Source organism: Wolffia australiana, chromosome 12, assembly GCF_029677425.1.
Source record: "Wolffia australiana isolate 7733 chromosome 12, ASM2967742v1".
NCBI lineage: Eukaryota > Viridiplantae > Streptophyta > Magnoliopsida > Alismatales > Araceae > Wolffia > Wolffia australiana.
The window spans coordinates 15,546,592-15,616,472 of record NC_135846.1 but is presented as its reverse complement, the minus strand read 5'-3'; the positions used below and the strand labels follow the sequence as shown (position 1 = coordinate 15,616,472).

The following is a 69,881-nucleotide window of genomic DNA, read 5'->3' as shown; positions in this document are numbered from 1 at the left end:
AGAGATGGAGAGTGACATCAGAGAGAGAGAGAGAGATGGAGAGTGACATGATAGAGAGAGAGGGATGGAGAGTGACATCAGAGAGAGAGAGAGAGAGGGAGAGAGACATCAGAGAGAGAGAGAGAGATGGAGAGTGACATGATAGAGAGAGAGGGATGTAGAGTGACATCAGAGAGAGAGAGAGAGATGGAGAGAGACATCAGAGAGGGAGAGAGAGAGAGATGGAGAGTGACATGATAGAGAGAGAGGGATGGAGAGTGACATCAAAGATAGAGAGAGAGAGAGATGGACAGTGACATCAGAGAGAGAGAGTGTGAGAGAGACATCAGAGAGGGAGAGAGAGAGATGGAGAGTGTGAGAGAGACATCAGAGAGGGAGAGAGAGAGATGGAGAGTGTGAGAGAGACATCAGAGAGGGGGAGAGAGAGAGATGGAGAGTGTGAGAGAGACATCAGAGAGGGAGAGAGAGAGATGGAGAGTGTGAGAGAGACATCAGAGAGGGAGAGAGAGAGATGGAGAGTGTGAGAGAGACATCAGAGAGGGAGAGAGAGAGAGGGAGAGTGTGAGAGAGACATCAGAGAGGGAGAGAGAGAGATGGAGAGTGTGAGAGAGACATCAGAGAGAGAGAGATGGAGAGTGCGAGAGAGACATCAGAGAAAGAGAGATGGAGAGAATGAGAGAGACATCAGAGAGAAAGACATTATCAGAGATACAGGAAGGAACACTCCAGAGAGTAGGAAAGTGTGTGACAGAGAGAGAGATCGGAAGGGAAGACACCAGAGTCATGGAGAGAGAGAGAGAGAAAAAGAGAAACACGGAGGGAGAAGTATTTTGTACACGAATTAAGATCAAAAGGGTCGATTGAATGGTGGGGAAAGAGGAAAAAATAGCAGAAGGGTCTCACCAAAAGTCCCCGCAGGAGCAGTGACCCCCAGAGAAGTGGTGGAATCGGTTAACGTCCCTGACGACTATCTCCCTCCCCACCATCTTGGCCAGCACCTTGCTCACCGCGTGGCAGTCCACGCACACCCTCAAATTCTTCGTCACTCTGATCACCGTCCCCGGCGCCGTGCTCATTATCGCGAACACGATCGCCAGCCTCTCGCTGTGCCCCTCCAGCATGTCCCTCTTCTGCTCCTCCTCCACATCATGCAACACCCCCTCCGTGTTCGCCACGTACCCCTCCTCCCTCTCCATCCTCTCCCTCAGCGCACCCCACGCCCTGCGTATCTCCTCGTACCTCGGATGGCTCCGGTCTTCGGCAGCGAAGACGTGGACTTTGTCTTTGACCGCCACCCAGCTGCAACCCGGCTCCTTCTTCACTCCAATTCTCTTCATCTCCACTCTCACCGCCGCCGCCTCCTTCCACCGCCCCGCCGCCGCGTAGATGTTGGCCATTAGAACCTTCGCCGCCGCCTCCGCCGGCTCGAGCTTGAAGATCTCCGCCGCCGCCGTCTCCGCCAGCCCCACGTCCTTGTGCACCCGGCACGCGCCCAGCAGCGCCGCCCACACGCTCGCCGTCGGCGCCACCGGCATCGCCGAGATGAACCGGTAGGCCTCCTCCAGCCTCCCCGACCGGCCCAGCAGGTCGGCCATGGCGGCGCAGTGCTCCAGCCCCGGCGATATCCCATGCTCCTCCGTCATCGCCCTGTAGAACCCCTTCGCCTGCTCCACCATCCCTGCATGGCTGCATGCGGTGAGCACCGCCACGAAGGCCACCGCGTTGGGCTCCGGCATCCGCCGGAACATCGCCACCGCCTCCCCGGCCGGCCCGTGGAGCGCGTACCCCATGATCATCGCCGTCCACGACACGCCGTCGGGCTCGATCATCATGTCAAAGACCCGGCGGGCGGCGGCGATGAGCCCGCTCTTGGCGTACATGTCCACCAGCGCTGAGGCCACGAAGGGGTTGTCCCCGGCGAGGGCCCGGACCGCGCCGCCGTGGAGCTCGCGCCCCAGCCGCAGTGTCGTGGCCCGCGCGCAGGCCGGGAGCAGGCTCGAGAACGTCACCGCCCCCGGCCGGCCCCCCTCCCGGAGCATGCCCCGGAAGATCCTGATCGCGTCATCGCATTGCCCGTTCTGCACGGACCCAGCGATGATCGCGTTCCAGGAGACTAAGTCCTTGGCCGAGGCAGTGGAAAAGACAAACCAGGAGAGGTCTGCCCGGGAGCTCTTGGCGTAGGCATCGATGAGCCCGCTGGAGACGAAGACGTCGTCGGTCAGCCCGCGCTTAAGAGCGTAGCCGTGGGTCTCAGCCGCAGCTGCCATGGCTGCGAGCTCGGCGAAGACGGGCAGGACCGTGGAGAGGGTGAAGCTGTCCGGGTCCAGCCCGGCGCGGACCATGGCACGGACCATGGCCATGGCCTCACCGTGGAGGCCTCTCGAGGCTGCGCCGGCGACGACCGTGTTCCAGGTGACCAGGTCCCGTTGCGGCATTTCGTCGAACAGTTTACGAGCGCTGGAAACATCGCCATTACCGCCGACGCTTCCATCGCCGTGAAGCTTGGCGTAGAGGTTGAGGAGCGCATTAGCGCTGCAGAGGTCGGAGAAGAGGCCGAGCTTAAGGGAAGAGCCATGGAGGGACTCGCCGAGCTTGAGGCGGCGGGTCACAGCGCAGGATTTGAGGAGGGAGGGGAGAAGATGGCGGTTGGGTTTGGCCGGGCGGGAGAGGAACAAGGCGAGGGCGTCGTTGAACTGGCCGCGGGAGGCGTGGCGGCGGATCGCCGCCGCCCAGGAGAGATCCGACGGCGGGGATGCGGCCGCGTTGCCAAAGTTCTTGGGCGATTCAAGCATCTGAAGGTGGAGATGGGAAGCTCGCAATCCGGAAACGAGCATGGAGACGATCTTGGATGATATCTATTTATTCCATCTTCAGTTTTCGAAAAAATACAGCGGGGTGTAAGAAAATTTCGAGCTTGGTGGATTGCTGGAAACGGGTCGCCGCTCCCACCGCAGTCAGTCTGGAGATTTATTCAAACAAGAGTGTAAATTTCATGGCGATAATGATGATGATGATGGTTATAATGATGATGATGATGATGATGATGATGATGATGATGATGATGAGAGAGAGATACCCGCGAGGCAGGAGAAGCACCAAAAGCGGCTCTTGGGTGATAACCTTGCGACGGTGCGGGGGGCGTCGTCGTTGTCGTGGGTTGCGGTCTGCTGCCACGGAATCTGCCGCGTGCACGGCGTTCTTGGAGAAGGCTCGCCTCCGGATAATCTGCTCGAGATCTTTAATATGATGGACTAGAGAGAGAGATAAGATGGATCGAGATCGGAAGAGAGAGAGATGCATATAGATAGTGTTTGAGATGGGTAGTTAGATAAATATATTGAGAAAGATACGTTTGCAGATGGATTGAGAGAGGCAGAAAGATAGAGGGAGATATGGATAGATTGAAATCTGTATCGATGGATAGATGGCAGATAGGTCGGTAATTATAGAGAGGGATATAAAGATAGATGGATGAATTGGAGATAGGCAGATAGATAGACATGAAGAGAGATAGATATACAGATGGATGGATAATTGATATGCAGATAGATAGAAATAAAGAGAGATAGATATGGAGATGGATTGATAGTTAATTGGTAGATCGAAATATAATGAGAGATAAAAATGAAGATTAATAGAAGTAGAGAGATATATATGAGAAGATAGATGGACAAATCGAGGGATATGGATATGAATATGAAATAGAGAAAGAAAGGAAGATAGATAGCGAGGGAGGGGATGGTAGAAAGATAGGTAGATCGATAGATAGAGAGGGTAGAAAGAGAAATATAAATGGATATATAGAGACACGCATAACAATAGAAAAAGTGATGGTTAGAAAGAAAGAGAGAGAGAGGTAGAAAGATAGATGAATAGAAACATAGGTAGAAAGATAGAGAGATGTAGATTGAAACATAGGTCGAAAGATAGAGAGAGAGATAGGTAGAAAGACAGAAAGGTATTGAAAGATTGATGAGAGATTAGTACAAAGATAGATGAATAGATATGTAGAGACAGGAACATAGATGAGAGATTAGTACAAAGATAGATGAATAGATATGTAGAGACAGGAACATAGATGAGAGATTAGTACAAAGATAGATGAATAGATATGTAGAGACAGGAAGATAGATGAGAGATTAGTACAAAGATAGATGAATAGATATGTAGAGACAGGAAGATAAATGAGAGATTAGTACAAAGATAGATGAATAGATATGTAGAGACAGGAAGATAGATGAGAGATTAGTACAAAGATAGATGAATAGATATGTAGAGACAGGAAGATAGATGAGAGATTAGTACAAAGATAGATGAATAGATATGTAGAGACAGGTAGATAGATGAGAGATACATAGAGAGAGATATAGAAAGATATATTGAGATACATATAAAGATTGATAAGAGATAAGAAGAAAGATGAATACATATGTAGAGATAGATAGATTGATAGATGAGAGATATATAAAGAGATATTTGGAAAGATATACAGAAATAGGTAGAAAGATTGATAAGAGATAAGAAGAAAGATGAATACATATGTAGAGATAGATTGATAGATGAGAGATACCTAAAGATTTATATACGGAAAGATATATAGAGATAATTAGAAAGATAGATAATACATAAGAAGAAAGATGAATACATATGTAGAGATAGATAGATTCATAGATTGATAGATGTGAGATACATAAAGATTTATATATGGAAGATATATAGAGATAGGTAGAAAGATTGATAATAGATAAGTAGAAAGATACATGGATATATATAGAAATAGATAGAGAGAGCCAAATCGAAACATACGTAGAATGATAGACCAAGAGACATAAACAGACATAAATATGAAGATGGATTGATAATAGATAGGTAGATCAACAGAAAGATAGGAGATAGAAATATAGATGGAGAGTGAAAGAAAGAAAGATAGAGATGGAGAGAGGAGTCTCACTAACATGGGAAAGGCGAAGGAACGGATGCTGCTGGCGTCAGAACGGCGAGGACCGGCGAAGGAGGAGAGCTCATCGTTATCCTCGAGAGCGTCGTTATCTTCGCCGGAGCCGGCCTCGGACGGAGGGCTAGACACTGTAACTCCGTCGGCCGCTCCTCCTTGGAGGTCGGGAAGGTCTTCAAAGACAGCGTCGATGACTGGCACTTGTTCGCCGGAGAAATTGGCGTTGGTGATGTGAATGCTGAACAGCGACTCGTTGGACGCGGCGCTCCACTCCGGCGGCGTCTCCGGCGCTGCCTTCTCGAACACCGACGCTGGAATCCTGCTCGGATCGTATCCCAGAATATCCTCCGTCTCCGTCCTCCCTATCTCTCTCATCCCTGTCCTGCGGTCGTCTGCGAAACCCAAGAGTTATCCTTAAGGTTCACGGCGGACGAGTGTATTGGGATGAACGGTATTGGCAGAAAGAGATGAAGAAAGACATGGCTAGAGAGAGAGATAGACTGTTTTGGGATGAACGGCATTGAAAGAGAGTTGAAGAAGGAAATGGCTAGAGAGAGAGAGGTAGACTGTATTGGGATGAACGGTATTGACTGAAAGAGATGAAGAAAGACATGGCTAGCGAGAGAGAGAGAGAGAGGTAGACTGTATAGGAATGGATGGCATTGAAAGAGAGATGAAGGAAGACATGGCTAGAGAGAGAGAGGTAGACTGTATTGGGGTGGACGGTATTGAAAGAGAGATGAAGAAAGAGATGGCTGGTGGGAGAGAGAGCGAGAGAGAGGCAGACTTACTAGGATGGACTGTGTTGATTGAAAGAGATGAAGGACATGGTTAGAGAGAAAGAGAGAGAAGGTATTGGGATGGACTGCATTGATAGAAGGAGATGAAGAAAGACATGTCTAGAGAGAGAGAGAGGTAGACTGTATAGGGATGGACGGCATTGAAAGAGAGATGAAGAAGGACATGGTTAGAGAGAGAGAGACTGTATTGGGATGGACGGCATTGAAAGAGAGGACATGGTTAGAAAGAGAGAGAGGGAGTCTGTATTGGGATGGACGGCATAGACAGAAAGAGATGAGGAAAGACATGTCTAGAGAGAGAGAGAGGTAAACTGTATAGGGGTAACGGCATTGACAGATGATGATGAAAGACATGGCTAGAGAGAGAGAGGAAGACTGTATTGGGGTGGACAGAGATGAATTAAGACATGGCTAGAGACTGTGTTGGGGTGGACGGCATTGAAAGAGAGATGAAGAAAGACAAGGCTAGAGAGAGAGAGGAGTAGACTGTATTGGGGTGGACGGCATTGACATGGCTAGAGAGAGAGATGAAGAAGGACATTTCTAGAGAGAGAGAGAGGTTGTCACCGGAGATTAGGGTTTCGTGGAAGGCATTGACATCGGAAGTGGCCTTGTAGATCTCCTCGAGCCTCGCGGAGAGAGTCGGAATCAAGCCTTTGAGAGACGCCGAATGTTGCAGAGTTTTCATCGAATCAACCTCAACATTGACGCTGTCCATGGCGTCCGGAGTCTCAAGTTCCCTTCTCTCTCTCTCTCTCTCTTCTCCTCTCTCTCTCTATTCCTCTCCCTAAAAACCATTAGAGTTTCTATTTCACGACGAGAAGAAGACGTCGGGAACGGTGACAGTTGTCTCTTCTCGGCTTCCCGCTGGCCGGAGCTTCACCGTTGCCGTCAACCGCCATGACCGCCCCCAGTCAAATCCTATGCACGCTTCTTGTTAAGGAAGACAGAGAGATGGTCATAGAGAGAGAGAATAATCCCATGCAAAAACTATAAATAGCTGAGAGGCAGCGAGTTAGGCAGCCAGCAAAGACGAACAAGGGAAAAGGCGGTTATGGTGAAGAGTTTTGACCACGAGGAGACTATTTTACTTGCCTCCTTGTTGATAAGATAGAACTTGACTCTGTCGCCATGGAGGCAACGTCTAGAGTGAAAAAAACAATCAGAGACATAGAAAGAGGGAGAGAGAAAAACTAGATGTTATTAATTGTAACCCCACAAATCTCTACAGGACATTTTGGTTTGTATTTATAGTACTGTTACAACGAATCCCATCCAGATAGAATCATGATGGTTAGATTCTATCTTATATATGTTTTATCTAACAAAATATAATCCTAGCCTCATAACGAGTGTTGGGCACATGTTCATTTCTTAATTGTATGTTATCTTACCATAGCCTCTAGCCTCCTAGTGAATATAACGGCTCATATTCTTTTTTTGGTAGTCTGTTATTTAGCTTAAGTCATATTGGTCTGTCGGTGATGCATGGCTTCTACAAAGATTCATTTCTTTAGAGCTATGTGGTTACCCAAGGTCAATAAAATGGTTATTTGATGGAGGATAAATACATTTCATATGGAATAATATGTGTAAAGATTGTTTTGGCATTTCTCATTCTTCAATGAGCAAGAACTTGACAAAGCTACGAGCTCTTAAAAATATGGGTCGTCTTCCTTAAGGGACTCACCTTTCATGACCTTAACAAAGAGGGTATTCTCCTATGTGAAGGTCTAAAGAGTTGGATATGTCACTCGCTCGCCTTTGTTGCCTAGGTTTATACAACCTTGAGTTGTATCATTCTTCTCCCTTACCTATCATGGCCTTGAATAGGGGACTCCTCTGTGAGCTCATATTGATGGTTATAATGTGGTCTTCAAGACAACCACACTTCCATGTCATATTTAATTTAATTGAAATATATGTTTGTTCGTTATTATTCCCTGTGATGTTTATAATGAAATCATTGAATGTAAGCAATGACAAAGTGGATTATGGTGAGATCACTAGTCTTTATATGTGTATTCTACATACCTAGATCCATAGGATACTCAAGACGGACACTAAAACATCTGGAAATAATATCACTGGTCATGTGGCCATTAGAGTAGAAGCACAAAGAATTGATGGTGGGTGATCTTTGGGGAAAGATTTCATTTGATTGATATGTATGAATCCCTTAATATTTGTATAGCTAATTGTGAATCGGGCCGATTCATGTTATGATTTTGTTAGTGGTCCTAAAACCTGAAATGCCAAAAGGATCTTATGGACAGATGACTTACAGATCCCTACTCATATGATTCAAATTAGTTTATCTTAGATATAGAGAGAAGTCCACAGAGGTGATTGGATGGTCAAGATGGGATCATTTCCCTTGCTATAAGAGGATATCAACTCCAGGAAGAAAATGCATTGGATTCTGATAAGATTAGTCGAGATGTTGGTGAAGGGGTTCTCCAATGGTTTTCATTGCACATCATTACTAAGTAGAATGACAGATTTTGATGACGATTAACTATACCTTCAATAGATTGGGATTCTCGTGTAGAAGAAGGATTATATGTACACAAGAAATTATCACGGTAAATGCTGCATGAAAGATTTTACATACTCCTACATATCATCTTGAGCACAAGGTATAGTTTGGCTTATCCTCACTTATTTCTTCTAGATGTGATCTTTATTGAAATGTTAGTAGATAAATGAGAATTATGTAATAGTTATGCAAATGAACAATTTTGCTCATCCAATATTTCGATCTCAATGTCTTCAATATTTAATATTTTAAAATTATAAGTTCTCAAATCTCATACACTCAATATGTATATCTCTATCAATCGATTTCCCCTTGAGCTCCCAAATTCTCTATTTACATTCTTTGTCATAAAAAATCCATAATTCTTACTAAATTTTACATCAACTACTCTCATCAATCCTATATAGTAACTCTCCAAATTTCCTATCTATCTCATTGTTATCTCAAAACTAGTATTAATATCATAACTTATCTTCAACCTCTATATTATCTCTCAAATGCCATTTGTGATGTTATTTTTCAGTTGAAACTGTCCTTTATTTTATTTTTTACTCAAAATACTCACTCTTGTTCAGATATCCCCTTTTATTCTTTTTATATATACTCAAATCACATGGGAAAGTAAATTACACTCTCTAATTGATAGTTACTTAAAATTTTAAACCTTATCTTTTTATCTTTGTTTATCAATTCAATCCAAATAATACTTTGCATATCCTCTATTACCATTCATGTAAAGTATCTTTCTTTTAAATAGTTTCAACTATGCTTAATATGAAATAGATAACAATAGATTTCGAAAATAATTATTCTACATCAAAGTTTTTGCTTCTTCTTTTCTGTATAAAATCATGAACTCCTCGAGCGTTCAAACATGCAACATGTCAGCCAGAGATAATTTCCAAATTACCTTAATGTATATCCAATATTACTCCCTAAACTTGGTTTTTCTCCATTTTTATCTTTCTCATAATTTTATTCACCTTCAAGTTATTTCAGAATATTATAAGTAAATTTTAATTATCAATAATTTCGAATGAGGATCAATACCGTGAAAATATTGACTATTGTTTAAGATCGAGAAGTACTTTCTGATTTGTCTACCCTTTTTGTCCCTAAACTAAATTTCCTCAAAATAATTTTACTAGTGAATTACATTTAGAAGCATAAGTTAAAATTTATGAATCTAATACGAGTTTGAGATCAAAACTAGTCATTTGACGGATAATCCCTTTAAATTATAGGTTAAAATGTATGAATTTTCCCTCTCAAAAAGAGACAGTTTTTTGCTGTGACAACCCACTACGGTCAGACAATCTGTGATAAAACAAGAAAGAGCTGATTGAATCATGTATATGTTATTATATTAAATCAAACTTTGTAAACATCGAATACATCCTAAAGTTTAGGTCATACAGGTATCACTACCTGAGACAGATAATAAACTTCATTTTCAAAAAACATCTATTTCACCAGTTTAATGTGCTATGAAAATCCAGTTAACTTGATCATCTTAAAGAGACTAATTAATAACATATTATATACACACTGATAATGGCATCTTACATTTGTACCCTTTTATTCATCTTTTGATAAGAAATCATGAGAATAATTCATGTTATCATTCAAGTTATTAATTTTCAAAAATCTTTAATAGTATGTATTAAAATTTTGATATTTTATTGCAAGATAATAATTGTATAAAACAATCTATACAATATATAACAGAATAGTTTGAGATTAAAGCATGATTTTATTATCTTTATGGTTAATTATATTTTAAAATTTTATGTTTTCATGAATTGGTTGTCAAAATAAATAGATTCATAAATAAATTATCATATTATGCAATTGGTACAAATGGACTTAACTTAGAATTTATTAAATGGATTTCAATAACGCAAAAGTTTATTAAAAACCAAGTAAGATAACATAAAATTAATCAATTTCTCCATTATATTCAAACATTGACATTAGGCTGTTGATGTGGCAATAATAAGATGATATTAAGCCGGCTTAGTTTAACTATGATCTTTCAATGACAACAAATTAACCCAGTTTTAACTTCAGTTTTAATTATTAGACCTCTCCATTTTTTACCTTTTTATTCTTATGATATTCTAATTATCGCAATAATTTTTAAAGTAAAATTCTTACTTTTCTGGATTTTCAGGTATTTTTATGGAACTTATTTATAATAATATTTTAAACTGCAGTATGCTCTTAGAGACTTATTGAGATGATTTTATGAATTTTAAATGTGATATATTTCGGCGCATTATGGAATAAGAATAACAACTCAATGAGGCATTAATAATAAAATTAATTTTTGTTTTTTAATGAGAAGATAAATGTGGCAACCTGAAAAATGATTCTGAGACATAGATCACAGTAATTGTGATTAATGTGTTGAAAATGTGTTAGCAGGAGAAAGAGCTGAGATTGAAATTATAATAAATGTTGTTTAAAAATCGGAATGAATGGACATAAAAGGTGAGGTGCCAATCTCTGAAAGGATGAAATGCATTTATCTGGTATTGCCACATAACACATTAATTTTTTTCATAATTTCTGAAAACCTAACTCCTTTTACAAGTCTGATTGAGATTTGTAAGATGTGTGAACTGAGGTCAAAGTTGACTTTTAGGTGCATATTTTTGCAAGTCGGAGGATAAGTATGAATGCAAATTAATATGTGGTCATTGTAACTCCGGAACATGGAAATTTGTTTCAGAACGTTAATGAAATATCTAGTGATCCCTATGTTTCAGGAAAAAAATTTAAAATAAATATTTATATGTTTCCTCTGCCATCCATACCCTTGGATCCATAAATAATCCCACATATCTAGTAAAAATCATTTATAATTTCTCCTACAATGGTAGACAAATTGAAAGAGAAATGAAACTTGTTACAGATCCCTATATTCCTTCTGCAACTATTTCGTCCATCCTTCCATGTTTTATACACAATCCTTAATTTCTATCTTCTGGATTCTCACCATCATATTTATTTTAACCTCTTGTGTTATAAGATTTTAATTCCCATGCATTTAATTATCAATGAGAATTCAGCACCCTAAAATTGAGTTCATCTCATTCTTGTTTTCCAACTTTAGAGGATCCATTTTTATTTCATTTCCCTCATTCTTCCATTATGGTTGATTTATATATTGTTTTAAATTCTTCCTTCCTAAGGAAGGCCCTTGACCTTGCCATTCTTATAAAACTAACTTTTCATAGCTTGATTTTAATATGAACTATAATAAAAATTCTGAAACTGAACTAAAACTTACCTAAACTATCAAATTTCTTCATTTGACTCGATTTAAAACTTTTGATATTTAATTCAAGGGAATTGGTTTGACAAATCATTCAAATGAAAGGAAAGACACTAAATTATTAAACGTTTAAAGTAAATATGCTTAGTTTTAAGAAAAATGATGAATCTTAGTTTTCCACATTTTTCGTTAATGTGTAGAACCTGAGATAAAGCATTTTTGGTTTAATTTCATGATTACTTTAGACGAAATTTGATAGTTTAGGTAAGTTTTAGTTCAGTTTCAGATTTTTTATTATAGTTCATATTTCCTTTCATCCCTAAATGTTGTTTAGTTAATTCATAAATATCCATCTGGTGCCAAAAAAATTTCCATCAGTTTTTGCAACCACTTCTACCCAATTGAGCTAATTTTTCATGCACTGCATTTATCCGATCAGTATCATTTAATGCTTTATGTATTCACTTGGGTTCTATTTGTGATGTGAAAGTGACATCTGCATTATCTCACAATGAGGATATAATCATTTTTTTCTTTTTTATCACTTTTAATGAATCATTAGGATGATTCCAGGAAAAATTATATGTATCTCAGTCGAATAATAATTTCCTTGTCCTATGATGATGATTCATTAAGATTATCCAATTCCGTACCCCACATTTATGACATCCTCTAATTTATTCATCAGTGTCCCTCTGTTCATTATTTTTTCCTCTACTGTTCCGATTCCTATGTCATCATTTTACTTCTTCCCCAGTTTCTAAAACTTACAATACTTAATTTTGGACGAAGATCAAGTGGAGTTTGTTCAGAATGGAGAAAACCAGAAAGAAATATGCATGCATAAAATTACTGAATGAGAATCAAAATACAAAGTCACTACCATGGAAAGACTTTTGAAGGTATTCCTTTCTTTGCAGGTATGATATCATGAAATCTGTACCAATTTGATAGCCGAAAACTATATTTTCTTATCGTTTTTCTTTAACAAACAATAGCCGACCTGTTTTCTACGTCTCTTGATCCATAAACCACTTTCAGGACGGCGACCAAGATATTTAGTTGGATTCATTATACAGAAAAAGAATTAAAAGAAAATCAAAGATTTGTACTCGGCTTTATTTATTTTTTGTACTCCATTCTATTTGCTCTTTAGCTTCTGCCCAATGTTATTTCGTTCCTCTTATTCACTTTATTCTATTTCTTCTGCTCCAAAATTTTGCCGAATTAAATAACAGAAGAAATCAAATCAAAAGATTAAGGGAATTCTAGCGATAAGGGTATATCAAGAAAGCGGATAGGTCGAGTACTTAGAGGTGATTATTTCGATGAGGTCAAAAAATTAACTCACATAGTTGGATGCTTCATAACACGCAATATACTCTCTGCTGCTGTTGTAAAACATACTGTAGTCTAATAATCTGTCAAATTTAGATACCAGGAAATAATAAAATACTACAAAGTTAGTGGAATATGGAAATTTGAGACGAAAGAGATATATCAGGGTCAGGTGAAAAGGGTGTCAGAACAAAGGTTGACTAAAAAATAAAGAGGATGCTAACTTAGTAGAGAAAGAGCCAAAGTCTGATGTTTTCATCAAAGAAAATAAGAGAATCAAGGTGGACAACAGTGGACATAAGTGCATTCTAAAAAACTCAACGACAAAAATGACAGTTATCTTCTTCAACTGTGGATTAGGCGGCAGCCTTCTTCAGTTTAGCAAGTTCCTGCCTCACAACAGCAGCCCTCTGCAAGAAATGCCCAAACATATATGATTTAAGCCTGGATCAATGATATAGAAGACTCTAACACGAAAGATTATGTTAAAAAAACTAAAGATCACGCGCATAACATACCTTGATTTTAGCCAACATAACCTTGAATCTGTCAAAGTCATTGAGAGCCGCCCTCCTTTTCTGCACAATCAGCTTCCTTCCCCAAGAGCTGTTCTCCCATTTGTTCTTGATATCTGATGAGATAATAAATGATGAATGTTAATCTAAAGAAAGCTGATTAATGAACATTTTTCACTTCGAAATCAAATGTTGTGCCTACCAGCAGCTTCCAGAGCAGCTGCCAGAGTCTTCTTCTTTGGCACCCTCGGAATGTCAATCTTCAAGTCGGTCAATTGAAGCCTCTTCAGGTTCATTTGCCCACGAACGATGTCGGGATAATCGACAAGAACCTACACAAAAGATATCGTTATTCACAGATTCAGCGGTAGTAACAACTTGAAAGATGAAATACAAGTGGTTAGGTGGGCACTTTCACTACACGATAAATTTAAATAAAATTCAATCCCCCCAAAACTGCCAAGAACTTAATTTATAAGCTAATATTGCTGATGAATATTGCAAATAGCTTGCTACAGATTAATAGTTCATCGCTTGGATTTGTAGAAAGACGACACCGCCTATATCGTCATCAGAAAACTAGGCTATCCACGACGACATAAGACCGCACTTGTAGTTGAGAAGATTCATATGAACAACATTCTGAATACAGTAAACAGATTCAGAGAACGATGATTCGGAATCAATTTGGATTTCAGATACTTCAGAAGGAGAACACTGGAAAAATAATATAATCAGTTGTGAAATAACTTGTGCCTTATTGGGCCCAGGTCATGAATATCATCCCTTCCAATTGAAAATCCATCAAGGGCCATGGATGGTATCTGATCCCCAAACAAATAGTAACCACAAACAATATATACGCATCAAAGTGCGCAAGTTAATAGGATCAGACAAGATAACTAACAATAGGGTACTAGATTCAACAGTCGGGTAAAGATGTATGAAGCAAATGAGCGTGCTTGGAACCCGACAATTCAAGAAAACAATAAATATCTTTGAAGATTCCTTACCCGGTTCTGGTCGACGACATCGACGATGACGACGAGCCTCCCGTAGTCCTTGCCGTAGTTGACAAGGGCCACGCGCCCGATCTCCACGTACCGCTTGAAAACCTTGGGAAAAATCACAAAAGGGTCGAATTTAGACGGAAAATCCGCCGTTTCAAAGCTTGTTAAACGGATTGAAAGAAGAAGAAGATCGAAAAATCCAAGATTGAAACCCACCATCGCTGCGCAACCGGGAGAAGGTAGAGCAGATGCTGTAAACTGGACGGGCGAGAAGGCGAGAACGAAGAGAGGCGGCTCCAAGCTAGGTTTTCTCAAAACCCGCCGTCACCTCTATAGGGCATCGCTGGAGCGTCAAATTCCATAAAAGCCCTTCTGGGTTGCCTTATTTACAAAAAACTGTTGGGCTTCGTTTATTGGCTGGTGCATTGGTCCACATCTCTCTTCTAGAAAATAAATCGATTTTGTTGGAAACTTTTGTTTTAATATTTAAGTAAAATTATTTAGTCCCATGTGTGATGTCGAACACTTTAGAATGTAGTGTTACTTGATTCTGCTCTTTGATTCAGTTTCTTAATTACTAAACTCTTTGGAAATGAGATTAGACCATCGTATTACTAGTTAGATGTGAGTCTAGAGCATACGGTGTTTCTTAACTCCTTTATTTATGAAATTACCCATAACTAAACCTTACCTTTATTTTTATTTTGTGTATTGTGTAAAATAATAATAAATTGATAGAATTATGAGTATAGGAATACTGATTATTAATAATTTTTTTAAGGTAGATATTTCATTGTTGTTATTGTATCGATAGCTAGCGTAAGGGACCAGGTGGTTAGGTAAGCTGGCTAGTTGAACTAACCCAATAGCGACCATACCCTTGGTCTACCCAACCATCCCCATAGCAGCAAAGGTTCAAGTTAAATAATATTAATTATGATTGAAGTAGGGTTACCAGAACCCATCCAAGTAGGGTTTGGAAAGGTGGCCAAGTAAAGTCAATCAAAAACAATTAAGATACAACAGTATAATATAATTCAAGGCATAAAATAGTGTGGGTGATAAATGAGAATGACAATATTCATATGAAAATGACAATAGTAATCATAATATAATGTCATGTTCATATGACTAATGTAAACTCATTGAATTCATGAATAGTCCAATTTAGTCTTAATAAACTCGAATAGTATATTTTAATGTTAAACGTAAACAAACAAGATTTATACATACATGGGATCACAAAAATAATCAATTTATTTAGGAGCAAGAAAATTCCCATCTATTGGCGGTTGTAAGGCCCCAAAGTATGCGGCATTTCTTGCACAGAGGCTTGCGTGCTTATTGTGAGAACATGTTCGTGTATATGGACTCATGAGGGAAGTGAGTTCTGAAGGGTGGTGGGCCCATAGCTTGATATTTAAAGACAATGCCCTTTTAGTGCTCGTGCTTGTAGTGCGCAATGATGGATCAGGGCAAGGCTGTGCATAAACTGGGCACGTGAGGCCTCTAGGAGTACATGGGCACCGGACGCGCATGCTGGGCGGTAGAGGCGCGGGCGTCATGTGCATGAAACACGAGAGCGCGCGCTTCGGCGCTTTGGGGATGGAGTGCGCACTCCACACATACTGCGTGTGCGGGGAACTTCCTGCCAAGAGACTAAAGCATTAGTGTACAAAGAGCGTTGGGACAGTTGTGGGCCGCGTGGTGCTCTCGCGGGTAGTGTTGGGTGTGCCACATCCAGCTTGGGGTGCCAAGCACAGTAGTGCCTATATTGAACGCACATGATGATGTCAGCGTGGGTGATGACGGCACGAGGAGCGCCAAGGCTGTGGTTGGATTGGCAGGTGTGTCAAGTGCCAAGGCCCATGGGCATGTGGTGCCCCGCCTAGGGGCACACATATAGTGGCGGTGCAGGTAGGCGCACGCGGGGGGTTGCAGGCATCAAGGCGCATGAGCGACACTACTCAGGTCCGCGTCGCCTCATCTCATTACTTCGGTATCATCCCTGGTCTTCCCCCATGTAATGACTACGACTATGATGTAATCTTTTATCCCTGGTCCTCTCTCCTTAACCTCCAAGGATTCTTAATCTATAGCTCAAGACTTCCGCTGCACAATCAAAGGATTTGACCTCGAGACATCAGTATATAGAGACTTTGGTTGTATTATAAATGTTGCGCGAGAACGTTTATTTAGTTCTAGAATCTAATCATACGTGTATTACAACAAAGAAGGAAACACATATGTAGTATCATGATAAAGATTAATGTGTTTTTAAGCTTGTTTTTATTTGTTAGTGGATGTCGGTATTCTTATTTCTCTCCCTTGTAATTGTATGCCATGTATTTTTACACCACGATGTAATTAAGATATTTGTTATTATTTTTCAGCTTTTTTGATTGAACCTCTTTCAATGCCTTTCCAAACCCTACTCAAGGTCTGGTTTGTTGATAATATCAAATTAGATCAATAAAGATATGCTCTTATTTTAGCTCATATTTTTAGATTTGCGCTTGCATTTTTCATCATTTAAGGATAAAATGAGAAAATTATGATTTCTTTCCCAAAGTTTTATTTTTATATCTTATTGATTTTGAGACTAACCCCACTTCACTCCTTAGAGTCAAGTCAACTGTTCGCATCTTATTGGGATTTTATTAGAATAAAAGGACTTCGGTAAATAAAATGGTGCATTTAGGGTACAAAATGGGAGGAGAGCAGACACCCAAGCCATGTCCTAGATAATAAGAAGCCCAATAAACAATAAGCCAACTCTATAAGACCATTCAAACCTCCGTAAGAGCCGAATCAACTAAAGCCCAGAATTGTGAAACTAACCCAGAACTTGAAAGGCATGTATTCAAATTTGGGAAGGAGGGAACATGAGTCCAAGCTGGAAATCAGGTAATCCTAGCCCTTGAAACCCTTGCTGTTATATCCAACGAGGGGGAGAGTTATAGCACTCTTATTAAATCTACCTTCCCTCTCTTTTTATCTTGTCTTGGAATTCTACTCTAAATTTGTTGTTGGAGGCCTAGCGCATCAGATTCTACAAGAGTGTGGGAGAGGGAGTTCAAGGGTGATCAAGATTCTTGGAGAAAGATCAACACTTGGCCCTTGGCAGAAGTGACAACAACGTTTGCGTTATCTCCTGAAGGTTTGATTTGAATCTTCTCTAGGTAAAACTCCAAATGATAGCTTAGACTTCAAGCTTTCCAACACATCAAACAGCATTATTTTCCAGCAAAAGTTACATCATTATTCGTCCACTACCGTCTCTACCCAACTCTACCACTCATGGTGCACCACCACTTGCAAATTTTGTCATGGAATGGCAGCCTTAGGTTCTATTTGTACTTAAAATTTTATTTTTTACCCCAAAAAATCACAAAAATCTTAATAACAGTCATAGTAATTAGAACTAAATGGAAAAAAAATAAATATCTATTTCATATTTTTAAAGTAGTTTTGACTGGTTTTCCTTCGTTTTGTTGATCTGCTCTTTAGAATATATTTATAAATCAAGAAAAAATATAAAATCACCTACAAATTAATTTAAAATGTATTTGAATGGCCATTTACTCTATCAATACCTCTTCCTAGTGTATTCGACCCTTACAGAAAATTTCATAAATATTGTTGCATAAGTCAGAACCTTAAATGACTTATTTAACCCAATTCTGGTTTATGATCTAGTCATCCTATTTTACCCTTTGTTAAAATTGTTTCACTTGAAACTTCCCACTTTGAGTGATTTGGTTGACCGAGGGCCATGTAGATACTTGGTTGGGCTATTAGCTAATCGATTGACCGCATGATCCCTTAAAATAATCGTAAAGTACCGGGGGGCTGAAGGAAGAGCATTAAATCATGGGGAAATACCAATGAACCCTTGGGATTGTCTTGCGCGTATGCAAAAAATTATGCAATAAATGTTGAGATATATCAATGTTTTTTACCCTTAATTTCTGGTTCATGGTACTAGTAATTGATACTAAGTATGCAGAGACAATATAAAGAAGTCTTTGTCTAATCAAGCATAACTAACAAAGAGAATACAAATGCCTCTAAGGGTTTTCATAGTACTAGTGGGGCCCGCTCGCAATGCTCGCGTGACGTAGAGAGAGAAAGGTGAAAAGCAGGGCCGTTATCATCCTGAACTGAAAGTCTTGATGTTTGACAGGGCTCGTTGCGGAGATGAACTGAAGATGGGAAATTGATTTAGGAAAAACATTTTGTGCTGCTGAGGTGATATGTAGTCCAGTAGATGCTGCTGAGTAATGGTCTTGGCATGCTGTGCTAAGCAATGTATTGTAGGCCCCAGTAGAGTGTAAGGGAAAGCTGTCGCATTTAAATGATGAAAGAGAACTCCCTCAGCCTGACCTTCCACCTGAAAGGAAGGAAATAACAAATAATTATGTGGATTGAGTTGGATGGAAATTGTTGAGTTGGCTTTGAGAGGAAGACATGATTGAAAGAAGGAACCAAATATCACGGAAAATTTTGACTTGATTTTGGCTCGATTATAAATTGTAAATTTTGCCCTGTTTTCGACAGCGAAAAGTGAGATGACCCAACTGAGTAGACTGAATTGGGAGAACTCATGATTTCCGAGAGGGAAAAGAGAAAGTGCAAGATGACATTGAGTTAGATAAATGTGTATTTGAAGCAATGGGTAACGAAAGAGTGAGATTAAGACCGTTTGATTTCGATCGTACACTTTTTAATCAAAACATTGGGATCGAAGATAAGAGCGGTCTACCGGGAGACAATTGAACAGTCAAAAGAAGACATAAATCCCAAGAATGTGGATAATCCCAAGAATGTGGATAATTATAAGAGGAAAAGAATAAGATTCAACCTCCTCCTAGTGGTGCCGGCTCGCAATGCTCGCATGGAGTATGAAGAGAAGGGAGATAAATATCACAGCGGCAGCAAAATTTGGTACATTTCACACCTATAATTCAAATCTGAAATTGACATCTGAAATTAAATAGAAGATTAAGTCGTGGGGAGCAAAAAATCAGATCTAAAATTTCCAACAATGAGTGGATATAAAATTCACAATGTGATCTAGATTTTCCAATAATTAGACGGATGCCCTGGACTGAAATTCGCATTCGTATGTAAGAAAATATGTAAGAAAATCCCAAGATTGTAGAAGGCATGGCACGTCTGAGCAGGCCTTACATCGTGTGTAATGGATAATACGCGTATTTCTTCTTCGTTGTTGTGGCTTATTGCCCGTGCTGTCCATAGGGAAAGTTGTGGACACTGAGAGAGAATAAAAGTTAGGCGACATTAGATGAATGGGCTCACCTTACCTGGCCATTGCCGTCGCCAACGATATTCCGTACTGATGTCCTTCTCGATAATTATCCGATTGCTATCATAAGAAAAATATATCACGGTGAGAAGTAGGAAAATATTATGTCTCTTAGCGTGAGTAATTTGTGTATTATTTATCACCTCTTGTGTCTGCTTGTTTCTTTGGTTGCAGGTGAGGGAGGTGCGAATCATGGCGTAGTCCCCGTTTCACCTGAAGGATGCATTTATGTTGTGTTGAGTTTGGGATATCATGGGGAATAAGTGGTGGAGGGCAAGTTTGAGAGTGTACCTGAGAGTGTAATGGAGTATGGAGATGCTCATCTCCCCGATTGTTTACGCAACATCCACTATTGGAAAATTTCCGTGTAAACAACATTAGTCACGTGCGAGCGGTTTCTGCCACCATCGCAGTACACGATTCCTGCTGGACCGATTCTTGTTCTTGAGAGGGCGACATAGAGTTGGCCATGAGTGAATAGTGGGTTTGGTAGATATATCCCCACTGTGTCAAGAGTCTGGCCTTGGGATTTATTAATCGTCATTGCGAAGGCAAGCCGAATCGGGAATTGAAGGCGCTTGAATCGAAAGGGAAGCCTTGATTGAGACGGGTAGAGCGCAATCCGTGGTAGGAGGTGGACTTGACCATAGAAATTACCTTGACTGACAACACTGACTTGCACCATTGTTGGAAAGAAGCTAACAACTCTTAGCCTAGTCCCGTTGCAAAGGCGTTGTAATGTGTTCAAGTTTCGGATAAGGATTACGATGCAACCGATCTTAAGGCGAAGTTTGTGCAGCGGCATTGTTGCATCATCAATTGTGTTCAAAAACTCTGTCGGGTATAGGGATTCGTTGTTGACTTCGCCAGGGGGGATTGCATCAAAGCTTAAGTACTCCATTGACTCACCTGGGAAGACGTCGAGCACCATGTTGTTGACCTCAACCACATCATCGTTCAGCGGGGTTAAGATCGTTTTCGTCAACAACTGAGATTCGTCATCATCGAAGGTACCATATACTTGGGAAATGAGATATGATAGAGAGGAGACTCGGCGTATCTCATTTGGAAGATAGACATCTGGGCAAGCTCATCCTTCTCCAACGGCAAGTAAGAACTCGCTCCATGCTCGTTGGTCTGGTGAAACGCGGACATTTGTTTTGAGACGGAAAACAGAGCAATGGCGCCATATCTCACTTCGGTTAAGGGCTGAATTGATTATCATTGCGCGCGAGCCTTTCTGTATTACTAGAAGCATTTGTCTGAAGTCACCTCCCATCACAACAACTTTGACGCCAAAAGGAACATTTTCCAAATATGGGTCGGTAGTCTTCATCACATCGCTAATGTACCTATATTAAACTGTAATTCCCAGTGAAATGTACCTATATTTTTCCAAATTTCTTAAAGAAAATAGACGACTAATGGGAATGTGCGAAATTATTTCTCTCCTGCTCGCTCTCTATCTCTCTTTCTCTCTGATTCTTCCTCTTTCGCCGTCTCTATAATGCTCTCTCTTGCGGGCTTCCTATCTCTCGTTCTCTCTCTTTCGCTGTCTCTATACTGCTCTCTATCTCTCTTTTCCTCTCTCATTCTTTTCCTCTCTTCCCCCTCTCTTTCTCTCTCTCGCTGTCTCTACCTTGCCCTCTCTCTCACTTGCCATCTCTTGCATCCTCTCTCTCTTTCTCTCTCTCTCTCTGTCTCTACTCTCTATTTTGCCTCTATCTCTCTTGTTCTCTCTCTCTCTCTCTGTGAAGAAGATATTATTTTATCTGAATTAACGGCAGTAATAGCATGCCTTGCTTGTGTGAAAATACGGTGGAATTTAACGCATAAATCGAATGAAAGGAGTAAACAAATATCAAAAGTCATTAAACTTGTGACACAATTAGTGAAAACATTGGCCACCCAAACTGATGAACTGAACGAATTGAATTCAGAGGTTTAAACAGGATTGTCAGAAGTGTGTGTATGAAAACTTACCAGGCCCTTTAAATAGTTGTCTTCATCGAGAGAAGGTAGTCGATAGAAGAGGATAATATGTAAGCCGAAATACCGGTAGTAATAGCATGGCTTGCTTGTGTGGAAATACAGAGGATTCTACACAGGAGTCAGCGTGGTACCTCTTTTGAATTTAACGCATACATCGTATCAAAAGGGTCAGTTGATATGGAAATCTTTAAACTTACGACACAATTTATTCAAATCATTTGCCGACCAGAAAGATGAATTGAAAGAATTGAGATCCGGAATATTGCAATGCGGCAGCAGGGTGGCGGCGTTGCTGGGGAAACACAAAAAGCGGGCCTCCATCTTTATCCGGAATAAGTTCAGGATCGCTTGGCAGGCATTGACGGATGTCACTCCAATTCACCTATAATCAATTTGAACGAAGAACACATCCAAATATCAACATCTGCTGGTCATCCATTTCCAGCGGAAGAAAGATTCAAAAAATCAATAATTTATAATCAAATGCTTTACGACTCCAAAGCAAAAGTAGTTCATGCGAGAGGGAGATCATGCGAGAGAGTAAGAGATAGCAGAGAGAGGGAGGTAGAGGTCAGGCGAGAGGGAAAGGAACTTGCTTGCACGATGAATGCAGATAAATCCAAAATAATAAGGCCCAAAAAAAAAGTAACTTGCTTGCACGCTTGATTATGACTCTTCTCAGGCCAAAAATCAGCTCAACTTGATCCCGGGCAGATAAAATTCTTAAAGATTTGATCGGCATGAAACGGCATGAAACGAAATGAAACAAAAAATTTTCAATCCTAACAGAAAAATTGACCAGGTGGATCGTCAAAATAGAGAAACATGAATCTTACTCTCACAAAAAAACAAAGTAACGTTGCACTGAATACGCAGAAACCTGGATTCGACTGGCCTCCAAATCCGCAGAAAGGGTCCTTTTTCTAACGATTTAACCGGCGTGAAATGGAAATTTTTCACTCGTTGTTGTAAAATCGACAAGAGGATCGTCGAAATGGGAAAACATGAATTATACACTCAGGAAAAAAGAAAATAACGTCGCCTTGAATACCCAAAAATCATAATTTGTCTGGCATCAAATTCCGAACAAAGGGTCATCTTTCTACCGATTGAAATGCTCACAATTTTAAAAAAATTTAAATTCGAAATTATTCAAAATTTCGAACAAAATTCGAAATTTCTCGCTGTTTTCTTGCTCATTTCAGTGATCTGTGAGGATTTGAATCGTTTCTTGCTCTAAACGAACGTTCCCGCTGATTTCTAGGTCATTTCGATCTCTATTCCATCGCGGAAGAAGAAATGAAGAGCGTGCATTTCGAATATTCTTACTCTTCTTTAGCTCATCTTAAGGAGCGTTGGATTCAAAATCTCTTCTCAATCATCGCAGATTTAATCGGATTTGCCAATTCAGACATTCTTGTTGGTTTCTAGCGACTGAAATATTTCCTTGACAGGATTGGTGGATCAGGAATCGACGTCCGCAGCAAATCGAGGGCGAGGAACAAAGCCTAAGATCGTTAAACTTGATCTATCTAAGATCAAGATCATCAATTTTTTACTGAAACTCGTTCTCAAATTCGTAACAAAGGGTCATCTTTCTAGCGATTTAACCGGCATAAAACAGAAACATTTAGCTCGGAACAGTGAAATCGGCCAGGCTTGACAAACAAAGAGACTGATGATAAGCGACTGATGACAGACAAAGAAACATATAGGAAGAAACTGATGATAAGCGAGACAATACCCTTTCACATTCACGTTCATTCTCGAAGCTATGATTCTGGCCAATACCCTTTCACGTTCAATGACATGCTTTGAATTTGGCCAATACCGTTCGTGATTTGAGAACGCAGCGGGAGAACGGGGCAGGAGAACGCGGCTGGGAGCGAGAGATGTGGAGATGTAAACGCTCAATGCTTTCGATATTCCACAAAGCTGATGTAGATCCTTACAGTTAAGTTGAAGCAGAAAACCGTTCAGATTACCAGAAAACCGTTCAGGCGATCAGGGACGAAGTTGTGAAGCAGTCGCCCTACGCTCGGGCGATCAGGGACGTGGAGGACGAAGAAATCCGGAGCTTCTTCTACGGCATGTCCCCATGGCAGGTGATCTTCTTCCACAGTTTCTGCTGATCGTATCCGCGAGCTTGGTCGGGGAGGGGCTGTTCTACCGCGCCGCGATCCAGGTCAGAAATCAAATCAAAAAAAAAAACCCGGAAAATTGGATTAGAATTGCGTTTAGGAAGCGATCGAAAACCCAAAGAGAACCAGAACGAAAAACATCGAGAAAACCCAAAGAGACCCAGAAAACCCAAAGCGAATGAATGAAAAACCCAAAGGGAATACCGTTCGAGATTTGAAGAAGACCGAGGAGAAGAGGCTGATGGTCTCTGTCATGCGAGAGATGGGAGGTCGATCGAGAAATGCTGTTTTTCGTTATGAGGAGAAGCTTGATCCGAGTAGAAGAGGCTGGGAGCGGGAGAAGAGGAGATTTGGAGATTTGGGGAGCGGGAGAAGCGAATGGAAAACCCAAAGTGAATTGCTGTTTTCTCTCTCTTCTCTCTCCCTCTCTTTCTCTCTTCTCTCTCCAACTCTTCTCAGCCAATCAGAGGCCAGAAGGGTACACGAATTTCCTTTATATATATAGAGATTGCTATTGTTTGATTTTATTTATTTCCTGATAATAATTTTTTAAATTTTTAAAATAAAAATTGAGTGGAATATCCTTTCAAAACTGTAACCTCCTAAAGTATTTCCTGAATTCCTGACTTAACCTAACAGCCTTCTAAAGTATTGACACTCCACATTTATCATACGTTTTATTGCATCAGTCACCCATTATATAGAAATACAACTAAAATTATTTAAATCAATAATACTTAAGTTATTTTGTATGAATGAATATTTAATCTATAGTTATTAATCACTGCTTCATTATTCTCAAATTGTAAGTCCGAATATTTCATAATTCTATGAAATTTTATACAAACTCGTATGTTGATTTTTACTGTGGAGTGTCAATATTAGCCTAAAGGCAATCTAGCTCCAATTTAGTTATATTACTTGATTTCTTTCGCTTCATTTTTATTTAATATGAAAGTATTGATAAATGCCTTGTTTTTTTTTATGTTAATCATTATATTATACATGCCTAGTAAACTCAAAATACAGCAAGTTATACATTTTAAATTTCATAGATTCTTGGTTATATATTTATATGCATGCTTATTATACAATTATTGAGTTCTAGAATTCCAAGATTCAACTCAGAACACTGCAATTTTCTATGAAATTTCTAACACAATTTCTATAAAGCTAGCACTAACTTTGGATCTAAACAATGAATAATTTATTAAAATTTTCACAGTTTGTAAATTATTTTCATATTTAAATTATAATTATTATATTATTTACATTACTTTCTATCTCGACACACTTTCATCTTTATCTCTTTCTATTACTCTCTCCCTTTCACGCACACAGACATACCATAGATATCTCCCTCCGTCGTGCATCCTCCCTCCCTTCCTTAGTCTATCTATGAATCCATCCACATATATCTCTCTATGCATCACTCCCCCTTGATGGAATTTTTCAATTCCAGCTCGCTTTTACAAGGTTGAGGGTGATAAGTAGGCATGAAATAAGACACATTTTAAAATATATTTTGGCATTCATATTTTTTATATCATTATTTCTCTGGTGCAAAATTAAATTACATGCATTGATTGGTTTATTGTTGAATTTGGACTAAAAATATTTTAAGGGGTTTCTTGTTGATTTTGGAAGCATTTAATGTTTCTCTTTATGACTTGTTGATCAATTTATCATCCATGTTTAGGCGCTGCATTCCTTCATTACTTTTCTCATCCCCTTGAGGTGTCATCCGCTTTTTTCGTCTAACACGGGAGTAAGTGATCTAAGTATCCTAAACCCATCATTTGTATTTTGCATGCTCATCATCCATTCTTTTGAGCCATCCATCATTCTATTATCTCTGTACATATAGTTAGATAGGAGCTTCACCACGCTTGATTTCTTGATACACAATTGATATTATGTGTTTGTATGAGAAGAGAAGAATGACCATCTTTTAATTTCCCAAGGGAGGAAAGCTAGTGGAAAGTCACCACCTGTGAGTAGTGATAAGAAGAAAGAAGGGAAAGCATCACTTAGATTATAGTATCATACCCAACGAGTAGGATTCACTCTTCATAACCACCATATCTTTCCAAAATCACAAGGGACTCTTTCATGTGCATTCTAGCATTATATGGGTAAAATCATACTTATATGTGAAGTTGATATCATGATCACAAGGTGAGTGTGTAACCAAGAGATTCTAAATGCCATTGCTAAGGGACTATCAATGATTCAAGTTGGGGGTCTGATAACAAATAAACATGACCATATTTACATGTTTATTTACATTAAATTGGTCGTATACGTTCGTCATCGAGCTTAAAGTATTTAATTTATTTGTAGAATAATACTCTGAAATTTACGCATTTTTCCGTATTTTTTAGAATTTTGGACATCAACTTCTGAAAGAATATAATTTAATGACTCCAAATATATATTTTTTCTGGAATTTTTTAACATTAAGTTTGTACGATATGATTTTTCTAGTTGAAATTTATTTAATTAAATATGAATTTTAGAACATTTTTAACCCTTTCATATGCCACGTGTCGCTGTTTGATTTGTTGAACGACGACCAACCATGACGAAGGATAATGATAGGCGACAACCAATCATTAAACCCTGTTAATGACCGGTGCTAGCCAATCATTCGGCTAAACTATTATGGCATCACTAATCACAATGCCATAACGATTTAGGCAAATGACGCCACAATAGCATTTATGTTAATTGCTTTCTTTTTACTTGTTCTAACGTGGGGCTCAAGACTCAACTTTTAAAGTTTTGAATTTTTTATTTGTGCTGACCAATCAACAATGATGGATGTGCTGACGTGTCACATGACACATGGTGCCATGTGTACACGTGGCACACTTGTATCAATCCTTTACTGAAAAATTAAAAGTGGAATGTGTTGACAAAGTGCGCGCGGACGTGCCAAAACATCAGCTGCAACCTAGATATTTAGTATTGTTATGTTATTCTTCTATTTTTTCTTTTTCCCTATGTTGACGCAAGGTACGACGAGAGCCTTCGAGGAAGAATCTGACCAATCATTACATTAAATGCCAGGACAAGATAAAACTTTAATCGAACGACATGACGGCGCTGGAAAATATGACGAGAGAGAAATCTTTTGATTAAATCAACGATAAGGAATTTTCCAACTTCCAGGCTTGACATCCAATGATCTTGAACTTGGATTGAGCTGAAATTTTAAGGGTAGCTTCATTTTCATGTCCTCTGTCTATTCATATTTGGAAAAAAACATCGTTAATTTTGCTTCCTCCTAGAGAGGCAGATTGAAAGAAAGTGAAGTTTTGAAGGTCCATCAAGGGTTTCTTGGTGTCTCTAGTGCTTGGAGAGTGTAAATCAAGAGGTGGAGAGGATTATCTGCATCAGGAAGAAGCCTTGATCCCGGTGGAATATATGGATCTAAGGTTTGCATCCTGCGTTACATTGATTCTTCTTTAACACATTTAGTTCAACTATCATCAATATCCACCACTTTCATCCATCATCAACACTCATCATTATACATTATTATCCTTATCCATTATCTCCTAACATTTATTTCACTTGTCACACATGCCATCACAATCTCATAACGAGCCTTCTCCCTACTTGTTTAAGAGAATCTAACTCACTATCTTCTCCCTACTTATTTATATAGCTCTCTATACACATTTCTTCCTCCCTCGCTCATGCTTTCATCCCTCCCTCTACCCTTTTTCTCTCACTCTTTAACTATCCATCTTCACCCTTCATTTTTTTCCATATTTATCTCTTTGTCTCTGTCTCCCTCTCTCCATTCAACCCACCCTCCCTCCATTGTACAAGAAAGTACCCATTTTTTATTCCAATGGGTGTTGTATATAAAATTTGATAAACACACATTACATAGTATCAAAATTACTTGGTCAAGTGGATTGGGTAATGTAACCAACCCTGATCCACCCATGTACCCATTGGAAGTGGGCTTACTGGGCCAACCATGTAGGGTAACCTCCTCTCGAGAGAGAGAAGGACCGGGTCTAATTGGCTGGCCAAACTTGGCCCATATAGTATCATTTGATTGTTTGGTATCAAATTTTTAGGATTTAGTGTAAGATAAGTAAATAAGCCCCACAGAGGATGAGGACCATTTGTTGGCATTTGATGCATACTCACTGATCCACCAGGATGTGGCTGTTGTATGCATTTTCTTTCTATAGTGGATGTGGGTAATTGGGGTCAGTACATATATTAGTATATTTATACTTGCTCCATGTATGCAGATTCTACTGAACTCTAAACGTTTAAACATATAAAATCCTCTTGGGTGGCGTCCAATGCACATTGGATTGGTCTCCGAGGACGACCGTCAGGCCACTGTATCCACCTCCATGTTTCTTGCCAATAATATTAAAATCCCCATGATTAAATTATTTGTTTGATATTTAATTAATATATGCATACAATTCATAATGAAATGTTATGATCTCGTCAAACTAAGGCAGGATTTGCAGGTCTAAAATTGCAGGAAGCCAAAATAAAACATTCCCACATCTTTATAACTAGTTTTAACATCGCATAAAAAATTGATTGTTATATTAAGCACCCGAAATAGTGCCTATTTTTTTACGCATATGGTTTTTCCCCCTTGGGTTGCTCGAAAATTTTCCATCATTTAGTTGTAACCTCAAAATATTGACCAACAGGTGTGGTTATAAACTCAAAATATATGGATTTGGTGGACAGTAGAGGTCAAAGAATAAAGAGGTGCGTGTACGGTGTTTCTGTTCCCTCTGTCAAAATCCAGAGAAGCAGGAGACGCTGCTTTTTCTTGCTGGAACTGATAACGACGCATGATTCTGATCGTAGAAGAGAGATACATAAAAAGAGATAGAGAGAGACATACACTTCTTAGAGAGAGAAATAACGAGAACAACGGGATTGAGAGACTGATAAACGTAGGTCTAGAGAGAGATAAGAAAGAAGACTAGGGAGATACAGAGAAGAAGGAGAGCCCTGACAAGAAGATCAATGTGGTGGATGTCCTATCAGAGCAGATAGAAAGAGATTTGTTAGCAGATAAACTTAGATAGTCTTGGAGAGAGAGATAGAAGAATGAAGATAAGGATAGGAAAGCGAGAAGATTGGGAGAAGCAAGAAGGGATAGACTGACGTAAAAAGTCCTAGACATAGATAGAGCGGTGAAGATAGGGCGGGAGAGAAGCGACAAGAAGAATAGATGGTGAAAGACAGCAAGCTAGAGAGCCCTCTCAAAGTGAGCGACAGAGAGATAGGGAGAGACGTGGGTTAGAGAGAGAGATAGATCATGAGATGGAAATACACAGCGAGAAAGTTATTTTCCGCGTGCCATTTGACGAACATCGACGAGGAAGAGGATTAGACGCTACAGAAGAAGAAGAAGATACGGAAGGAGAAGATAGCGACTATTATTGATTATCAAACGATAATGATACTTTGGAAGGAGAGGAGGGTACGGTAAAAGAGAAAATTACGAGCTTTATAGATTATCTGGCGTGATTAGAAAAGAGAGGAAGACGATAATGTCAGAAAGGAAAACTTACGAGGTTCATGGATTATCAGGCGTGATTAGACAAGAGGGTTAAACGATAATTACGAGGTTTGTAGATTAACAAGCACGATTAAGGAAGAAATGAAGACGATAACGTTAGAAACGGAGAAACTTATGAGGTTTAATGGATTATATGGCGTGATTAAAGAAGAATTGAGAACGTAACGAAAGAAACGGAGAAAATTATGAGGTTAAAAAATTATCTGGCGAGAAAAGGGGAGAAAATTAAGAGGATAATGGGTTATCTGGCGTGATTAGGGAAGAAATGAAAACGAGAACGAAAGAAAGGGAAGAAATTAAGAGGATAATGGGTTACCTGGCGTGATTAGGGAAGAAATGAAAACGAGAACGAAAGGAAGGGAGAAAATCAAGAGGATAATGGGTTACATGGCGTGATAAGGGAAGAAATGAAAACGATTACGGTTGAAAGGGAGAAAGTTAAGAGGTTAATGGATTATCTGGCGTGATTAGGGAAGAAATGAAAACGATAACGGCAGAAAGGGAGAAAATTAAGAGGATAATGGGTTATCTGGAGTGACTAGGGAAGAAATGAAAACGATAACGGCAGAAAGGGAGAAAATTAAGAGGTTGATTGGGTTATCTGGCGCGATTAGAAACGAGACGAAAACGATAATGACAGTGCATGGGCGGGTCAAGGAAACGCGTGAAAGGTTCCAGGGGGAGGCGCCGGAAAAGAAGAAGAGGCAGAAGCCACGTGGACGCCATGGCGGAATCTTTCTTCTACTGGAATTCGCCATGGGAAGGGGAAGAATCTCCTGCATTGAAAACCCTAACGTCGCGACGTTTGAGGCCACGCCGGCCTTAAATTCTCAGGATACGGACTTAAATTGGGTTGAGCGTTTCGGGCTGTCCCTTTAAAGCTGCCACCCACATCCTTATTTCCTGTGCAGTTGTAGCGAACGAAGCGAGATCGAGACTGAGAATTTGAGATGGACGTGAGCTTGAGGGAGCTCTCCAGGAAGCTCGAGGAGTTCGCCAAGGCAAGAGACTGGGAGAAGTACCACAGCCCCAGAAACCTTCTTCTCGCCATGGTACCTCGTTCTACAAACTCTCTTCTTTCTCCTCCTTCCGGGGGCCATTCCTGGAGCTTGGCTTAACCCACTCGTTTATTCTTCTCAATCTTCAGAAGCCTTCTTTTCTCCATGTTATCTTTTTCCTGCAAACTCTCTTCTTTTCGCCTCCTCCTTGCGCCATTCCGCAAGCTTGGCATTGCCCACTTGTTTTTTCTGCTCTTGCTTCATGGGTTTTCAACCGTAGCCTCTGAAACCTTCTCGTTTCCGCAAACTCTCTTCTTTCTGCTACTCGTACTTGGGTTTTCATCCATGACTTTGATCTCTCCTGCTTCATCATTATAATCACGATCATTATCATTGGTCTGCTTCGTCTCGTTATTTTACTTCGTCGTCTTCTTTACCTCGGTGTTGTTGTGGCGATTTGCAGGTGGGAGAGGTGGGGGAGTTATCGGAGATATTTCAGTGGAAAGGGGAGGTGGGAAGAGGGCTGCCCAACTGGGAGGAATCGGAGAAGGAGCATCTCGGAGAGGAGCTCTCCGACGTGCTGCTGTACCTCATCAGACTGGCGGATATTTGCGGGATCGATCTGGGAGAGGCCGCCACCAGGAAGATCGTGAAGAACGCAATCAAATACCCTGCTTCTAAGAACCCCTAGCCAAGCCCTTTACTGTTTCCTTTCCCCATGATCTCCCGTAGAAGATGTTTTTTTCCTTCTCGGAACTTAGATTTATGCGTTTCCTGTGTCATCGCATAACCATCATCTCTCTCTCTCTCTCTCTCTCTCTCTCTCTCTCTCTCTCTCCCTTGGGTCTTCTTCTTCTCCTGTGTTTTTCTTCTTCTTTTTCTCCAGAGTTCTTTTTTTTCCTTGGGTTTTTCTTCTTCTTCCTCTCTCTGGGTTCTTCATGTGTTCTTTTTTTTTGTCTTATTGGGTTCTTCTACATGTGTTCAATCTTCTTCCTGGTTTCCTCCTCTTCTGTTCTACCAGGGTTCTTCTTCTTCTCTCCTTTTCCCTCTACGTGGGTTCTTTTTTTTCTTCCTGGTTACTTCCAAGTGTATTTCTTCCCCCTAAGTTCTATTTTCTTGGGCTTCTTTCTCTTCTTTTTCTTCTCGGATTCTTCCTTTCCTTCTTTGGGTTCTATTTTTTTTAACCTCGAAGTCTGAAGTCGAAAACGAAACAGTAACGAAATCTTACTCGTTGGAAAGGTCGCGCAATCAAGAACATACGTACGGTTTGAGACGTCTAGAAGAGTAGCTGTTAGAACTCGAGTTCTCGGGTGGGAACTGTGGAGAGCTTGTGGGCCTTTACGGTAATGGGTATTGATCTTTTGAGGAATTTAGAGAGGCCCAGTATTGTAATCAGCGACCGATATTTAAAGATAAAAAATAGTCCAAGAGGACAATTCGTATCTGATTCGCTCCTCTGCGGCAGCATTCCTTGAATCGATCGAAGACAGTTGGGAGATCGCCGTGGACTCCTTCCATTTTACAGATCCAGGTGCTTGTACCTTCTGTTGTTAATTTTCCGTTAAATTTTCGCGCGCGGATCTGATCGGATCGTCAGAATCGAGAAGTACCGGTGGTGGAAACAATTCATTTTCCTCAATGACTTCGCCCATTCATTTTTCTCTTTATTTCTTACTCAAGTTTGTGCTTTTTTGTATACCCATACTCTCCTGCCTGATGCCGATCTAGGACGTTTACAAATCTGGCAGTTCGCGTTCTTCATGTCTTTTAAGTTCGTTGATTTGCTGAAATTTTCCTTCTTTTTTCTTTTTAATCCACCGATGTCGTGATTAATAAAAACCCTTACGTTGGAACCCTTTTGTGAGACCTGATTGATAATCTTTTGGCAATTGTGTTTAAGAAGTTAGGAGATCTGCTGCTTCTCTTTTCATCGATCAATCTATAAGACCACTACTTCCCCCGTCAATATTGTTTGATCTCTTCTGCTTTATTTTTGCTCACTTGATCTTCTTCACGAAATTCATCGTAGTTTTATGCTTGGAATATCAGTAAAATTACGTTAAAAAATAAGCTTTCGTTACAGGTCAAGAGATCCAGAGCTTGAGATGGACGGTACTATTTTCACGCCTTCTTTGGAGGGAATGAAACATGTTAAAACTGAAAATGGGGAGATGCTTACCAAGCCTTTCTTGGAAGTCTGCAAGCTTATTCTCCCTGTCCTGGGTAATCCTTCTTTCTTTAACAGATCAGATCATCGTAATAATCCCGGATTTTAAAAACTTTCCAATTTATATTGCGCTGCAATTTCGATCTGATTTGTGCCTTTTGTTGCACAGTAGAAAATAACAGATCCTTGATTTTCTGGATCTGGGTGATTTATGGAAGTTGGTTTTCCCATTTTCCCAGATCACTGTCATACTCATGTATTTTCCTAGTTTAATTTCACCGTAATAAGGAATTATATTGTTATTTTCAATGTCAATTTTTATCTTTATTGTTTGTCCCCTGAAGAAAGATCAGGTCATTATTTGATGACATGATTTCTCTTTAACGATGTTGTTGGCAAGAGGAAGAAAAAAATTGGATTGGGAGCATAGAGATAGGCAGAGAGAGAGGGAGTAAGAAAAAACATTAGATGAATCAAACGAACCCAGTCATGATTGAATAGATCTGATCGGATTGGCCAGATCAAGAACAGATTGAGTCTTTTTCAGAAAATAAGATCAGACCGAGTCGGCTGGTCTGCTCAAGAGGGACGCCGTTCTACAACCGATCATCCCGTTTAATGAATTGAGCTTATTGGTCCAAAGCTCAATGAATCCTCCATTAACAGTTTCTGAAGTACGGTGCAGAATGAAGATTCTGGGCAGAAACGCAAAAACATTTATATTAATCATGAACGATCCTGATTGAGAGAGAGTAGATTTCTATTTAATTCTCGATCGTTAATTGAACCTAAATTTTGTCTCTTTTATGAGAATCGATCGATCGAGATCTGAGTCTTGGTTCAAATTGGATATTTTGATCATGACGATCGATCCAATCGTTAATAATGGCCGATCAAGTTCAATTGATCGAGAACGACCCAGCACCCGATCGACCATGATCGATTGATGTCCTGATCGATCGAAATTCTGATAGATCCATGAGGTCCGATCGATAATCGATCAGGCTTTCTTTGGATGATTAAGATCGATCATCACGTTCGACGATCATCAATCTGATCGTTCGATTGATTTGATCAATTGTTTGATCAGGGTCATCTTTTATTGTAGTCTTTGTAGAAATCGGAAGAAGTTATTAAAGACAAAAGGGTATTCATATTTTCATGATTTAACTTGCAGATAAGTTTGGGGCTGCAATGGCTCTGGTAAAATCTGATATCGGTGGGAACATCACGGTACGTTATCTCTCATTTTCTATATTCATCTCCCAAAAAATTAAATGGTTTCTGTTTGTAGAGATTGGAGAAGAAGTACTTGACAAATCCTGGAAAGTATGAGCTTCTTTACAGCATGGTCAATGAAGAAGTAGCTGCGAAGACAGCCAGAGGTTCTTCGAGCTGCGCTAACGGCCTGCTCTGGCTGACCAGGTTCATATAGCTCTCCATTTGCTATCTCTCTCTCTCTCTCTCCTTTCTCTCTCTTTGTCTCTCTCTATCCATGAGTCTATCCTTCCTTGAATCTTTCTCTCTCCTTGTCTGTCTTGCCATCGATCACTCCGTCTCTATCTCTCTCTCTCCATCTGTCTTTCTATTCACCATTCATTCTCTCTCTCCGGACATGTCTTTCAATCATCTCTCTCTCCCTTCCTGCCTGTCTCTCGTTGCTTAGTATTCTATATCCAGCATTACCTTTCCTCACCATTCTTTTCATTCATCCCTCTTTATTTCTCCATCCACTCAAGCACTGACTCAGTTTCTCTTCTAACCAAATATCATCCAACTTTCCATCTCTCTCTCTCTCCTTCTCTTACGTTCTTCCATCTCTCTCTCTCTGACTTTCTTGTAGCTAATTCCTGTCTTTGTTACTGTCATTCTCTCCCTCTCTCTCTTCTTTCCCCAGCTGCCCACTCTTCAATATCTACCCATCCTTCCATATCTGCCCACTCTCTACTGTCATTCTCTCTACCCATCCTTCCATTTCTCTCTTTTGCTGCACATACATTGATCCATCCTTCCATGCGGCTGCTCTGTCCATCCATGTATCTCTCTACCCGTTCTACTCTCTCTCTCTTGCTACTTTCACATCTCTCTCACCTCATCATGAATTTATGATGGATCCTTTCCATCCATACATCCATGTGGATGATCATGCAGGGCGATGGACTTTCTGGTGGAGCTGTTCCGCAACCTTCTTGAGCACAAAGTTTGGAGCATGGCGCAAGCCTGCACCGAGTCCTACTCCAAGACCCTCAAAAAATTCCATGGCTGGCTCGCCAGCTCCAGCTTCACGGTCAGACTTCACACTTTGCACAAAACCCACCTCTCTGTTAACTGAAACAAAAGAGAGAGAGAGAGAGAGAGAGAGAGAGAGAGGGAGAGAGAGAGAGAGAGAAATAAGAGAGACCCATGAAAGAGAGAGAGTGGGAGATGAAAAGGAGGAAAGGGAGAGAAAGTTTGGAGGAAAACCCAATTCCAAAACTGAACTATGATGAGTGAGAAAGAGGCAGATATTAGAAAAGAGGGAAGTGGAGGAAGACAAAACTAGAGAGAGAAAGAAGAGAGGAATTGACTGTGTTTTATTGGGTGTGGGCAGGTGGCCATGAAGCTGGCACCTGATAGGAAGAAGTTCATGGAGGTGATTACCGGAAACGGCGACGTCAACGAGGATATCGCCGCCTTCTGCACCACCTTCCACCCTCTCCTCATAGAAAACCACAAATTCCTGGTGGGTCCCACTTCTCTCCCTCCGTTGACTTTTGGATTGAGTTGACATTTACTTTCTCTCTCTACAGGCCAGCGTTGACCTCGACGACATGAAAGCGTCGTGAGATCGCCTCCTTCATTCCAAATTGCCACGTCATCTTATTTACAAATAAATGTCAAAACTTGTTTTTTTGCCTCAACGAATCGATGAAGCCTCTTTGAAGAAATAATTTACAGCGATCGGGCTCAATCGTCTACGTTAGAAAAAGAATAAAGCCGAATCGGACGACCCACGTGAGGCCACGTCGATCAAGTGGTTGGGGTTGGGGGCTTCCACCCTCTATGACGGGTTTTGCCTGCCAAATAAGGCCGGCTGCGCCTCCAGCAGGAGTGTCTGACAGAATTAAAAAAATCAATTTGACTAACTCAATTATCATAAAGAATTGAAGATTCAGACATCATCTGGGAGAAAAATATGAACAAACCTTGTTCCTTTTGGGTTCTCGGGCTTCTGTCGCCGCGTCCTCGCCTCCTTCATGCTTCCTCTTCTGAATTAAGAGTAACCGAGTCAGAACAAGGAGAGAGCTCACTCCTATTAATCTATCTACCCATCAATTCATCCATCATCTTCTCTCATTGGCCCATCGACCCATTCATGCATCAATTAATCCATTCACATATAAGTAAAAGTTACCAATCTAACCCTCCATCCATTCACTCCTCATCCATCTGACGATCAATCCACGCATCTATCCATCCATACAGCTATCTATACATGCATCTATCCACCTATCCCTTCATACACACATCGATTTTTTTACCCATGATCCATCCATCCATGCACCTACGTATATATCCCTCATCAGCAAATCATTCTGTCCATCCCTCACTCATACATCTACGCATCTATCTATCCATCCATTTATTAATATATGTAGATAGAGAGATAGAGATGAAATACCTTGTCTTTCTTGTCTCTGTCCTTATCCTTGTCTTTATCCCTCTTTCGGTCTTTGTCTTTGTCTCTGTCTTTCTCCTTGCTCCGGTCTTTGTGGCGATGCTTGTGCTTCTTGTGCTCCTTGCTCTTACTTTCCTTGTCTCGGTGCTTCTTGTGCTTTCTACTTTTGTCCTTGCTCTCCTCCTTCACTTTCCCGCTAACAGTCGGTAATCCTCTATCCTCCTGCAGCAGCCAAAAAAACCCATTATAATGTTTAATCAAATTTTAATATGTGTAACTCTCGATTTGCTTCAAAGAAATCCATTACCATTTACTCTTTCTTTGTTAACAGATAATATTTATCCAACCCAGAGTTAATTCCAAAATAGATAGAATTTCTAACAAGCCGAAGCGTGTGAAATAGAGAGAGATATGGACATGATCGTAGGGTAGCATATATCGAGGTAAGTTGATCAGCATGAAGAATATACGGCTCTCTGAGGATGAGTGGTAGCTAATCCTCTACGACGATGAAAATTTAATCCTCTACGACAATGACAAAATAATCCTCCACGATAATGATTAGTTAATCCTCTATGAAGGATGATGAAGAGTCATCCCCACTTGGTCCACAAGGACTGCAGTGCCTTGCTCAGAGTTCCTCGACAATGATTAGTTAATCCTCTACAGGGGATGATGAAGAGTCATCCTCATTACCGTGCCCTTTGGTGCCAACATGACGACAATGAAATCGTCCTCATTATCTGAAAGACTAATGATGAGTATGACGAACATATCATTGTCAGAAGTTAAGTTGAGACAGCAGCTGGTGCTCCCAATTTTTTCTTTTTCATCGATAAATATTAGTGTCATTGCAAAATCCCATAGCAGAAACAACTAAAAGAGTGAAAATTACTTACAGCAGGGAGTTCCACGGGCGATGCTTCTCGAAATGGGAATGCGAGTCTCAGTGAATCGAGATCGAAGGGCCGAATGCCGGCGCCTGTCTCTCTCAAAGAGGCAAAAGAAGGGGAGATCGAATCGACAACGAACAGTTGTTCTAGCTCCATACCAACCCCATGCCTGATCTCAGTGTCGCCAGGGGCATTATGGAGATAATGAGTCTCTGATATAGGCACTGGCAGTGGCTTCCGGCAGAAGAATTCATGCTGGGCCTCTAGTTTGTAGTGGCTTATGAGATCAACAGCACCATTCAGCTCCCTGGTCCCTGAAAAGTTGATCATAATTTAGAGTGGAATTTGTTATCCGATTGGTGATTAGATAAAACGTACAAATTTATATCTTTGTGATGATCTATTTAACTTGTGATCTGACTACAAACCAAAACTAGGGTATTTCTGTTATTTCTTCCCACAAGGGACATTTCTGCATTTTAACATCGAGGTTGTTTCCCATTAAATATCCAAAGCCAGTCATCAGAATCTCAGTTTCCGAAACGGCCACTTGTGTTGCAAACTTCTTCTATGCTCCGTATTCCTAAGTCTGAGGTGATATTTATTTAACTTCCAATTAGATTGCCGACAACTGTAAATATATTTTGTGTCATTTCAGCTCGTCTGGGGAAATTTTGGGTCTTTTTCTTGGTAGTATTGTTTCCCTTTCAATACTTGTAGCCCCCTAAGGAGAGCAGATAATAACTTGCACCGCAAGTGGCTGATTTTTGGAGGCAGATCCTCTAGGCAGGGGGCTATAGTTTCTAAAAAGGAAACCACCCCGATGACAAAAAGACAATAATGCCCGTAGTGTGCTGCAATGGCAGAATTACTGTAACAGTGGTTGGGAATCTAATCAACTTTATTCTATTGATCTTCTCGTTATGAAAAGAAAGAGCTATAATCCCAGCCAATTAGCCAATTTCATAGGCTTGATCCTTCATATGAAAATCAGTTTTTAGTTTAAATAGTTGTGAAAATATCAGACATTCACCCCCAAATAAACTGGAAGCCAGAGACTAAACCCTTGACCATTAAAAACTCATCACAATTAGGAGTGGATAGTGTGATTCATTGATACTTATCACAACTAGGGCTATTTATTTTCTAGTGAGGGTTGTTTCTCTTTAAATATCAGTAACCCTCCAAAGGAGAGCAGGGAAGAAGTTGGAACAACTGCGCCCGATTCTTGGAAACAACTATTTACTGGGAAACAACTATAATGACGAAAGAAAAAAATGCCCCTGGTGGGCTGAAAAGACAGAAATACTCTAACAATACTTGGGGATCTTTGCAACCTGTATTGCTCTTCCCGTTATGTAGACAAAGAACTACAATGAAAAGAAAACCAAAGCTCCTCGTACCTCTCCCAAATTTCTTTGTATCCGATTCCATTCCATCAAAGCATTTTACTCTGCAGAGAATGAGACAATTACAGAGGCATAATTGGCAAATTTTCATCAAACAGATTGAATTTCTCAAAACATACAGCTCTAGACCCTATCCGACAACAATTCTGGCGTAGATTCCCCATGAAGAATTGAAAATGTAATGAAAGCAAAACCAGGGTACTAACGAGCATGCTTCAATGTAACGTTTCAGCATTTTCTTGCATATGATCACCACATGAATAAGCAGCAGATGACTGACAAGACCGCGACGAATAACTGAGCTAATCTAGACCCTCTCCTTAAAAAAAAATAGCCCTAATTGCAGCCGATTAATTCATATTCGTTTTTGAATATGAACATTTTGAAGATGACAAGAGCTTGCGCGACCAAGCTTTAACACTTATCCCGGAAGTTCGCAACACATAGAGACCAGTTTGTCCGACAAACAAATCATTAAAACCAGAGAATCATAAAAAACAAGGATGAATTCTCCAACACCGCCGATCCCAAAACGCTTACTTCAACAGGCAACCGACCATCTCCGAGCACAAAAAACTAAACGGCTACGAAATTACTTTCCGGCGAGAATACAGCCCAAGGAATCCGGCATTGAGGGCACCGAGTGACTCCAAATACGAAAAACGCCATGATCGCGGGAAAAATACCTAGAAGACGAATCGGGGAAGACGAAGACAGCCCTCCAAGGAATCAAATCAGAAGTGAAGAAGGTTCAAGGCGGACGACCTCGGGGTTCTTCCCAGCGACGCAGAACCCGCGGTGACGAGCCGCCACGCGGGCGATGGGGGAGATTGAGAGGGAAATGGGAAGGGGAGAAGGAGAGAAATCTTGGGTCGATGGTAAGTTTTAAGTTTGGCGAGGGATTTTTCTGGGTTCGCTGGTCTGCTCGCGTTGCGCCGATTTCGGAACAGCTACGCTGTTTCTCTTCTCTCCCTCTTCATCACCTGGAGTGTTGTGAGGAGAAGGGCCAACGGGTCGGGTTCGGATCCGGGTCCGGGTCCGGGCCCGGGTCATCTTACCGATAACCTGCCCTCACTCTTCTATGCGTTTTTGCCTACATGATAATAATAAATATGTTTTTTGTTTTGTTCATGTCGAAGAAATGTGATTCTCGTGGGACTTGAAACATAGTGTAAACAAATATGATTTTGTAAGAGTGAGTTGGGACTTGAAACATAGTGTAAACAAATATGAATTTAGCTAATCATTCAATAATGCATTTTTGCCTGCATGGCAATAAATATGTTTTTTGTTTTGTTCGTGTTGAAGAAATGTGATTCTCGTGGGACTTGAAAAATCGTGTAAAAAAATATGATTTTGTAAGAGTAAGTTGGGACTTGAAATATAGTGTTAGCAAATAGAATTTAGCAAATCATTCTATATGCCTTTTTGCCTGCATGGCAATAAATATGTTTTTTGTTTTTTCATGTTGAAGAAATGTGATTCTCATGGGACTTGAAACATACTGTAAACAAATATAATTTTTCCTAATCACTCTACCTGGGACTTGAAAAAATATATGTGGTTTTTATCAGGATAAAGATATTTGAGTTGGGACTTGAAACATAGTGTAAACAAATATGAATTTAGCTAATCATTATATATGTCTTTTTGCCTACATGGCAGTAAATATGTTTTTTTGTTTTGTTCATGTTGAAGAAATGATTCTCATGGGACTTGAAACGTAGTGTAAACAAATAAAATTTTTGCTAATCACTCTACATGGGACTTGAAAAAATGTGTGTTCTTGTTCAGGATAAAGACATTTGAGTTGGGACTTGAAACATAGAGAAAAAAAATATGAATTTTAGCTAATCATTGCATCTGGGATTTATTTTGTTTTGTTTATGGTAAATAAATGTGATTCTTATAGTTATTAATTATATCTGGTATTTTGCCTACATGGAGATGAGTATATATTTTTTTGTATAATACAAAGAAATGTGACTCGAGACTTGAAGCATAGTATAAACAAGTAAAGTTTTAGCTAATCATTTATTCTTGCTAATCACTCTTGGTGGTTTATTTCCTACGTGAGAATAAATATAATATATGTTCTATTTATGATAAAGAAATATGATTCACTTGGGACTTGAAAAATAGAGTGAATATATATGATTTAACTAATCATCCTTAAAGCTATTTTTTTAATACACATTCAGGTTATTCATTTGAGTTGCCAGCCAAGCTATGAGGAAAAAATCATTTTTTCATTCATTTACCGCACCCTGGTCCTATATTTTCTCATTTTGTTACTAATAAAATTGTATCACCATCAACAGGTAAGAGCTGGTGTGTTTTTTCACATGGCGACAAGGTAAGACACCTTTTGAAATGTGGAAAACGGGGTTACTTCTGAAGGATAATCATTTTAAATTGATATATTAATGTATAAAATAAAATCAATTTATGGGCCATCGACCAGATCTTATCTAAGTATCATAAATTTTTGTCGTCATATTCTAAACTGAATTTCCAGAATAACTTGTATAGTGTTCCGTTCTGTTTCGATATGATTTTTCAGTATCCTTTTTAATTTTATCAGCCTCTGATTGACGTATGTCAGTTCCACACATTTTTATTTGGACGAATAGAATATTAAAATCTTGTACATAAATAAAAACCACAATACTTAACCTGAGCTTGGTTTCTTGATTTCTCGTTACTTAACATGATGACATTCATGGATATCTTCAAAAGCTAAACTAGTTGGGTAATGTGAATAATTATTTGGAAAATAATAATTTAATAAAATTAAAATTTACAAATTCAAATTTAAAACAGAAGTCCTATTTATGGATATTATACGCTTTTAGTACCTCGTGTTAAGAAAACAAGAAATTGGGTATATTTTATTTCATGTTGATATTTGTAATACTTATGATCATGTTCCCAAAGAATATGATCATATGTATATTTTAAAGAAATGAAGAAAATTTCATAAACCAAAATAAATATTGATGTTTCATTAACACCTTTTAATGTATCTATTTTCATATAGTGATATTTATGCTAATGATGTATCATAGTATTATCTTCATATTATTCCATCGTTAATCACAGCCTTCATGGACACATTTAACGGAATACGGTTTGGATACGAAACTAATTAGATATATCAATGATGTGCCACAACTATAATTAGCACCACTTTACTCACTCCCTTTAAGGTTTTACAAAGTGATTAAGGGTTGATCCACAGAGAGAAAGTATTAGATCAATGTTATTTTGGCAAAAAATAGTAAAAAATTTTAAGGCGATTTAATGGAAAAATATATATTTGATGGCAAAAACATGTGGTTTATTCAGTAAAATGGAAGAAAATATGTAAAAGTAAATTCAATAAATGAAAGTAAGATTTATTTATTATTAATAAAGGTTAAAAATTTTATATGAATTTAAATTTTTTGGAATATTTAGGACAATATTCTGAAATTTATTACTGTTAACTTATGCCCTTTCTGGCACCCTGGTGGGACTGGTGGCAAAAATGGTGTGTGGTTTGGATTGACAAAACAATGTGGGCCACGGAATTAGGCAGCAGCATGTAGTGTAATAAAATGCCAAAGCTTTTGTAACATGTGAATTTTTTGGATGTGGTTGGTCGTGTTGGAAATATCTGGATCTTGGGTATCTTGTGAAATGATAAATTCCCTATGATGACAAGAGAAACAGGCAAAAAAGTTTAAATTGAACTCACTAAGCTTTTTGTCGCATAGATTAGGGCCTAAGATTGTGTTCTTTCTTATTTTTCTCCAGATCAGAGTATGGATTATCCCCCTTAAATATGATACAATCAGGAGACAATGGAACCAAGAATACTAATTCTTTCCTGTTGTCAAGAAAGAGCGGGGACATAATTCAAGGAGGGATAAAAAGAGGGAAAACAGAAGTTTAAATATAAGAGCCCTGATGCACTAAGCACTTATATTGTAATCTAAATATTTGGAGGACTGTGATATCCTGAATGTATCCTCGACTCACATTCTCACCCATCCTTCAATAGGAAAATATCACCCAAAGTTGAATAATGGTGCTAGTTCCACAAAAATTGCTTCCTGCTGACATGGTCTATAAAAAGGGCTAAGTTATTCATTTTCTTAAACTTGAGTATTGGGTCTCCCTGGTTTGGTCATGGATTGGGACCTCCCTCTTCTCAAAATTTCATCTATAAAAACCTCAATAAAATATAAAATAATTATGCTTGACTCAAATGAATCAAATGGGGCCAGTCCCATAACTAAATATGGAGAAATAGGACTTGGTAAATAATTCATGATTTTAATAATTTATTTATAAGTGAGGACTATACATGTTTAATGTAAAATAAATGACAAAATTAAGCATAAATGAAAACATTTATTAGTATTAACTTTATGTTATCAATTTCCCATTCTTCTTGTTGGCCCATGATCCTACAATTTGGCGACCGTGTGGACGGCAATGGATGGGTCCTAAAGTTCCTATATGGTATTGGGCCTTTGGCGACACTTCACTTTGGTCGCTGATCAGTGGGAACACCAGTCATGGTCCAAGCTGAAATGGCCGCATAATGGGTTTTTGCAGTTGACCTCTAGTCTCCTCTGAAGAGTTTTTTCCTTTTATTTGGGAAAAATATTATGGGCAAACAATATTTAATCTATGCCAAAAAATCTATTTTTCTATAAAAGTTCCCAAAATATTAAAAATAGGAAGTTGTACTCCAAAAAATGTGTAATTCCTCCAATTATTTTTTTATAAAATACAAGTAAAACTAAATGTCAAAAATTCCAAATCTGATATTCTTGAAATAACATTATTTTAAGAAAGACACGAGAATCACGCTGCATAAATTTTTTTATAAAATACAAGTAAAACTAAATGTCAAAAATTCCAAATCTGATATTCTTGAAATAACATTATTTTAAGAAAGACACGAGAATCACGCTGCATAAAATATGATACATAATATAACATGAAGTGAACTAATTGAATTTATTAATTAGAAATATATCGACGAACAAGATACTATTCAAAACATCGAAATACTTAAGTAATAGTTTTCTCATGAAAATGTTTAAAAGTTCACAAAAAATTTAATCATCATTGTTTCACGACTTCTTTGTTCCATAAAAATGTTGCGTTATTCAATATATTCATTGACGTAGCAAGATATTGATGTAGAGGGCCATACTCCAAAATTTTGAATTATTAAGTTATGTGCTATTACTTGGAAATTTTCGAATAATTTTATAAATGATCAAGTCACGAATTATTCTGTAATGATTTTGTTTCACCGAAAATTAATATTAGCACTCAGTTGATTGATATAAGTATAGAGTTACCATTGTGTGGATCAATACTGATCAAAGTCATGAAAATACAATAGACTTGTCAACCTAAATCAAAAGCTTACTAGAGTAGGCTGATGATTGAACAACCTGATCTTGGAAATGATCAAAACAGACTTATGGATCCGTTTCCCGATCAGATTCAAGGCAAGCAGATGGATCCATCAACCTATGAACCTGATCGAGCCACATACCCATTACCCTACTTTAGTTGGATTCATGACTCGTTGATGGTTCCATCGACATGATTACTTATTTAATTTGGATTAGTGCATGATCAATGATGATAATGTATGCAACAAAATTGAATCACAATCATACCTTTAAAACTAAGTAAAAAATGATAATTGAAACATCTTGCATAGAGTTGAAATTTATTTCATTTTGGTTCTTTGAATGAGTCATCATGAACTCCCTTATGGTCTGGTCTCAAAACATATATATTATGTCCTTAGCATGTTGAACCTGTTCATCTTCAAGTCGACAAGAAACACCATCACTCGGGGATGGATATTCTATCTGTTTTTGTCTCCCTAGGTGGGGATGGAACCCATGGAGATAGGGAGGGTACCCAAGAAAATACATACTTCATTTGGGGTTTCCTAATTTTATTAGTTGGAAATTTTCATAAAAACCACCATAGCTTAAGTATAATTATGCCATCCAATAAGCCTTATGTGTGTGACCTTGTAAGCCCATTTATCAGTCTAATTAATGACTCCATAAGCCCAACAACTCTTTATTGGCTTCACTAAACAATAGGAAACATACACGTTAATCAATTTAGTTCAATCAATTGTCGATTTACTTAATCTGAGGTGCCAAGCTGCATTGCACAATCCAGAGTGATACCTTGTCAAGAGTACCTTGTTAAGAGTGATACCTGATGACTCTAAAATATGTCATCAAATAATCAAGTTCTTAAGTTTAAATTCATTACAATTATCTTGTGAATTCATGCTAAGTTCATGCATATGTATTGTTTTATGAAATCACTAACCCCACTTGATTCTTTGAATCAAGTGGAATATATTTAACATTTTATGGCTAGTGAACATTCAGAAACAGGTTAAGAAGATCAAGGAAGAGAGGAGGATCAAGAGAAGTGGGCAAAAATTCAGTGGCAAAATTACGAAAATGCCCCTGGGCATGACTTAAGAGAAAACCTATAAATACTCTCTTGAGAGAGGAGTTTAGGTGTTCAGAATTTTCTCTAAGGAAACAAGGGCTTGGAGAAGAGGATTTCTGCACCCTCCAAGAGCTGCTGAGCATTGGAGTTGGGAGGAGAAACAAGCTGAAGATTATCTGAAGATCGAAGACCTCCACCTCGCCGCAAGGAAGTGACCTTGGTTGGAGTGAGTTCTTCAGTTCAGTGGTGTACTCTTCCCATTTCAGACAATCTCAGTTGGGGCTGGAGAATCATCAAAGGTTCTTCAGCATTTCCCAATCTGTGTTGTTGCTTTGTGTTAGTTTGAATATCAGTTCATAGTTTTTGTGTTTGTTTGTGTTTGTTTATTCCTTTGTTCAAGCTCCTATCAATCTACTCCACCTATCAGAAACCTATCTGCATAAACGAAAGTTTGCTTGAGCTCCTGTGCAGCGCAAGGGGCAGGCACCTGTGCGCGCACGCCACAGGCACCGCTGTGCGCTCGCGCACAGCAGCTGCAACCGCTGGTCGCACGGGCTTGTGCGCTTGCGCCGCAAGTGTTGCCGCACACCCGCGCGGACGTGCAACACACTTGTTCGAGCGTGTTGCAGGCGGGTGGGCGCTTTTGAGGCCGTGGCCGCGAGCTTGTGTCGCGCAGCCACGAGCCCACTCTGTGTGCACGCAGCTGCTTGCACCGCAAGCAGTTGTGAGCTCGTGCAGCTTCCCCCTGCGAGCTGCAGGTTCTGGTCGTGCATAATCAAACACCTGTTAGGTGTTTGATGAATTGACTAGACCGTAGTTGCAGCCCATTTCATTATTTAATTGAAACTATAGGATTCTGCTTGTGGTTAAACTCAGATTCTAATCTTGCGGAGTAATCCTGAGTGGTACAAGCTACTGGAAGAATTATCGAATTGGACTGTAGATATTTCTTTCCATTGCTGAAATTCAACATTCTGATCTGATAATTCAAAGTGAACCGAATACATTTTATGCTGTTTCTCTGCTCCCTGAGGATCGACCCTCACTCTCCCTAAGACGTGAGGTTATAAATTTTGTTATATAAGCTCTCAACCTCACACGATTATCTTGCTAAATAACCAGTAAAAATCACAGTAAAATTGAGCTTATCAATACCTCCTAGATTGACTTATGGTATTGCTACTTTTTCCACATATTTAGTAATGATGTATTTGGGAAATCATACAAGACTTCAGATCATCTTCCTCGAGTTCTGTACCCTTATATTGAGGGTGAACAAATCATGCAATTACCTTTGTGGACTTTTTGTTGTATTCAAGAAAATAATATTTGGAATCACATGATTAGGTTCCTGAATGTTTTAATCAAAACACAATCATCCATCCTCAAGAATTCATTATATTATGGACCACTTGTATAATTGTGACATGAACTAGCTTGGTTAATTAGTTATAAGGCCATGTGTAGATTCATATGGATCAATTAAGCGAACTCTTCATTTAAAGAGCAGCCACTATCTCCCCTTGGTATCTTATGAACCCATTTTTTGGTTGTTTAATTGCCATTTATACTTGAGTAAACCATTACAATTTTATAAGACCTTTACTCATAAAATAGTTTGACTATTTAGAGACAAGAAGGGTTATCTCCACCATGAGTGGATATTGGAGTTTTAATGTGTTCTTCATGATAATTAGGGAATTAGAAGAGACATTTTAATAAATTTTGAATATGGTGATTTGAGGTGGATGGTATTGATAAATATATAAAACAATAAGTGAATATACATATTTATTGAATTTTAATTAATAGTCATGTGGAATGATGATGAGGGTGTTATGGATTTAATATGATTGATGAATTAATGTAGATGTATATATGTTGAGAAGAAGAATGATGTCATTTGCACACACAGACTCACCGTAGGCCTCTACGTTATTCTAGGATTAAAGTATTTTGTGATAGCTTGAGAGCCACTGAATGGATTTTCTCTCTCCTTGTTAATCTACGTCCTGGATTTTCATTGTAGCACATAATTTTTGGAAACCCAAAAAAAGTTATATACCCCATTAAATCATTCAATTTTTTTTATTCAGAAATATATTAAAAATATATTTATTCTGATTTAGAACATAAAGTATCTTTGAATGCAATATCAAAATATTCTAAAAAATGTTCGTACATATAAATGATTTTTATCTCAGGAAATTTATGTCACCTGTAAAGTCTGACTTTTAAATTTATTTTCCTTTTAATGTGATGTCATGAAGTACCAAAATCTGAAAAATCAGAATATCATTCTAAAAATAGAGTCGATCATTTTAAGACTGATAACATGCATATATAAGAGTAAAAATGTAAATTATAAAATTAACCTAATAATTAGTGTGTTATCAATATCCTTGCATTAAATATTTCAAGATCAACCATATTTCTTTGAGAGAGATAATATAGTGTTATTGTATATAGATATTTTGATGCCCTTCTTGAATATCCTACTAATAATAATCTTTAGGATATGGATTTTGAAAAATAATTAATCAACCTATAATGATATTATAGTTACACATATCTTGGTCTTCATTATAAGCATCATACATACAGAATAACAAATATCATTTTATTATTCAATGTCCATCGGGATGTGTAATGCGTGATTGACTTCAATGCTATATACTTTCATACGCTGTCAATTACATTTGACTATGATCATTTATTTTATTAGAGCATGTCAATTATGATCATTTATTATTTCCTATTTGAATGAACCCATTGGCTTTCTTTTGAATCATATCATACTATGGAAATGGATCCATTGGTTTGCTTTTGAATATGATCATAGTAGGCACCAATAAATGTTTTATGGGTACTTCAACTTGAGGATTTTGGAAAAAAATAGATGCCGGGGAGGGAAAAACATGAATTTTTTCTAACATAGGCTATTGTTGCCTCCTTTTATGTGGCCGTAAGTAGTGATCCACAATGGATTCAGGTGGATGGGATGGAATGATCTAAACTAAGGGAGTTGAGAAGAAAATGACTATATGTGTGGGTAATCATGGTCTTGATTGACTTTTTCTGAAATTGATTATGCATCAGAATATCAAAATGAAGGTAGATATAAAAATTGAAAACATAAATAGAATAAAAAAAATCATCTTTACATGGACCAAAGGTGGAATTATTGATTTTGTAATTGATCCTCTTCAATCCGTTCAGAGCATTGGATCTCCTCTTCTTTCCATCAAAATATGTTTCCAGATGTCCATTTTCCTCTCCATCTAGTCTCATTAGTATGTGTATCAATTAAGGGTTCCCCTTCATGGAAAATTTCATGAAGTCCCATCCTTCAGAACAAGAGATTTAATGGGATTTTAATAAAATCCCATTAAATTAGAGTATATCCACTAATTTTTAAAAATACGATGTACGACCCCCTAGGCTCATGAAATCTTTATTGGCTAATCATATTAATTGGTTATTAATTAATGAAGGATTTAGCTAACATGATCAATAGGTTGAGTTTCCAGCCACGAGGGTGCTAAGCTACACCTCTTATCATTTTTTTGCTTCTTTTATTTGTCACACTCACTCTATTTGAATAGTTCTCACTCATACACATGTCATGAAATATTTTATTTAACTCATTCTACTAAAATTTATTCTTACTATCCTTATTATTGACTCTTGTATGTCTATTATTATCTAGGAAAACTAAAATGTTTAAGTTGTACAAGCACAGGAGAAATATTTCAGCCATATTTTCTCATCGAACAAGATTATGTGGATAGTGTTTTGAAGTAAAATATATTGATTGATTATTATAATCTTACTTTCTTGTATAAAATATATTTATTCACTATTCTACTATTTTTTTACTGTCCTTATTCTTATGTCTTGTATTGCTAACATGATCTGGGAAAACTAAAATGATTAAGGTGCACAAGCACATGAGAGATATTTCAGCCATATTTTCTCATCAGACAAGATTGTGTGGATAGTGTTTTAAAGTAAAAATATATGTATTTACTATTTTGTGTCTTTTATACATTTTCAAATATTTTTCTTAATGCGCGTCCCTGTTTCAGATATCTATAATATATAAAAAATTAGAGCCCCTCTAATAAAAATTCACGAACTAATGTTCTAAGCTATTATAATATAATTGGAGGTGATGATTATGGGAATTAAGGTTGGAGTAGAGGTTACAAAATAGCTTGATTTATGTTGGAGAAAATTATAGCTAGTTTTCATTCCACTCTACATAATCCAGGCTCTAGGTAATTTAAATGCATTATAAATTCTTTGGAGACACATTAATAAAAATGAAATATTTTTCTAAAATTTTGAAATATTTATAAAAATAAGGACAGTTTTAGAAATATATTAATATAGTTTAGACTAAATGATTTACCCAGTCAGAAATTAAAAAGGGATTATCGAAATAGGATCACATAATAGGCTCAGCATATGCATTAAAATCTCGATGATAACTCTAAAGATATGTGTGCAATGCTAAACTAGGCAATAGACCATGTAACATGAAGAGAAAACTTTAAGATCAAAATAAAGGTATAAAATTGATTAGAGTGTCCATCAAGGATCAGATTATAAGTATTAATTTTTTAATGGAATTTTAATGTGTGTTTCTGTGTTTGACTGCATCATGTATCATCTTTTTGAGAAAAAAGGACTTGTGGCTCATATTTTATGATATTAGGCATCAATTTGTCTCTTTAGTATTTATTATATTTTTGGGTGAAGATTTAGGAAGTATCCCTTCTAAATTTATGACTATGCATTAGCTTGAAAACTAAAATAAAATAAAATTTCCTAATTCCTTCCATTCTATCCCCCTTCACTTCATATATATATACATGCTTATAAATATAAAATTATTAAATAATATATAGTAAAATAAGTAAACTTTAAATCACCTTACTCAAAAGCCATGATCTGATCCTAAAACATATTGTATCCTACAAAATTTCCTCATGTTTGATTGGAACTCTACCAAATTATGGTAGAGATTATGGGGGAAAAACTCTAATAAAAAAGGTCACCAATGCACTATTAAACCACAGCCTTCTCATCTCACATCATAAGGAAAGCTCAAGTCACCCATGAAATATACATTTTATAAATGTTAGACACCTGTTTACAAATGAAATATAAATAAATAAGTGTAAAGATAAACTATGAACAAATGCACTTTGCATGCCATGTATCAAAACATATTTTTGTATAAGTTTTGAAAAAACTCACACTGTCCGTGTGCCACAAAAAAAATTGATGATAAAATTATTTAATCACAATCACTCGTCTAATGAACTCCACGGTTCCAAAATTGATGACATTTCAAGCGTTTCTGCTTTGTTGAATTGATTTTGGATCTCTAAACCTAGCCAATAAAATCCTTTACATACTTGGCTCGCATCTGACAAAAATGATGGATATGACTTTGGTTAGATATTTCGTGAAATGAAGCAATCTCATTTGGGTAAAGGGGTAAGATGTTAGGGACTTGTTACCTTTTGAGAAACAGGGACACGTCTAAAGGATAATAATAGTGGCAGTGTATATGGTACTCTTGAAAGATAGATATTGATGCGTCCTCGAGGTCATAAAAGACAGCTAAATGATGAATTATTGATATACATTGTTATAACACTCCTAGTTATGACATAGAAATGGACTTATGGCGGACTAGATGGAAATTTATCTTCGTGTCAAACTAAAGGCGATTCTTCAAAACTTGAGGAGAGTTAAGGTGAGATTGTTAAAAATGCAGTTGATTCACCTAGATCATAGAAGGCCAGAACTCCATCCGCTCTAAACTCACTAGTTTTGATCCCCATAAAACCAGAGCTAATTGACCTTGGTTTTCCATGATACCTAGATCATAGCATGATCTCCAAAAATACAGAATCCTAAACCTCATAAAGGAAACAATATGAATGCACATTTTTAGCATCTGTCCTATATGGGATACACCATGATATATGTACACACAGCACCTCTAGGAGCATCCATGTCAGCAGGGAGAGCATCAGAAAAACATCAGAATAACCTATCCTCTGAGGTCATCAAAGTGACAGTGTTCTAGTGCTAACATAACATGGTAATTTATATTGTTAACATGGTCTTTGTATTTTAACATTATTTTTATAACTTTTTTAGCTTGGTTGAACTCATAGATATAAGGTTCATGGGTTCAACTTGGTCAGTAGATATGCAAGGTTTTCATAATTCTCATTCAAAGCCTTCTTGAACATATTAGGTGACTTCTGTATTATCACAACTTTATGTTTGAAGAGAACATAAGATATGGGACTTTATTTGTGACTATCTCCAATACCTGGTCTAGGAACCTAGTTGGCCTTTGAAGTGATTAGGGTGATCTGGGTTAAATGGGTGTCACGTGTGTGTTTTGTTGGTTACTTTTAGTGTAAGATCAAGAGTTGAAATATAAATTTGTGTTTGACACTCATATCTGCCGAATTGACACAACACTCATCGTCAAAGGTCAACCCAGCAAACCAATTGACTAGTCTTTTAAGTTTGTTTTCTTATTGAGCCTATCAGCTTGATAATTAAATATAAGTTATTCATTGAATGTAATATTTTTGTATTTTACTAATTTTGTTACAAAAGTTGCCACTTGTAACTTTAACACCATTAGGGTAATTGATTATGGTTTAATGATAGTTTTGTTAGATAATATTTGGGGCTGGTTTAAATATTATTTATGAGTTAAAAGAATTTCAGAAATTACATTGATCTAAACAAGGTATGAATATAATGATTATAAACAGTATGATATAGATATTTAAAACATATATTAAACAACTAATATGATATAGATATTTAATACAGGAATCCAGGTGATGAAGATCCCTAAGATTGATACGTGGGTCTACAAGTGTTTTACTCCAAATTAAATGCTTATCTCTAAAATTGAATGGTGCGATAGAAGTTGGCTTTGATATAATTTTGCAAGTCATCGATTGTCTTTTCTCTATCTCTCTCTCCAGTCTTTCAATCTACCTATTTTTCTATCACAAATACGTGTAGATTCTATGTTGGATCTAAGGTGGTCAATCAGTTTTCTTCCTTCCAGCAAGTATGATCAGATGAGAAGATTACTTCCGCTTCTCGTGGACTTTTTTCTTTCAATTCTGATTTATGAATCCCCCTCTTAGTGAATTATTCACACGCCAAAGGGCCTCTTTCAAAAAGCATAAAAAAGTTAAAATTGGACCAGCAGATCCCTCTCTCCAGCACAGGAACAGAGAATATTTTTAACTAAGATGGTCGTGAATTTTTAAGTCGGATCATACTGTTTCCCACAGGTTGGCAGATTAGGGATAACTTTTTAACTTCCAAGAGGTGCAAGGGCCATATGATCATGGAACCATGATAAGATGAGGAAAGCATGAAGTGCAGGGTATAAATCGTCAAATTTGGACTGCACCCGGACTAAGTTGTGCAAGATTGCGATGCTTTCCACATTCCCAACGAGTATGACTTCATCGCAGGCCAAGGATCCGGCTTAGGATGAGTCCAAGACAAAGATTCTTTCCGGCTGATCATTTCTACGACGATGGGGAAGACAAGATTTGCAATCTTTGATGAATCTTTTCACCAGAGGAAGACAGACGACGATCACTGAGTAGCTGGGTGGGCGAGAATTTCTGCACAATCTGCAAATCAGGAATCCCAGAGCTCAAGTCATTTGATAAATATTAACATAATAGCATTCTGAATTAGTATAGATATCATGTGATCTATATACATCTATTAATGAAGACAGCTTATGTGTCAATAAATCGACACGTCCCAAACATATTAACTGAATTCAGATCGCTATTAAGGCTGCTATAAAAGACAATATCTGCATTTTATTTGACGTTCTTAAAGTAAGAGAACTGGACAGGAGTCAAGGATTCCAAGAAAGAATGAAAGAAACAGAGAAGATGGTCACCTTGGAGCAGGAATGGCCAAAACGTCTGCACCATCTGCAAAACAGGACTCCAAATTTAAGCTCAGTTAATTATTTGACAGACACAAGACATATAATTGCAAACCTGGAGATGATATACCAGGAAGCAGTGGGGTTGTGATCAGGGATATCCTAGAGCTCTGTTCTTCCTGGGAGAGGAGAGGGAGAAGCTGGTCATCGGGCGGCGGCGGCGGCGCCGGAGGAGAGCCTCTGCTGGCGGTCAAAGAGATCGTCGGCAATTGCCCGCCGGAGGGTCTCGGCGGAGTAGACGAGGCTCCTCTCCGCCTCGACCGGCCTCGCCGGCGGCGGCGGCGGCGCGTTCTCCCTGGGGTCCCTCCAGGCGTAGGCCTCCTCGTCCTCCGGCTCGCCGGCGATCTGGCATATGTTGTGGAGCACGCAGCACGCCACGACGGTCTGCGCGGCGTGATCGGCGCCGACGTCGAGCTCCCGGAGGATGCGCCACCGCCCTTTGAGCAGCCCCAGCGCCGCCTCCACCGACGCCGCCCGGCCCTTGGCGGCGGCGGCATCGAACGCCCTCTCCGCCGCCGCGGCGGGGGCGGCGTCGCCGAAGGGCGTGAGGAGGAAGGGCAGCAGGGGGAAGCCGTGGTCGCCGACGACGAAGGGCCGGACCGGGACGCCGCGCACGGCGGCGACGGCCTCGCCGAGGATGTCGCCGCCGGCGAGGCGGCGGTAGAGGAGGCTGTCGCGGAAGTGGGCGGCGTCGTCGGCGGCGCCGGGCGCCTTGACGCAGACGTCCCAGAAGATCTTCCGGGCGTCGGCGACGGTCTGGAGGAGCACGGCGGGGAAGCCGCGGCGGGTGCGGAAGGCGGCGGGGGAGGCGGCGGGGGCGCGGCGGAGCCGAATTGGGGAGGCGGCGACGGCGCCGCAGGCGGCGGGGAGGGCGGTGAGGTCGCGGAAGCTCTGGACGGTCTGGAGGAGGCGGTGGCCGGTGGGGACGCGGACGTAGTCGGGGTAGAGGCGGGTGGCGAGGAGGCGGGTGACGGCGTTGGTGGCCTTGGCGACGAGGGCCGGGGCGAGGCGGTGGGAGCGGGAGAGGGCGGCGGGGGAGGCGGCGCCCGAGAGCCGGGCGAGCGAGAGCGACACTACCAAGGCGGGCGGCAGGGGGAGGGCGATGGCCGCGAGGTGCGGCGAGAGGGTCTCGACCAGGGCGGCGAAGACGGGGTAGGAGAGGCCGTACTGGGAGCGCCATTGCCGGTCGCGGGCGGCGGGGTCCATGGACCAGATGCGGCCCGAGGAGAGGGACTGGAAGGCGGCGGAGGGGGAGCGGCGGCGGCGGCGCCGCCGGGGGGGGTCGGGGCGCCGGCGCTGGCCGCGGGAGGCGGCGTAGGAGAGGGCGGCGGCCACGGCGAGGAAGAGGAGCGGCGCCGGGGAGGCGGCGGCGGAGGAGGATTGGAGAGGCGAAGGCCCGCCGACGGCCGCGGCGCTGGCGGCGGCGGCGGCGGCGGCGGCGAGGGTGGACGGCGAGGCCGCCGCCGCCGCGTCGGAGAGGAGCGGGTGGAGGTGGTTGTGCAGCAGCAGCAGGTTCGACAGCACCAGCAGCACCGCCGGATCCATGATCAAAGATGATGATGATGATCAAAGATGATATTGATGATCGAAAGGAAGATGGGGGAGATCGGCGAGGTTCTCAAGAAGGGGGCGGCGGGAGGGCGAGGGGAAAGACTGTCTTCGCTTAGGGTAGGAATTTACGGGGGGGTTGCTGAGAGTGCCACGTACCCCCTTGTTCGCCCCTTGCTTGATTTCTCTGGTTCACGCATGAGGGATTTCTACTAAGGAGAAGAAGCTAGAAGAACAAGGGAGAGAAGAAGAGGAAAGGAGAGGTGGGTATGAGAAACTAAAAGTAGATAGAAGAAAGTAGAGGAATAAGAAGAAGAAGAAGAGGAGGAGAAGAAAAGGCTAGAAGAAGAAGATGAAGAAGCTAGGGGAATCTAGAGGAAGAAGTTACAAGAAGAAGAAGACATAAGATACTAGAAGAATAAGACGCCATGACACAATATGAAGATTGAAGACATAAGATGAAGATTGAAGTAGCAAGAAGAAACTCAAAACTAGAAGAAGAAGAAGAAGAGGAAGAAGAAGAAAGTAAAGCAAGAAGAAGAACCTAGAAGATTATAAAGGTAGTAGGAGAAGAAAAGAAGAAAAATAAGTAGTTATAAGATACTAGAAGATGAACCTAAGAAGAAACTAGAGGAAAGAGAGGTAGGTGTAAGAAACTATAAGGAGCTAGAAGAAGAAGAAGCTATATGAAACTAGAAGTAGATAGAAGAAGAAACCTAAAGAAGAAAAAGAACAAGAATAAGCAGCTAGAAGATACTAGAAAACCGAGAAGAAGAAGAAGAGAAGAAGGGAAAGAAGGAGAAGACAACGAAGAAAGAAGGCGAAGATATTGGGGAAGAGAAAGGAGAAGAAAAGGCAAGAAGAAGATGAAGAAGAAGCTAGGGGAATCTAGAGGAAGAACCTACAAGAAAAAGGTCGAATTAGTAGCTATAAGAAACTAGAAGAAGAAGAAGCCATAAGATGCTAGAAGAAGAAGAAGAAGAAGCTAGAAGAAGATGACTATAGAAGAATTAGCTAGAAGAAGAAGAAGATGGAAGCTAGAAGGAAATGAAGTACGAAGAAAAAGATAGAAGATAAAGCAAGAAGTAGAGAAGAGAAGGTGGAGATGAGAAGAAAATAAGTAGCAATAAAAAACTAGAAGAAGAAGAAGCTAAAAGAAGAAGAAGATGGATAGAAGCTAGATGAAACTTAAGTAAGAAGAAGAAGCTAGAAGATAAAGCAAGTGGAGAACAAGAAAAGAAGAAAAATTAGTTATAAGATACTAGAAGAAGAAGAAAAAGAAGCCATGGAAAACTTGAAGAGGACGAAGCTAGGAGAAACTAAAGTAGGAAGAAGAAGCTAGAAGATACTAAGAAAGAAATAGGAGAAGGAGAGAAGAAGAAAGAGAAGGAGAGAAGAAGAAAAGGCAGTATCTATAAGAAACTAGGAGAAGAAGCAAGAAGAAGATAAAGATAGAAGTAGCTAGGAGAAGAAGCCGGAAAAAACTAAAAGAAGCTAGGAGAAACTAAAAGAAGAAGATGGACAGAAGCTAGAAGAAACTTAAAGAAGAAGAAGCTAGGAGAAACTAAAAGAAGAAGAAGCTAAGAAGAAGACAGATAGAAGCTAGAAGAAACTAAAAGAAGAAGAAGAAGAAGCTAAGAAGAACACAGATAGAAGCTAGAAGAAACTAAAAGAAGAAGAAGAAGAAGCTAAGAAGAACACAGATAGAAGCTAGAAGAAACTAAAAGAAGAAGAATAAGCTAAGAAGAACACAGATAGAAGCTAGAAGACACTAAAAGAAGAAGAAGAAGAAGAAGAAGCTAAGAAGGAGACAGATAGAAGCTAGAAGAAACTAAAAGAAGAAGAAGCTAAGAAGGAGACAGATAGAAGCTAGAAGGAACTAAAAGAAGACATATAGAAGCTAAGAAGGAGACAGAGAAGCTAGAAGACACTAAAAGAAGAAGAAGAAGAAGAAGCTAAGAAGGAGACAGATAGAAGCTAGAAGGAACTAAAAGAAGACATATAGAAGCTAAGAAGAAGACAGAGAAGCTAGAAGACACTAAAAGAAGAAGAAGAAGAAGAAGCTAAGAAGGAGACAGATAGAAGCTAGAAGGAACTAAAAGAAGACATATAGAAGCTAGAAGGAACTAACAGAAGAAGCTAATAAGAAGACAGATAGAAGCTAGAAGATATTAAAAGAAGAAGCTAAGAGGGAGAAAAAGAGGAAGAAGAAACCACAAGAAGAAGAAGAATAAGGTAGAACAAACTAAAAGAAGAACAAGAAGAAGCCACAAGAAGAAGAAGAAGAGGGCAGAACAACCGAAAAGAAGAACAAGAAGGAGAAAAAGAGGAAAAAGAAAACACAAGAAGAAAAAGAAGAAGAAGGCAGAACAAACTAAAAGATGAACAAGAAGAAGAAGAAGAAGGGAGACGAACTCTACAATCACCAAGCTCCGCAAACGCCACCCATCAGGAAGAAGAAGAAGAGGCGGCCACGGTCCTGGCGAAGCGCTTGAGCGACTCCCCGGAGATGACCCTTCGGGCGGCGAGCTCCCCGGCCATCTCCATAGCCTCCGCCCTCCGCCCTTTACAAGCCAACCCCTCCACCAATATCACATACGTCGCCTCATTCGGCCGGCACCCCTTCCCCACCATCCCCGCCAGCGCCTCTATCGCCTCCTCCACCCTCCCCACCTTGCAATACCCCAAAATCACCGCATTATACGTTATCACGCTCGCCCTGAACCCCCCCCGCCTCTCCATCTCCCCCACCAACTCCTCCGCCTCCCCCGCCATCCCATCCCTGCACAGGCACGACACCAGCAAGTTATAAGTCACCTCGTCGAAGCCCACTCCTTCCTTGGCCATTTCGGCCACCATCTCCACCGCCCTCTCCCTCTTCCCTTGGCTCCACAGCCCGCCCACCACCGCGTTGTACGAGCTCGAGTTCTTCCCCTTCATCTGTCTCAGCACCTCCACCGCCTCCTCCGCCATCCCCTTCTTGCAGAGACCCCCCATCACCGCGTTGTAGTTGATCACGTCCGGGGGGCAGCCCTTGGCCGCCATCGCCTCCATCACCTCCACCGCCGCGGCGAGCTTCCCTTCCCGGCAGAGCGCCGCGATCAGAGAGTCGTAGCTCTGCGAGTCCGGCTTCAGCCCTTTGCGCAGCATACCCTCCATAGCCTCCTTGGCCAGCCCCGCCATGCCTTGCTCGCACAGAACGCCGATCAGGGCTCGGTAGGTCGCCGCGGTGGGGGTCACCGCTCTTTGGGACATTTCGTCGAGCAGTTGGAGCGCTTGGTCGATGAGGTTGGCCTGGCAGAAGCCGGCGAGGAGGGCGGCGTAGGCGGCGGCGTCGGGCTCGCCGTGGCGGTCGAGGAGGGCCATGGCGCGGACCGCCTTGGCGACCTGCCCCCGGGAGGAGAACCCCTTGATGAGCTTCGCGCAGAGGGCGGGGTCGGCGCGGCCACCGCGGCTGAGCAGGTGCTCGAGGAAGTAGAGCGCCTCGTCGAGCTTACCGGCCTTGAGGGACCTCGCGAGGAGCCTGCCGAAGCGGGTGTCCTTGGAGTGGACCGCCATGGGAGCGGGATCGGCGCGCAGAGAGAGAGACGAGGAAGAGGAAGAGGAAGAGGAAGAGGGAGAGAGAGAGGGTTTGGCCTTGGGAAAGGGGCGATTGGCGCAGAGGAAGACGGAGGAGCGCGGCGGGCCGGGGGAGTGGAGCTCGAGCAAGCGGGGCGTACCCGCCATGGACGGCCGGTCGAGCTTTCGCGAGGTTGCAGAGGATGAGATTCGGGAGAAATTGTAGAGGTCGTAGTTTTGTAGCCCAAGGAAGAAGACGATCGGACGGCGCCCGTGCGTGCTGAGGTGTACCCGGGTTTAATCCATGGGGAAGTCGAAGTTCTTGTAAGCGATGGTATGTGCAATATCAATGCATGCATATTTATATGATTTGCTTTTTTTTTTTTCTGGCAAAATCACAGTGCCGGGTAAGGCCAACCCTGCGAATGTGCCCGTAGACCGATCCATTCGTGCCCTGGACGCCACCCAAGGGGTGTTTATTGATAAAATGTAGTATTTTTCATCGTTATATGATTTTTTCTTAATGTGATAGTATGTTATGCATCTAGGGGTAGGGATGGTGAGTCACTCTGGGGTTGACCTAGAGGCTAGAGCTCAGTGAAATTCAGTGTTATCCATAAGATATTCAAGGTACATGTAGTTACATAATGTGCTTTTAATGTGATGGTATGTTTTGCATCTGGGGCTAGGGACGGGAAGTTGATGTTTGACACCAAAAGACCAGTGTTAGTCTGTTTCGTTTGTTTGTGTTCGCATTCCATACATTCTTTGATTTTGTGAATTCGAGTGTTTTGTGGGGATTTTGGTGTTTGTAGGCACCAGAATCTGGATTAAAATACTATGGGTGAGCATTTTCCTACATTTCTTATGGACGATAAAGAAGCCCTGACGAATTACGAGAATGCTTACAATTGATTTTAGAGCCCAAGACAGTAATAAGAAAAATGCTTACCCATGACATTTTTGTGGGGATTCTGTAGGAATAAAAAAATGGTTGTATGGATTCAAATATTTTTGTGAGAATTCTAGTGTTTTTAAGCATCTTTGTGCACTATCGTACTCACAAAAATATTTGAATTCAACAAATGAAATGTATGGAGTCCGCCATATGGATGGCTATCTTTGGACTAATATGTGTTAGTTTTTCATCATGAAATTCAAACATGTCTTAGGTCGGACATAGCAAGAAGTTCGCGAGTGTGATTGAGTGGTCAAGATAGGATTGTATGGCCTTGATATAGGAGGAGATTGATTCGAGGAGCAAGACGCATTAAATACATGGTTAAGGTAGGGATATATTGGAGAATGCATTCTACATTCATCCACATTATGCGTCAATACTAATTGGATGATGGATTATAGTTTGATGACAAAGTGTACTCCAAGTAATTTGAAATTTGTGCATAGACAGATGATTATACATGTATGATAACCGATGATTGCAAAGGTTTCATGAAAGTAATCACTTCTATGTATCTTCTATAGCATGGGGTGTGGCTTACCACCCCACCCCACCCCATTCATTGACATACTTAAATAACAAGGTTTCATGAATTAATGTCATTAGGTCATTAAAGTTATTGGCGATACTGATACATTGCCCTGGATGGTCACAATGATAAGATCAATATATGTTGGTGGATATATATATACAGTTGTAATCAGAGAGGGCTCCCATTTTAGGTTCCCATGCTAGGCAGACATAGGCTCCCCTTTTTCATCCCTTATGCTCATTCCATTCACTTCATTAAATGAGACTTATGACATTACTTGTACATATGTTTATAAGTACTACAACAAAAGCACAAGCATCATAGCTTCTCTTACAAATTGGATTATATTCACTGGGGTATTGGAATATGTAGTTTTCTTATTTCATAAAGCAGAAACGTTGGGATATGTAGAGTATTTAACATCTAAATGACCCTTAACTAACCTAGAACATGCAATGTAACCTTTCGTGGCTCAAGGTTCTACACCCCATTAATACTTAGTATTTGTTATAGCAGTTCTAGAATCTCTTGAACTTGTGAAAACATCTTTTGTGTAAAGGGTTTTGCAGAGCTTTTGCTCGTGAAGAGGCGAAGAAATAAATTTACAAAAGTGGAGAAATGTGAAAATATATATGTAATAGTGATGTTTAACCCATTCCAGCTTCTTAACACATTCTAATGGACAAAAATAAATTGAAGTACCTAAACTACATTGACTCAAGCATTTAACCCCACTAAATTTGAGGTTTCTCTCATCATGAAAATTTGATTTTCATCATAGTCTTCCTTTTTGATGCAAACAGACTTTTGAATTAATTTATGTGGACTTTAAAAGGTCTTTATCATCCCATAATTTAGCAGTACCTCGTGTCTAATGCATAAGGTCAGATAATGGAGATGGCTTAGACTCCTAAATGACACTTTCCAATTTATCTTCTATCATTCATTTCAAAGTATAATAAATGACAAATCAATGTAGGAATTGATAGCACTAATAAATTTATAAAAAATATGTGCCTTATAAAGTTTTTGTATGATTTTCCTGGGTTGATTGCACTCTCAAGAAAGCTTAAGATGAATATAATTAAATCTCCGAATGAAAAATAACTAAATCATATAATGGATGTCGTTACCCATAATGACATTAATTGGTAAACTCAAAATAGGGTAAATTGATGTTGCTGATGTTTTTCAGGTTAGTCAATAATTGTTTAAAAACTAATGCCAAAAAAAATTCATCAGTAAATATATATAGTGATGAATACAATATGTCTCAACAGGAAATGATGATTAGGGATTTAAATCTCTTCAAATGGATATTTACGCGAGATGAGAAGGGATGCATATAACATAACGAGGCGAGGGACACCATGCACGGTGAATATGATAATTACTATTTAGTAATAACATGATTAATGTAATTATGAATGACAGATAACGGCACATGAATGAGGCGAATGAAAATAAGAATATAATGTGGAGGACACAAACTAATGACGGCGAGAAGAGAAGATGAATGAGAGATTAAAGTGAATAAATGGGTGAATATGTGATCATGAGTGAGTGAAAACGAGATGGTGACGTGAGACAGATGATGGATTGAGATTGGTGATGATTGCAAAATCGAATGCGAAGAGAGACAGAATGTGGGTCTAACCTAATAAGTGTGACAGAGACAAGTTAATGTAAGGTGATAAAACTTACCTTAGTCCTTGCATTCCAGCAGAACCATGGCATTTTCTGAACAAAGACAAGACTCCACTCTTTCATATTGACCTTGCCCAAGTTCACATGACACCATGGAATACAAGATGGATCTTCAAAACCTCACACGCCTTCAATGAGCCTACCAAGGTATGAAGTAATATCAAAGATTTTGTTACAAAGATCGGGGTTCATCTTGTAGGTCCAACCATATGGTTAAATAGAGGATGCTAATAAAAATCTGCCCTTCAAAATTCAGCTCGATCAGTCTTTTGGATCATCAAATATCGACCAATGAAGCTGGATGAATATGAACCGTTGATTGAAATTATTGTCCCCATGACGCCATGTCTAGGATTTTATTGATGAGCTTCTTTCACATTCCACGATGATTGGGATGGATTTTTTTTATGATTCATCAATGGTTCCCTGTACAAAAATTAAAAAAATAGGTGTGACAAAATAATTATCAGCATGTGACGAGACTACACGTCAACGCGTGCTACGTCTACACATTTTGTGTCTTCTGTCGTCAACCCAGGGACACGGGGATGCCATTTGTACATGTGGAGTTACTCTTTGTGGAACTCGTGAAAATATTTTATTTCAGAACGTGATATTAGAAAATACCTAAAACTCAAAAAAAGCTCCAAACATTGTTCTCAAAATAAAATCAACTGTCTTAGTCTTGGCAACATGCATACATAATCATTTAATTGTAAAACAGAAGATATGTCGATACAAACCCACTAAATAGAGTGTTAGCATTTATTAAACCAGAAGTTTGTGATCTATGACAATCAAATATTAGGTTTATACTTTTCACTGTACAAAATTTTAAACATGTCCATGCTTCTATTATTTACATAGTTGAGTAAATGGCACATCTTGTACTATCATTTGGGACCAATAAATTAAGACTTCAATTTTCAATAGTCTTATTTACAATCCTTGTCATATAAAGTTACTGAACTCTGTAAACCACCAAGTTTGACTCCAAATATCCAAAAAAGTATTTGCCTATTTTTAAATGGCCTCTTTTGTTAATATAATGTCGACAATTAAAATTTCCCAATATCTTACTTTCTATAACTATTTAAATAATTTATTTTCATGCCGAGATTTTGAACGTATGGTAGCCCATGGGAACATGTCGATATGCTAACTAGACATTCTCAGTCAATGCCTTGGCCACCAACTTAAAGATTTCATCAACTACTTATTGAATGTTACTAAAAAGTCGTAAATTTTTTTGAATGTATGGTAGCCCATGGGAACATGTCAATATGCTAACTAGACATTATCAGTCAATGCCTTGGCCACCAACTTAAAGATTTCATCAACTACTTATTAAATGTTACCATTAAGTCTTAAAATTTTTTAAGCAAAAAAATAAAGATATTTATACCTATAGTCGTCAGATATTTACATAAATATACAAACAAACATCCTCGTGACCTTCTTATGATATATTTAACTTCTCGTGATATTTTAGTTGCACCAACAGATTGGGGGAAAATATACATTCACTTGTATCAAGAGATTTTAAATTCTGAATATATATCATAAATTTGTTGATTTACAAAGAGATGATGCGTAATTTTTCTATTGCTTGGTTATATCCTGAATGCGTTCATTCAAAATTATAACGTGTGTATATGGTAATTGTGGGTTTAAATCGATATAATATTAGTATATGAAGTATTGTTATGATTTATGATAAATTAAAAACTCAAAATTAATTTTGGGTATTTATGATCAAATGATAGATGTTTCGACTTTCAGGAAATTTAATGCAAAAACATCGTAAGTATTAACCGATCTGAAAAATCTGCGTCAGCTAACTAACTGTAAGATACGAGGAGCCTCAAGATCCACATGAAAGTGTAATTTTCATTTACAATTACATGTATTTTTTCCCCCAATGTTCGTAATTTTCAGGAAATGTCAAATAGTTGACATTTGGCAATGTGTTTAATAAAGAAACTATTCAGGGTTGGATATGATGCAATAATTTTATGATCCTTATTGTCTTTATAACTTGGCAAATGACAAGTTCAAAAATCGTATGAATGGATAATCTCGGCACGATAATAAATTATTTAAATAGTTATAGAGAGTAAAAGGTTGGGAAATTATCCATGTTTGGGGTGAAACTGGGTGCCTTAAGGAGTTCAGTAACTTTATACGACAATGATTGTAAATAAGACTAATACAAATTTAAGCGTCCCAAATGATGGTACAAGATGTGCCATTTACTCAACCATGTAAATAATAGAAGCATGGACATGTATTATGTCATATATCACAAACTTCTGGTATAATAAATGCTAACACTCGTATTGAGTGAGTTAATATCGACGGATTTTACAATTTTACAATTTTTGGGTATTTATGATCAAAGGATAGATATTTGGACTTTCGGGAAAGTTAATGCAAGATATCCTAATTATTAACCAGTCTGAAAATGAATTAAAATTTGTGTTAGCTAATTAACTATAAGAGATGTGGAGTATCAGGATCCAACTGAAAATGTAATTTTTTATTAGTCCATAGGGCATGAAAAATTGGTCAGAAGTTTGTCATGAATTTCCCTAGAAAGAAAGGAGGGAATTTTCCTACAAATATGCATAAATATGCATAAAATACTCCTCACATCTCCATCCTCTTTTCCATGCATATTTGTGGTACTGAAGAACTGGCATTATATACGATGAGAAAAATAATCGGGGAAAAGTTAAAAAGCCAAAGTTTTTGGTGTAGAAATGACATCAATTAATCAATTCTAACGACATTCCCTTATCAGGACAGTTAACAATAAGTTAACTTCTTTGTATGAACGCAGGATTAATGTTATAATCATTAGATCCACCCATTCTTAGTTATATGCTCCATCATTAAAACCTTCAAAATTAATGATTGAACGGAGTATATAGACAAAAAATGCACTTAAGGAGTGAATGTGAGACACAGATAATGAGAAAATTAGAGAAATTGATAATGACAGAGAAGGATAAATATGTATATAAAAGAGCATAAAAACAAATATTATTTATTAAGGGGGGCCATCAGATTTATTAAAAGGAAAGCATTAAACCTTGATGGGACTTTAGAGAATGAGAGATGAATTCCGTACCGTCCGTTCAATGTACTCCCTCAGAAGCTCCATCCCGGACCGTCGATGCGGTGGACTCAACGTCTGATCTAAAAAGTCTCCACCGTTGGATCTGAGATCGACGGCCGATAAGGCGGCGGCCTTCATCAGAACGTGAGGCGCGAGGAGGCTACCCTCTTATTTGGGTTTGGTAGTCCGCTGCTTTTAATCGCTCTTTTTTCTCTCTCTTTCGTTGTCTCTTTGTCTCTCTAAACGGCCGGGCGAAGAGGCGAAGAAGGGTTTCGAAACAAGGCGGCTAAGAGTGGGCGTCGAGGAGACCCGATCCACGGGGCATTCATCGCTGAATCGTCGATCGCAGGTTGAAATATCGTCCAGCGAGCTTTTGTCATCGGGAAATCGCTAAAAAACGGAAGAAAAAAGGAAAGGCAGTGGCTCTGTGTTGTTTTTCATCGTCAGGCGAAGATCACGGTAGTTTTTTTTTAATCGCTGTTGTTGAATTCTAGGGTTAGGGCGTGGGAGATGATCGCTGAATGTCCTAGTCTGTTGTTTTGTTTGTAGATTCGCAATGGCGTGCGTGATCGGAGGTTTGAATGTGTCCATACATTGCGCAGAAGCCGGGTCTTGGTGTTGAAAGGAAGATCGGTTGAAGGGTCAGTGGAAATTTGGTTTTCGCCCGGGTTTCCTCTGGTACCGTGATTGTTGTATGAGATTTAAAAGGCGTGATTGTGCGCCATGGATGTCGAAACCTCGAGGGACTTCGTGTCCCTAGATCCGGATTTGTTGCAGCTTCCGGAGGTCTCTTCGTTCGCCCTTAAAGAGAGCCCTCGCATCGCTGAAGACCTGTACTCCCAGTGGCTTTCTCTCCCGGATACCGTCCGATTGGTACGAATTTCGTATCCGTATAGCTTATCCTTATCTGTGTTCATTCTCAATAGAGAACCTTTTCTTCTGTTCTTTATGAAAATCCAAATGTTGATTCCCAATTGACTGATTAATCTGCTAAACGATCTAATTACATGATCAGGGATTAGTTTTTGGTCTTCCATGCCCTTATGTCAAATCTCGAACTGTATCCGGGAGAGAAAGCTTACTGTGTTCTCCTTGGCTTTCTTTTGATTCATAATTGATTGATGAATCTGCTTAATGCCTAGTTCATGATCAGGGCTAATTTTTTATTGTCTTCCTCACAATCAGGTCAAATCTCTGATTGACGATGCAAAAGCCGGTGTACCATTAAATGTTCCTGGGAATTCATCAAGCCCTAATGCGACGGCTACTAATACATTGCCATCTATGTTTCCTGCGGGAGGAGCGCCGCCTCTTTCACCGAGAAGTTCGTCGGGATCTCCACGCACTGCAAGGCGCAGCACGTCTAGTCTTTCTTCCCTTAGTTCTCCATTGAAAGTTGTCAGCACACCGCCAAAGGAATATATACCTCAGGTTATAATCTTGTCGTTCTATGTTAGAATTCTTTGTGTTTAATTAGAGATGTCAGATGATGAACAAAACGATGACGAAGACATTATCCTTCCCACATTGTCATCATCCTCATCCACAGATTGGATATGGATGAGGATATCATCGTGTTCATCCTAGTTTTAACTCATAATCCTGCGTCAGACTAAGGGCGAGGATGACGACGATGATGAGTCATCATTGTCCTTCTGTCATCTAAAAGAGGTGAGATAGAGAGTTATTTTTAGAGGGAAAATTGCGGTTTGTGAATAATATTTTCCAGCCACTGCCATCTTTATTCATCTGCCTCTGTGATGACGTTGATAATGATGATCATCATTGTCATCCATGAATGCGTATGAATCACTATGACAATGATGTCTTTATTATCGTCATCATTACAATCCCTGTGGCAGAAAATGACAAGGACGTTGACAATATGCTATTGTCTCATTGCCCTTGTCGTTAACGCAGGCGAACCTTATTTTTAATGTTTTTTACTGTCTTTAATTTATTACTTGGTATACAAATGCAGTTCTATTTCCAGAATGGGCGCCCTCCACCTTTTGAATTGAAAGAGCAATGCCTGGCCAAAATTGATCAGCTATTTTATGGCCATATGGATGGGCTACGATTAGATGGTGATAATACTTTATCACAGCACTGATGGTTTTCATACTGATGAATTTTGCCTCCTTTTTTCTCTTCTTTTTAACATTAGAATTCAGGGAAGTCACCAAGGAAATTTGCAAACTTCCTTCGTTTTTTTCTGGAGTTCTTTTCCGACAGATTGACGTTGGGTGCACTGGAGTTGTGACGAGGTAGGTGCTCTGTTTCACTCATTTCACACGTGTGGAACGGGACTAACTTATTGGATTATTTTTCTACTAGACTTCGTCCCATTGTCTTTTCTTTCAGTCTAGATCATTTTTATTCTCTAAGTTCTCAAGCGTACACTTGTTTATTTTCAATGGATTTATCTCGTGTTGAACCTGTTAAAATATATATTGAGAAAATCTTGTTTGCACGACTGAGTCCAACATTCTGGTTATTTGGTGTTAGTTAGACGTGGGTGTCCTAGTTTCAATATACGAAGTTTATTCTCTTCCATTGTTATTTCTCAGAACTTGAGCTAATCAGGCTTCAAATATGCAATATTGGTTTGAAACTCTGAAAAAAAGTTGTTCTTGTGTACACTATGTATGCAAGGGCTTCACGTTGCAGAGGCTCTGCTCTAGGCTTTGAACCTTAACCTGAGCTTTTTACCTTTATTTCAACATTGTTCACGTCAGATAGAATGACAACAGTTATGGCTTTTTATTTAGTTTGAGGCAATTGCTTTGAGGCGTCTGCAGCCCTGTAGGAAAAAAGAGATCTGAGGTATCAAATCAGGATTGACGGTGGATAAGTTCTCGGAAGAGCTTCAAAAACCTTTACAAATTCATTCCTTGTTCTAGATTTACCTTTCTTCTATTCATCGAGGTGGGATATGATAAGTACTGTTGTATATTGATACTAATTCATAGCAGCCCTAGAAGCCTGTCACGTGTACACTCTGTGTGGTTTTCCTTTTGCTCGAAGAATATATTTAGAATCTAATGGTCTGTTTGGATAAGGAACTCAATTCTTCAAGGATACCTTTGACCAACATGCTGTCCTGAATGCCTTGGGCGAATACCAGGAACTCAGTTTCAGCGCTTGATCTGGAGATTATTTGTTGTTTCTTGCTCTTCCAGCTGACAAGACTACCACACTCAAATGCACAGTAGCCCGACATTGCCCTTCAGTATGTTATTATGCCTGCATAGTCACACAGTCTGTGCATAGTTGCACACATCTATCTGAGTTCCTCCTGAAGTGTAAGCCGTGTCCCGGGGTTCACCTCTGGTACGAAAGGACTCGGTGGGCAGCACTCAAATGTATCTCTGGGGGATCATGCATTATTGGGTCGTGTATGGTGTAGATAAATCAACTTGTCAAGCAATATCTGGTTCAGGCTCAAATTACTATGAGACTGGTTTCTACCTGGACCAATTTCTCATTAGGGTCCATATGTGTGCTTGCAGGTTTACAGGCTAGGTGACCAGCTTCCTGAAGTCAGGGGTTACTTATGTTCAAATATAAATATCCCTTATCTGGAATTAGCCACTTGATCCCCAAAAAGTATATTAGCCTTCCAAGGGATTTATTATCAAATTCAACGACTTGCTGAATCTTTGGCTTCCTCGTCACGGGAATAGAGGAACAGGACCCCATAGATATGCTATTGAATCAAAGAGCATAAAAAGTAGGACCCCATAGACCGTATGCTATCTAAGGGAAATAAACTGGGTTCAACCACTATATGGAAAGTAGCCTTTCTGTGTTTGGCATACTGACTAGTCTCACGCACCAAAGAGTTTAAATCACAACCAGTCGACGAAGAGGGAAATTAATGTCTCATAATTTAAAAAGAGGGTGGCCCAGGCGACTATGTGAAGTAGTCTCTCTCTTCTGCACCCCCAGACCTCACGACCCTGCTGCTGGCTCCCTGCTGACAGACCTAGGTAATCCCCTTCCACCGGCAGTATTTGGCTCCCTCCTGTGCATTTAACATGCCTAGTCTTCTTCCCCTCCACCTTGTCATCGATAAAACAGGCATCGGGACTTAAAATCAGAGCATCCAGTATCCGAAACTAATTTTTGAGTAGAAATTACATGGGCTTTGAGTCTTTACGCATGTAAGGCATCTTTAAGAGCACTAAGTCCATCAATTCAAATGTCACCAATGCGTGCAACATGGAGAGTACCCCCACTTGTCCAAAATGGTTCGCCACATTCCCACTTGGAAGGCTACATCTATGAAAAGGGAAAGGGATGGGCATAAAGAACTAATAGCCCTAGATAAGATGGGGGATCAGATAGTAGTGGATGTTGACATGCCTGAGTTATTTCCGCTTACTGCAGGATTTCCCTTTTTTATTTCTACACAATGAACTAAACGAGAAATATTATTTAACTGGAAACCATGATTTTGGACAAGTGTTCTCATGATTATGTAGTTTCACTTTTAACTCCGACAATGCATCGCCTGATCGATGTCACCTCTCATTCCCAGGTTCTCATTCTCCAGGCACTCTGCCACTCATCTCACGTCTGTTTTCATCCCTGTTCTCCCTACAATGATTTCAAGGGATCGTAACAACTTCTCAGAAGAAAAAAGTCCCGAATATGAATATTACTGTTTCCAGTGAAATGGAAATATTACAAAATCATGAGAAATATTATTTTTTCCGGTTAAATAATAATTCTTAAATAGTTGTATGTGGTCATAGTGGCGTATAGACTTTTTTACGAAGAGATCTTTATTGGAGTAATGGTTCGAAAAGTTCTCCCAAACAATAATATTTAATTTGAAACATGATTTCCTGTCAAATAAAATTTGTGTTTAGTTTTGAGCGGTCATAGTGGCTTGCAGGCTTTTTTACAAAGCGATCTTTATTCGAATAATGATTTGACAAGTTCATACGAAATCTTTATTCAGGTTCAGATCAGTTCCCTTCCTATACGTTTGATTTAGTAAGACAAAGCTCGAATAAAACTTTGGTTAGTTCCATTAGCAAACCCAGTGTTGGCCTCTAGTCTCGTTACGTATGAGATAAAGCTTTTTCATTCCCTCGTTAATGTAGTGTGCACCTTGAAATATCACTGTAGTTATCATATGACACTCGAACTATACTGAAATTTTGACTCTTCGCTTCCATTCAAAACTGCCTTCCTTTCTAAATCTCTTTTTAATGTTGTATCGTTTCAGGGATGCTTTTGTCAACTACTGGTTTAATAGCAACTTGCTGACTGTGGATATAGCTAGGCGAATATTTAGCATTTTAAA

General features: G+C 39.6%; 8 protein-coding genes and 1 long non-coding RNA gene across 21 annotated transcripts in view; 3 read left to right on the top strand and 6 right to left on the bottom strand.

The window, feature by feature from the left end:
• Positions 1-818: 818 nt before the first annotated feature.
• LOC144710615 (putative pentatricopeptide repeat-containing protein At3g23330) lies at positions 819-3,236 on the bottom strand. Its single transcript, XM_078584426.1, has 2 exons — positions 3,077-3,236; positions 819-2,959 (listed from the first exon to the last, which is right to left on the bottom strand). Exon 2 carries the CDS (start codon positions 2,832-2,834, stop codon positions 900-902), a length of 1,935 nt encoding a protein of 644 aa, XP_078440552.1. The 5' UTR covers positions 2,835-2,959; positions 3,077-3,236; the 3' UTR covers positions 819-899.
• Positions 3,237-13,107: 9,871 nt separating this feature from the next.
• LOC144710486 (Ribosomal protein L14) lies at positions 13,108-14,791 on the bottom strand. The gene is made up of 5 exons (XM_078584281.1): positions 14,653-14,791; positions 14,440-14,541; positions 13,629-13,758; positions 13,430-13,542; positions 13,108-13,321 (listed from the first exon to the last, which is right to left on the bottom strand). Exons 1-5 carry the CDS (start codon positions 14,653-14,655, stop codon positions 13,268-13,270), a joined length of 402 nt encoding a protein of 133 aa, XP_078440407.1. The 5' UTR covers positions 14,656-14,791; the 3' UTR covers positions 13,108-13,267.
• A 3,774-nt stretch (positions 14,792-18,565) lies between these two features.
• On the bottom strand, positions 18,566-24,317 carry LOC144710576 (uncharacterized). Of its 11 annotated transcripts, none has more exons than XR_013583334.1 (9): positions 24,103-24,317; positions 23,743-23,918; positions 23,502-23,636; positions 20,057-22,139; positions 19,909-19,978; positions 19,759-19,825; positions 19,630-19,713; positions 19,301-19,409; positions 18,566-18,829 (listed from the first exon to the last, which is right to left on the bottom strand). It is a non-coding gene; the product is annotated as an uncharacterized LOC144710576 (long non-coding RNA). The 11 variants fall into 11 exon arrangements; XR_013583338.1 differs by having other exon boundaries at positions 19,301-19,422; positions 19,630-19,688; XR_013583336.1 differs by having other exon boundaries at positions 19,301-19,422; positions 19,630-19,688; positions 19,764-19,825.
• A 5,841-nt stretch (positions 24,318-30,158) lies between these two features.
• On the top strand, positions 30,159-31,262 carry LOC144710347 (uncharacterized). Its single transcript, XM_078584093.1, has 2 exons — positions 30,159-30,534; positions 30,944-31,262. The coding sequence occupies exons 1-2, from the start codon at positions 30,433-30,435 to the stop codon at positions 31,169-31,171; spliced, it is 330 nt and encodes a 109-aa protein (XP_078440219.1). The 5' UTR covers positions 30,159-30,432; the 3' UTR covers positions 31,172-31,262.
• A 636-nt stretch (positions 31,263-31,898) lies between these two features.
• Positions 31,899-35,597, top strand: GLTP1 (glycolipid transfer protein 1). Its single transcript, XM_078584091.1, has 7 exons — positions 31,899-32,013; positions 32,564-32,703; positions 33,825-33,880; positions 33,942-34,072; positions 34,799-34,934; positions 35,238-35,369; positions 35,437-35,597. Exons 2-7 carry the CDS (start codon positions 32,586-32,588, stop codon positions 35,470-35,472), a joined length of 609 nt encoding a protein of 202 aa, XP_078440217.1. The 5' UTR covers positions 31,899-32,013; positions 32,564-32,585; the 3' UTR covers positions 35,473-35,597.
• A 63-nt stretch (positions 35,598-35,660) lies between these two features.
• Positions 35,661-39,645, bottom strand: LOC144710345 (putative mediator of RNA polymerase II transcription subunit 19b). Of its 2 annotated transcripts, none has more exons than XM_078584090.1 (6): positions 39,373-39,645; positions 38,602-38,651; positions 37,205-37,512; positions 36,309-36,527; positions 35,833-35,895; positions 35,661-35,741 (listed from the first exon to the last, which is right to left on the bottom strand). In XM_078584090.1, the coding sequence occupies exons 2-6, from the start codon at positions 38,630-38,632 to the stop codon at positions 35,688-35,690; spliced, it is 675 nt and encodes a 224-aa protein (XP_078440216.1). In that variant the 5' UTR covers positions 38,633-38,651; positions 39,373-39,645; the 3' UTR covers positions 35,661-35,687. The 2 variants fall into 2 exon arrangements, with proteins under 2 accessions (XP_078440216.1, XP_078440215.1); XM_078584089.1 differs by having other exon boundaries at positions 39,294-39,642.
• Positions 39,646-52,702: 13,057 nt separating this feature from the next.
• On the bottom strand, positions 52,703-56,887 carry LOC144710342 (PIF / Ping-Pong family of plant transposase). 2 transcript variants are annotated; one of them, XM_078584085.1, is made up of 3 exons: positions 53,208-56,887; positions 53,090-53,123; positions 52,703-52,808 (listed from the first exon to the last, which is right to left on the bottom strand). In XM_078584085.1, exon 1 carries the CDS (start codon positions 54,680-54,682, stop codon positions 53,282-53,284), a length of 1,401 nt encoding a protein of 466 aa, XP_078440211.1. In that variant the 5' UTR covers positions 54,683-56,887; the 3' UTR covers positions 52,703-52,808; positions 53,090-53,123; positions 53,208-53,281. The 2 variants fall into 2 exon arrangements, with proteins under 2 accessions (XP_078440211.1, XP_078440212.1); XM_078584086.1 differs by lacking the exon at positions 52,703-52,808 and having other exon boundaries at positions 53,193-56,887.
• Positions 56,888-57,034: 147 nt separating this feature from the next.
• LOC144710343 (uncharacterized) lies at positions 57,035-58,526 on the bottom strand. The gene has a single exon (XM_078584088.1). The coding sequence runs from the start codon at positions 58,409-58,411 to the stop codon at positions 57,134-57,136; it is 1,278 nt and encodes a 425-aa protein (XP_078440214.1). The 5' UTR covers positions 58,412-58,526; the 3' UTR covers positions 57,035-57,133.
• A 6,238-nt stretch (positions 58,527-64,764) lies between these two features.
• The window catches only part of LOC144710204 (putative serine/threonine protein phosphatase 2A regulatory subunit B''delta), a 9,433-nt gene continuing 4,316 nt past the window's right edge, over positions 64,765-69,881 (top strand). Inside the window, exons 1-6 of the mRNA XM_078583904.1 lie at positions 64,765-65,023; positions 65,114-65,437; positions 65,750-65,995; positions 66,546-66,651; positions 66,732-66,831; positions 69,804-69,881. The exon at positions 69,804-69,881 is cut by the window's right edge and continues 28 nt beyond it. Of these exons, the coding sequence (XP_078440030.1) occupies positions 65,288-65,437; positions 65,750-65,995; positions 66,546-66,651; positions 66,732-66,831; positions 69,804-69,881 (680 nt within the window). The 5' untranslated portion in view covers positions 64,765-65,023; positions 65,114-65,287. The remainder of the gene's footprint in view (positions 65,024-65,113; positions 65,438-65,749; positions 65,996-66,545; positions 66,652-66,731; positions 66,832-69,803) is intronic.

What these genes read in the sequence shown, in the direction of transcription:
- LOC144710343 (XM_078584088.1), bottom strand. Translation starts at nt 58,411, where the DNA reads ATGGCGGGTACGCCCCGCTTGCTCGAGCTCCACTCCCCCGGCCCGCCG.
- LOC144710342 (XM_078584085.1), bottom strand. Translation starts at nt 54,682, where the DNA reads ATGGATCCGGCGGTGCTGCTGGTGCTGTCGAACCTGCTGCTGCTGCAC.
- LOC144710486 (XM_078584281.1), bottom strand. An exon ending in ATGTCGTCGACCAGAACCGG is followed by an intron (nt 13,759 to 14,439) that starts GTAAGGAATCTT and finishes TCTTTTGTGTAG; the next exon opens with GTTCTTGTCGATTATCCCGA. An exon ending in TTATGTTGGCTAAAATCAAG is followed by an intron (nt 13,322 to 13,429) that starts GTATGTTATGCG and finishes CATTTCTTGCAG; the next exon opens with AGGGCTGCTGTTGTGAGGCA.
- LOC144710615 (XM_078584426.1), bottom strand. Translation starts at nt 2,834, where the DNA reads ATGCTCGTTTCCGGATTGCGAGCTTCCCATCTCCACCTTCAGATGCTT.
- LOC144710345 (XM_078584090.1), bottom strand. Translation starts at nt 38,632, where the DNA reads ATGGAATCGGATACAAAGAAATTTGGGAGAG. An exon ending in TACAAAGAAATTTGGGAGAG is followed by an intron (nt 37,513 to 38,601) that starts GTACGAGGAGCT and finishes TCAACTTTTCAG; the next exon opens with GGACCAGGGAGCTGAATGGT. An exon ending in GAGAACCCAAAAGGAACAAG is followed by an intron (nt 35,742 to 35,832) that starts GTTTGTTCATAT and finishes TAATTCTGTCAG; the next exon opens with ACACTCCTGCTGGAGGCGCA.
- LOC144710347 (XM_078584093.1), top strand. Translation starts at nt 30,433, where the DNA reads ATGGACGTGAGCTTGAGGGAGCTCTCCAGGAAGCTCGAGGAGTTCGCC. An exon ending in GAAACCTTCTTCTCGCCATG is followed by an intron (nt 30,535 to 30,943) that starts GTACCTCGTTCT and finishes GGCGATTTGCAG; the next exon opens with GTGGGAGAGGTGGGGGAGTT.
- GLTP1 (XM_078584091.1), top strand. Translation starts at nt 32,586, where the DNA reads ATGGACGGTACTATTTTCACGCCTTCTTTGGAGGGAATGAAACATGTT. An exon ending in GCTTATTCTCCCTGTCCTGG is followed by an intron (nt 32,704 to 33,824) that starts GTAATCCTTCTT and finishes TTTAACTTGCAG; the next exon opens with ATAAGTTTGGGGCTGCAATG. An exon ending in GGCCTGCTCTGGCTGACCAG is followed by an intron (nt 34,073 to 34,798) that starts GTTCATATAGCT and finishes ATGATCATGCAG; the next exon opens with GGCGATGGACTTTCTGGTGG.